A 72089-nucleotide genomic window follows, 5' to 3' on the forward strand; every position below is an offset into this window, starting at 1 on the left:
CTCAATCTGATTTAGATAATTTGCATAACTGTGAATGCATTTCACATTATCTGATCTCATTTCAGAAGTATTACTTCCTTTTTAAAATTTCTTTATATAGTTTAGAACATCTTCTAACCTTGAAAAGTAGAAAGCACTTTAGGCATTCTCAGTTCTAGAAAATCCCCCCCCCCACATTGCTCTTTTTATGTTTCTGATCAAGCAGCATCATTTTTCTTCATTCTTCTACTATCCTTAGCACTAGATACAAGCTACCCTCCTTGATAAAGTAATGCGCGTCCCTATGGTTCAGCAATAACTCCAGTTCATTATTAGTCTTTGTATTCATTATCCATTTAACCCCCATGTTAACTGTAATCACACCTGCACTAATTATGTACTGTTTAATACCCACAGATTTTTCATTATCCCACAGGCAAGAATATTTGTATATTTCTCCACTGGTCCTTGTGACAAACAAGAGATGATTGATGCATTTTATTAGGCCGGCAAAAAAAAAAAGGTGCTGAGGTTTGCTTTTGGACAACACAGAACCCTTTTTCAGAATGTAATGGCATTCATCTGTGACAAAGAAATTATTATCTTGCAGCATTTTGAATTATTTCATCCTGTGGTTGCTTGTCCTCAATATATGTTTCTCACTGTAACACTGTATTTGTGTTTAGGTGCTTAGTGTGATTTAATACCCTGCGTGTACTATGTTGCTGCTGGCTTCATAACATTCTATACTAGATTACTTTCTATTATGGTTTCTAGGAATTTTGTTTGCAGCTGGTCCATCTGCCTTTGTTTATACCATCATAATGTTCACCATAACAACAGGCAACCATGGTTCAGGTGTCAATTCTAAGGTTACTTGGAGACACACAGATGCCTTCTTAAAAGTTACCCAGACTCTAATTTAAGTAAAAATATTTTCTGGTCACTACAAGAAGAAAGTGAAAAAGAAGCCTTTTTATTAAATGTAATACATTGATTTTGATCGTGGTTATTGTGTTATACCAGTAATTCATGACCAATAACTAACCTAGCCCAGTCAGGTACTGAAATTCCTACAGCTGCATATGTCAGGGGATAATAACCAATGCCCATTTTTACACACACACACACACACACACACACACACACACACACACACACACACACACACACACACACACACACACACACAAACACGGTTGTAGTCATGCATGTATGCTCACACATACATGAATGCACACAAACACAGGCACAGACACACACACACACACACACACACACACACACACACACACACACACACACACACACACACACACACACACACACACACTCCCAAACATATGCTCTAACTGTCTGGCAGAGACATAACATGGCAGGTCTGAGGAATATATGTTTGGTTGGATATGTCATATGTAACATGTACATCAGCCAGCTCACTAATGTATTGCAGCCTTAGGCAGCTAATCCAGAGACTGAGACTTTAGGAAGTACAAATAGCTGCACTTATTTGTTTATTTATTATATTTTGCTAACTGTATAAGACCTACTTAGCAAAGATGCTTTTTTGAGGTAGGGGAAGCTGTGAAAAAGTTCCTGGTGTTGAAGAATTATATGCACATATACACATATATATGAAATTAAGCAGTACACTGTTTGTTTGTGTCTTTCGGCTTTTCCCGGTTAGGGGTCGCCACAACGGAACTCCGGTTCGCTAATGATTGGTAGTGGATTTTTACGTACCGGGTTACCAGCCCTGATGCACAACCTTCAATGAAGGCACGCCCCATTCACATATGCCGCCACACAGAAGACACTCTAGCTGAGAATCGAACGGGACAACATCTTGCTATGAGGTGACAACGCTACCGCAGCACCACCACCACAGTGTGAAATTAAGCAGCACACTACAAATGACAAAAAAAAGGTACCAAAAAAGTTATGGGAACAGTAAAACAGACTTTTACCTAAGTAATTCCAAAGACATGCATCTGGAGCATTTCTCCCTGGGCCTCCGCTGAAAACAGGCTCTGTGGAACCTAGTCGGACTTTCCCGGTCAACAAATGTTAAATAAATAAAGAAAAATAAATAAAGACACTCGCTAAAACTTGACATAATTGTATATAAAGCACTTTTAGTACACTTTATTTACTGTCCAAATCTACTTTAACAAAGTAACAACATCTAAAGTCAGTTGAAATGTGGAATGTTTCACTGTAGTTCTCTGTCTTTTGCTAAACATGTTTTATCAAAATTTCATAATGTAAAATTAAGGTCAGTACATATAGTGAAATCCTACAAACATTGAAGATTATGATCGGGTTCTGTTCATAACAAAGTTGCTTTGTGTTTAAGACATGGAGGTCATAATCTTCACCTCAAGGGCAGAGAGAAGTGAAGCTTGAGAAGTGAGTCTCGACATACATGTCATATTAAGGAACATTAAGAAAAGCTGTGTACAAAGTGTTTATTGTAGTCCGTTGGTCCTGGGTTTGATTCCGTCAGCCTCCATTGCCTAACTGTGTGATTCTGAACAAACCACCTAATCAGACAGTGCTTCCAGGCAGACTCTGACAAAAGGGTCCAGTGCTGTACTCTGGTAAATGAATACAAATAAAATAAACACATATTAACTGAGTTATGATAAGAGAAACTGGATTATAATTCTCAGTGCAGGGTTTTATAGAAACAAAGGAACACAGGAAAAATACTAGGCAAGTGATCATAAGAAACATAAGATGCCTAGCCCTATATACCTTTTAACACACACACTTAAAAGTTCTTGCCACCCTTTTTGAGCACTTAATAGCACTTACCTCCTGGTTTGAACATGACTGTATATGATAACCTGGTGTAAATTTTTATCTGCTCTTCAAATCATGAACACTAGCCTTAAAAGTACCTAAAGTAACATTTTTTTTACCTGTAGTAGTAACTCATTCCACAGGCTGGGAATACAGTGAGTTAGGAACCTATCTCTCTTTCTTGTTTGCCGGTGTGTACATAGGTCCCTAGTCTCGGTGTTTGCAGAGCCACTGGTTTAGTGAAGAAAGAGAATGTCACTTAGGAATGGGTTTTTCTTGGCACAAATGAGGCACATGTCACCTTCAAGGAGCCATAAGGCTGCTGAGTATAAAGAGATTTATGTTAATCTATTAGTATAGTTGAAGGATTGAAGGCCTTTAATTTATCTGGTTAGAAATCATTGGGGCCTTTCTATTTGAGAGATATGCTTGCCTTTGTACTTAAAAAAGGGGGCATTATATTCAGTAATGGAACTGAGAACATTGGTAGGATCATTTGATCATAGGAAATGCAAGGTAACTGAGTCCATTTACACCCAACAGTACCCATTCCTATGCTATATACCATTTCACATGAAGGACGAAGCAGGTTAGTCCTGGAATAAGTTTACAGGCACCCATTCAATCATGCAGGTTTCATTTGAAGGTTGCTAAGGTGCCACTTTGTTTAACTTGCAGATGACATTTGCTCTGGGAGGAATGGGGGTAGGCACTGGGTAATAGATTTCCCTGTGTGATGCATTTTATTTTATGTGGTGGTGGAGATTTAAGTCCCTACCTCTGGTGATAGTGTTGCTCTTGCTTGATGACTTCTTTCCATCTTGAAGATATTCCCTTGTATATGAAGTGGTTCAGACAGAGAGATTTCTCAATTATGTTGGAAAGATGATGATCATATGTGAGAGAGTTGTCCACATTAGTACCTGGGTCTCTTATGGTCCTGGTTGTCTGAAGAAGAGTACCATTTATATCATAAGTGGAAGCAGCTCTTTTGGTGAATTCTACTGTGTTGCATTTTTTTGCATTTAGCTTGAGATCATTTTAAGTACATCAGCTAGATGCATATTCTTGCCCATACTGGAGCTGTATAGTATCAGCTGATGAATGGATAACGGTGCCCACTTAGGCTTAAGATAAGAGGAATAGCAACTAAATAAAGGCTAATTATGTGATATGTCCTGTATGTTGGTATTTCAATTTATACTGGATTGTAAATGTTGTGTGAATTATGGCCTAAACTTGGAGAATTTGTATTGTTAGTGAGATCCCAAGGGAGATACTGCCACAGTTTGGGGGTTTGGAGTTTACACAGAGAAGCTATGGTCTGTACTATACAGTCTTGTAGAAGGGGGTTGGAGTGTATGGCCAACTCCAGACTGGCTTCTAAAGTTAGAGGTTGTGGTGGTTGTCTTTGCAAGTGGAAAATAGGTATCTTGTTGAAGTAGTTTAAAAAGTAGGCACCCCAAAAGAAGGTTGAATCTGGCTTGTGTTGGTAGCCAGTTTGCCTTGGATAGTGTGAAGCAGCGATGTTCATGTTGAGGTGAATTGGTGATAAATCAGCATGTTTTATTGATAAGGTGTGTAATAAGCCACAAATAAAAGTGTAACTAAGGTCCAAAATAGGGACAATTTTTAAATATTGATCTTGCAAACTTAGAAAGCTGATAGAATAATAGGTTTTGCATTACCATGAATTTTCTGAAGGGTATGAAGTCTGAAACTTGACTATATGTCATTATTTCTCACTTCACTCTTAAATGATTTGCCACTATTTGGCCAGGAAAACCACAATTTTATGGAAAATGGAACAAAAATATGAGACAAAAATCTGGACATGCTGCAAAAATCTGTACAGTTGAGAGGTTGTAAATTTGTGTGTAAAGTGTTTGCGTTTGAGTGGTGAACAAAGGTAAGCAATGTTTAAAGTTGTGCTAGCAAGGTGCCTTTGCCTTTAGCCAGCTGCCCTAGCAAGTGAGGAGAGGAACAAAGTGATTTTATGGACCCAGAATATGAGGTGGTTAATTTTGGTTGATAGTTTTTGAATTTGTTCTTGAAAGGTGAATAACTGATTGAGACAAATACCCAGATATCTGAATGACATTTTGTTTCAATCAGGTTGTTGTACTGGTCTGTTTGTGAGTCTTTTCTGTGTGCTGAACCATATAGATTTGTTTGGGGGGGATGAGAAGAAGCACTTTGAACATGACATTTGTTTTAATTGCAGAACGTCAGTTTGTAGCTGGCTTTGGATAACACAATGAGCTGAGTTAGACCTATTGATGACCATATCATCTGTGTTTAAGAGTTGAAGCTGATATAGAACAAGGGATAGTTAAGTAAAGGGACACATAATGATCTACATAGAACATCTGAGTGGGGGTTGGCAATGTCACAGAGTGAGAGAGAAGAAATTATCTTTTCTATCAAATATCTGTTAGATAGAAAGTCTTTAAACCACAGAGTGGTTTCTGGGCTGATGGCAATGAAGAGATGTATTAGAAGATTGGCGTGGTCCACCATATCAAACATATGAGTTAGATCAATTAGCATAGCACCAGCTAATTTGCCTTAATCCACTTTAGTGAAGATGTTATCAGTTAATATCCAAAAAGCTGTCAAGGTACTCTTACCTGCCCCAAACCATTACTGCTTGTTGGAGAGGGGGTAGTGTTTTTACAGGTAAGAGACAAATTGGAGATAAGTTTTTCAATGATTTTTCCAAGAGTGGGAAGTATGAAGATCAGCCGAAAGTGACTGACAGATGCTACTTCAAAATTCTTGGGTACAGGTCTGACAAAGACTGATGTCCAGATTGTGGGCATACTGTTGTTTGTGAGGTGGAGGTTATGTATGTGTTTTAGAGGCATGACTATGTATTCCCTATAGTGGTAAAGAAACAAAGGACATATGTTATTAGATGTAGCAGGTCAGTCAGGTATAATTTGTTCAAGTAAAGGATTAATCGGTTTGTCTGTGATAGTAGTAAAGCAGAAGGAAGGTTTTCTAGGGGGTTGGGGTCTATTTGAGTGGAAGCATTGGGACTGTTGAGAGTGGAAAGCAGGTAAGTGAATTATTTTAGGAAGTCTGAAAGTAAAAGCATAGGAATATGCCCTTGTATGGAGGCCTCCTTTTGGGCAGCCACGGTGGTGCAGCAGTTGGCATTGCCGCCTCACAGCAAGAGGTTCTCTTGTTTAATTCTTGGCTGGGATGCCTTCTGTGTGGAGTCTGCATGTCCTCCCTATGATCATGTGGGTTTCCTTCAGGTGCTCCGCTTTCCTCCCACATCCCAAAGACATGCTGTAGGTGCATTGGACACTCCAAATTGGCCCTAGGTGTGAGTGTGTGCATGTATGTGCCTTCTGTGGAAGGTGGGGTGCTGGGCTGGCAACTCAACACTGTAAAACTCCACTGCCAATAGTTCTGCGGACCATTGTTCTGCTGTGGTGACCCCTAACTGGGAAAAGCTGAAAGGGGAAGATGGAAACTTCCTTTAAAGTGCCCTCCCAGTGATGTTATATACCTCTTGCCAGACCTTTTTTTTTTTTGAAAGTGTAGGATTGATTTGTTTTGATTTAGGGAATTTGGCTTTGTGCCTATGGCTTATTTGGTGATATTACTCAAGTTGATGTAATGATGTCTTTTAGGTGTTGATGGATCTTTTTTCCAAATTTCCCAAGCTTCAACTCAAAGTTGCCTTACTGTTTTCAGCTCCTTGGCTAGCCATTTGAATTTACTGTGTTTGAAGAGTCTAGAAATAATAGGGAAGTGGGCATTTTGAAGGGAGAGGAAAAGTTGTGAAAACATACTTTAACTCCCCCACTTTAGTTTGCTTTCAAAAGAAGGACCAATGTTTGGTCTGAAATTTCGTACTACATTTTGAAATAGGGAGGAATGAATAGATGTCTAACTGGCTGAATTGTTTCCCCTTTTTGAATCTGTAAAGATTATTTTAGATAGAAAGAAGAGACCATATTTGTCTAGGGGCATTTAGGATCTGGCCTCTTACATCTTCATGCAGGGGCTGCATTCTTAGTACCTGCATCAGTGTCATCACTTCTACTTTTAATGGCATGCTTGCCTTTTTTCTATGAGGTATGGATAGTTTTTAAGCCTCACTATTAGAGCATATTTCTGTACAGATTCTGCCTTTTTCTCCATTTGTTTCAGGATTTCTCATGCTACTTGAGCACATGGGATGGCAAACAATTGCTCCAAATCACAAAGCTGCAGAAGTATATAGTTTCTTATCATAATGTCTCAGTAATCTATTTTCTTTATAGTTCAGTAAATTATTGTTCTTGAGCACAGTCCTAGAGACCTTGATATATGCCAAGTACTGATAAGCCAAAACAATTACCAAAAACTTGGAGAAGAGCGAATGTCAAAAATCACTCTTTGCCTTTAATGTTATTTTTGCATGGAGGGCCTAGCCCCCAACTGCCCATGTATTGTGGCAAGATGCCCTTCCAAACTTATATATATACCAACTCTCAGATCGCCATAACTAGGAGGAAAGGTAATATTCTGAGAAATGGCATCTCATAGTATATATAAGTTCATTCTTTCAACCATTCAGTATCCATAATTTGGGGCATGTTCTAGTGGGTCCTGACATTTTAAATGGTTACCTTTTGAATGCTTCACTTCAGTCTGATTGTCTCTTTAGTACAGCAACAAACTGGATCCTTAAACACTGGGATGACAGAGGTAAACGCATACAAGGGCTGGTGAAAATGCTTCATAATACCAAATTTACCTTCTTTAAGCAGGTCTTTGCCTTTCCAAATAGAAGTCCCAGTCAAGTAAAAAATCAAGGCAATAAAAGCAGGCAGTTGCAGGATGAGAACCCCAAAAAACCTAACAGGTGTCCCTTTCCCAAAAATGATAGCCTTCTTCCAACTTTTGACTATGACAAGGTGCAGCATCTGCCTTTCATAAGTCTCCCTTCAGGTACTGCGTCTCCAAAGTTAACTCTCAACAAGGCGGCTTGACCAACAGTGGTTTCTGACAAGTGGTTGCTCAACATTGTTGGCAGGAGCTATAGATGGAAATGGAAAGATCACCTGACCCTATTCAAATAAGTTCCCCATTATCTGCCAGATCAGGCTTTGTTATTCCCTCATTTGTTCAGGCAAATACTGTGCTCAGGGGTCAGAGAACTGGTCCCTTCTTTGAAAAGAAAGACGTTTTTACTCCAGAATTTTCCTGTTTCCCAAAAAATGCTGTTAGGGAGCCGGTGATGAACCTTTCCTTTCTGAATATGTTTATTAGGCTTCCCAAGTTCAAGATGCTTACCCTGCAAGCAACACTTTTCCTGTTGTCAGACCACTGCTTCATGGGGACCCTCGACTTGAAGAATGCAGATCATAACATACCTATTGCTTATTACTTCATGAAATTTTTGAGATTTGTTGTATCTTGTTTGCAACATCAGTTTTCTGTATTGCCCTTTGGGCTACCTACTGTATCTCAAGTGTTTACCAAATGTCTTGCCCTGGTAGAGGCCCACCGTCGGTGTCTGGGCATTCACATGATCAGGGCAGTTGTGTTCCAGGATCTAGTCTAGATGTGGAGAATGCATCAAATAGATCTGTTCACCTCCTTTCAAAACAGACGGTTGAAGAAATTCTGTTCCAGACATCCTTACAGCCATGTTTGGAGGAACACATGCAGTCTCATTCCTTTAGAAGGAAATGTTCTTGTATGTGTTTTCACTTTTTCTGCTGATTCACAGGGTACTTTTTTTTCAAAAGGAAATGTCAAACATCAGTGTGGTGACCCCACTGGCTCAGCCAACTTTGGTTCTCCCTTTTAATGGTATTGGCCATAGGCAATTACCACAGACTTTCTTGCACACTTTATTTTCTCATACAGTCTCAGGGGCAACTGCTGCACTCCAATTTGGAGAAACTATGAGGTTTCATGAAAACCATTGAAACATAAGCCACAAAGCATCACATAAAATGATGAAGTTTACAGCACATGGGATCACCCATTACCAACAGTTCAAATAATATATGCAAGAAAACTAGATATAATGGTCCATGTAAAGAAGACAAAAGTAGCATTGATCATTGAATTGCAACACTCAGTGACTACAGTGCCCTGCATACAAAGAGACACAAAGTCATGATGTATCAGGATTTGCAGGCAGATATGAGAGCAATGTGGAAGAAAGATACCCAGACAGTTCCAATAGCAAAAGGAGCAATGAGTCTTATAAAAAAGAATCTACAATTGTATTTAGATATGTTACCGATACATGTAACTGCATATAAATTGCAGAAGGAGTCATTACTGGGCACATTACGGGTGCTGCAAAGAGCACTTCTGGCTGACATCAAAGATTGAAACAATCTTGATAGCATGAATTTTAATCTTGCTTTGACTTAGGAATGGGGTCCATTCCCATCATGGTATCAAAAACCCAAAAGATTTGGAGAAATTAGAAAATGGAGAAACGTCACCTGACAGCCTGGATAATTCAGTACTGACTCAGCTTCAGTACTAGAAAATTGTATGATTAAAATGGACGGATTTTTCTAAGTGGTTCCTAAATGGAAACAGAGGGTCCATTGAGCAGTGTCAGTGGTGCAGCAGGTAGCACACTTGCCTTTGGTGCAGAAGGCTGTGGGTTCTATTTCCACTCCAGATAGATCAATTACTTACACTGAAGTACTGCCCTCCTGAGTATGTGAACCTTCTGATGAGATGTTTAACTGAGTTCCCATCAGCCTGAGCTGGTGTTAACTCAAGTACATGTAAAAGATCCCACTGCACCTACTGAAAGGAGAAGTTCATTGATGCCCTGGCCAAATTTCCCCTTGAAGTATATATACCACCTCAACTCTCCCCTAAAAAGAGGCTACTATTCTAGTGGGATTAACCAAGTCAATAAAGAATATAATATTATCCCTCTGGTATTGAAATATTTGTGTGAGTTACTTCAGGATGGCTTATGCATTTAGTGGTCATCTCTGCTTGTTTGACTGTGGATCCCCCTGTTTCTTCTTCTGTTTTGACAAAACAGTTAACAAAAGGAGTTTTGCATATGAGACCCCCCCCCCACAAACATATTCCTCCTTTGTGATCTCACCTATGTTCTTGAAAATTTGACCTTACCACCTTTTGAACTGGCAGCTCAAGCTGACCTAACTTCTTAACATAGAAATCTGGTTTCCTTATTGCTCTGACATCTGCAAGGGAAGTTTCTGATCTGTAAACTCTCATGGTGGGACAACCTTACCTGATTTTCCGCAGAGATACGGTTGTGTTCCACACTAATCCATCTTTCATGCCAAAAGTGGTCTCAGAATTTGCTCTCTATCAATCTGTTAATCTTCCTGTGTTCTTTCCAGAACAAGAATAAGGAAGAAAGTATACTTCATACCTTCAATGTGTATAGGTAGCTCAGGTACTACCTTATTAGAATGAAACTATTTGAGAAGGCTGAAAGATTTTTGTATTTTCTTCACAGGGGCTGTGATGCCCATCACTGCTACCACTATATGATGGCCACCAATATGTGTTGTCCCCACACTGGGCCAGTAATCAATCAGCAGTCACCACTGACACTGGAGAGGGATGTTCAGTTGGAATACAATTGGATACACTCAGCATTTCCAGATGCAGACCTCTCCACATCAAGTACAATTTCCCTTAAGATCACATACGGAACACACTCAGTCTGGGGTCTGGATGTCTCTATATCTGTCTCCCTCCAGGTCCCCAACAAGACTCCCCTCTGGGACAGCTGTAGGCTTAGGTCCTCAGCTGAGTGTCCAAGCCAAGTACTCCAGCACCCTCTCTGTAAACTCAGTGCTTCGTGTCCCTGCCCCAAGTAGCTGACACACATACTCTTTAAGATTTAATTTTCACACACACACACACACACACACACACACACACACACACACACACACACACACACACACACACACACACCTGGAAAAGGCTGGCACAGATTATCCTCTCTACCAGCTTTGCCCAGACTACAAGGTAGTTATCACTGCCCCCAGTCATTTACTATAAGGCTGTTAAAAGGGTATCCAATTATACTGTGCAATATTAATACTAATATAAATGGTAGTAGTTCACCAATCGGCTAGGGCTATTGGAGTGGCCCACACAGTGTCACCAAATAAATATAAGTGCTCTCAAAAGTTCCTTATTAGTTGAGTGAATGTTTGAAATGTTGAACACCACTTTATTGACAGCTGATTGTCGAAAAGGCCAAATCCAAAGAAATGGAGCAGTGATTTTTTTTCCTAGGGAAAAAAAATCACTGGGCCATTTTTGGGACTTTGCCATTTCCTCCACTGTGGTGAGATCTTGGAGTTGGTATATTTAAGTAGGGGGTTGTGGGGGGCATGGCCCCCTACATCGGTGTGTGTTTGGGGGGTCAAAGCCCCCAACTTTATTTTGTGTTTTTTTTTTTTTTTTTTTTTTTGTGGACCAGCGATTTTTTTTTCCCTAGGAAAAAAATTGCTGTTCCATTTGTTCAGGATTTGGGTGTTTCGACATTTAGGTGTCGATGAAGGGGCGTTTGAAATTTTGAACGTTTGTTTATTTAATAGGGAAGCCTCTCAAAGGTTAGATACAGTTTACAATGAGCAGCCCAGTTAAAGGTTTAAATATATTTAATAATAAATAATAAAAGAGCATGAAAATGCTGAATATATATTCACAGTAAAACACAGAGCTCAGATCACAGGAAATATTGAGAAGAACATTGATGGACAGACTCCGACAAATTCACTATATTCCTGACTGAATCTAAGAGAATTTTACTGTACCTCAGTTAAATTACTTACTACCACAAGGCAAGATGCTGTGGATGAGGGTCTTTCTAGTCAGGCTTCCCAACCAGAATACTCAATACTCTGAGATCTATGTTTGTAATATCTAAACTATAATTTCCAAGAGGGCTGGCAGAATGACCTCATCTGGTCATCTGACTCTAGGTTCTCACAGTATTCCCCTTTGAAGCTGAGACAGGAATTTGCACAGACGGCCAGAATACACATCCAAATGTTTATGGCAGTGTCTGGGCCTACACCGCTTTTCACTGAGCTAATGGACAAAGGCTCTTCCCCAGACCTAGCATCTCCGATCCTATTCAGCACTGCTGGATGCCTTTTAGTGGTTTAACAGCTCATTTACGTTTTGCCTTATTTTTGTTAAAATTAACCTTTGCTGTGCCAATATCCTCAATTAAAACATATACATTTAATTCAGCTATAATAATACATGTACATTTCTCTTCATTTCAGCACGGTGCACTGTTGATACATTTCAACACAGAAAAGCTCACAAATACATTTTCGACACAAGCATCTATACAAAATCAGTTTGATATACAAATGACATGCAGTTCTAATACACTTGTAACACAAGCATCTTGTATAAATCAGTTTGATATCTAAAGGACATATCACTCTTTACAAAACTCCAGCTGGCTATGCTCACACTTGTTCATATCATCAGACAGGCAAAGAAGGGGCAACCTGTCTTCAAGCAAACCACTGCACATTGATTGTCCTCTGGTATTGTGTTTTGTTACATCTACCATGGCAAGGTGAATCCAGGCAAGGTGAAGGCACATTCCACCAGGACCTTTTCCTCTTTAGTGGCATTTTGGAAAAGAGTAAACTCCAGAAGTATTCTAGGAGCAGCAGCTTGGTCCTCTGTCCATACCTTTATGGAGCACTACAGACTAGATACTCTTTGTAAATCCAGAGCAGGCTTCACTAGGACTATTCTTCATGGGATCCTGTACCCTTACCCTTCCTCCTTCCAGTTTGGGTAAACTTTGGGAATCTATCCATATGCTAGTGATCTAGTGTATTTCAACTGTGCTTAGTTACATAAGTCCTACTTACTTGTTACAGCAGATGTTCATAGAACACACTGCCTTACTGGCAGTACCTGCCAACCAGCAAAACCTGCATTTCCATCTGCTGTTCCTGTTGTTCCCTAGAAAACTAAAAGCATCCTGACTGTGGGTTAGAAGGACAGTCCTGGTCTTGCTAAGTGATTGGTCCTTCACACCCACAGGCAAGCCGTGGGAAGAGCTCTGAGCTTTGATAGGCTGCCAGTGAGAGGGTAACAGGGCTCTACTACCCATATGCAAGTAAGGCAATGTGTTCTATGAACATCTACTCTTACAGAAAAGTAGGACTTATGCATCTAAGTGTAATTAAGTATTGCCAGTTGGACAGTATAAGCCAATACAATTGGGTATTTTTTTTTATTTACATATAGTGCTACAAATTCTAAAATAATAAGTATTATGGTTACTGAGATTGTAAATCTGCATTACATTATTGGACGTAGCAGACATGTTAAATGTCTCATAAATGGAGATTGTTGCTTCCAGTCAAGTTTGTCATGATTACTGAGAAACTGTAACAGCTTGTTTTGTTATATGTCAGTGAAATTGGCCTGTACTACATTGCACTTGTAGATCAGTGAAGTAATGCAATACCCTATAGGTTATACAAGTCCAACATCATATCTGATATTGGGGTTGGAGTACAATAAGGTACACAATTGTTTTTTTGAAAAATTGGATGCCAGCAGGATGTGCAAAATATATTATCAGAAAAGTACATTCTTATAGTATATAAGTGTCCCCAGAATATACTGTTCTTACTGCCTCTATTGGAAGTATTGATGGGCTGGCTACACAAAATCTGCCAAAAAACATATATATGCTAAAGGGAGTGGCTTGAAGGCAATTTGTGGTTCAGGAAGTAGAGTGAAAGTTAAATTCTGTCTGGAAATTCCAAAGATTTCATATCAAACCCTTTCAAATCTTCAAAATAAGTTGCCTTGAGTCATTATTTTAAAGAAGCTTTATTTGGAGTAGTGCTTTTGTTTTATAGACTTTATCAGATTGGGAAAAACATACATGTTGCACTAGAATGATGTCTATTTGAACTGATACCAAGGCATACAGTAATCATTTTAAATATTCTAAAATTGTATATTTATTTGCAATCAAGATGATTATAAAAAACAGATGAAGACCAGTGAATTAACAATACATAAACTGCATTTCTCAACCATTTTTTCCAGTATTAAATGGATACTGTTAGAAAACAATATTTGTGCAGCATTTTAAACTATGAAATTCAGTACTCACTACTTTGAAAAATGGAAACTAATGTTACTTTGTATTGTAATCTGAATAAATTATTACATGCTGTTGCATACTGACTACTTAGCCTAGGAAAACTCTGCTGGTGGTGGCATTTACATCTGTTGTTTGTTTTGCATTCTTTAAAAATTGTGTCAGGAAAGGAGTCTGCAGAGTTCCTGAGCAATGCAGAACAGGTGGGCAAACCAGAGTGACCTGCTCCAGTAGCAACTATATAGGGATCAGGTACCACATGCAGAATGTCACATCCTGTACCTATGGAAAAATATGCATTTTTGACCTCTTAGAGATATAGGGTTCTGAAGATGAGTCTGCAAGCAGCTACAGGAGATTGGTGAAGGCAGTTTGAAAGGTTTCCCAGAAACCAATACAAGAGAGCTATTATTCTGCAAAGCTAATTATCATACAAAGTTAATGAAATTACCCCGCTTGCTTACAGAGTGTGTTGAAATGTACCTAAAAGTACTGTTTGCGGTTTTATGGTCAACTTAGGAAAGAAGTCAGGTAGTCAAGATGTTTGTTTTCTGTTCAGCTTTAGAAAGAATCCTAGCTTTACGTTGATTAAATTCAACTGAAAGCAGAAAGGAATATTTGCAACTAGGTTCCTTTAGTGTAGTTTTGCAAGAAAACATTTACTTTTCCCCACAGTCTTGTAAACAACCGTCAACTTAAAATGGCCAGAGACTGATTTTTATTATTTGAAGCACAGTGTAATGTTACACTGATGGCTGCAGCTGGCAGAAAAATTAGTTGTGATTATAAACTGTGATGTAACAAAAAGCTACAGCTCTGCCTGAGTTGTTTTCTCCACCCCCAGAAAAGAAAGCAGCCTTCTTAAATGCAATGCTGTTTAATTACTGAATAGTTGATACATTGACCTGGAAAACTGGGATCTGTCAAATTGCATTTTGCATTCGGTCCCTTTTGTACCTAGATGCAAATTTGTTTTTGCAAAGGGTAATGCTTGTGATGCTGAGAATGGCTGCTTGAAAATACTTTTTTATGTAGCTAAAATCTTGCATATATTGAAGTGGTTTCTGATGTATCTTGCCCAAGATAGAAGAGTGCTTTTGTAAATGTTAATCAGACTATAGTGTAGTCTGCTGCAGCACTATAGACACATTTTCAAGAAAGATGGGCAGTCATTGCCCTGTGCCTACTCAGTCTTCAAGAAAGAATCGACTAGTACCTATTCAGCCTCCAACAACAGGTATCCACAATGGTGAATCAACTACTCCCCTTACTGGGAATCTCAAAATCCAGTACACCACTGAAAAATATGGCACAGACGAAAATGCGAAGGCTTACTTGATGGAATTTAAAAGATATGCTGCTAGAGAAAATAAGCCCCAAGCAGGGACTATTATCACATCTGACTGTTGACTCACTAAATACATACATGTACCTAGAGGCTACTGATGAATATGGCAGTCAGAAAGTAAAAAGAGAAATTTTGCCTAGGGCTGAAGGTTTACCAAAGCATAATTCCTTAAATTTTGCAATTGAACGTTGAGTATGGACAGACTTGTAAAGTCACAAATGGCTGATTTAATGCTTATTTGAACTTTGGCTAGAATCATATGTAAATAATGGAAGTACAATTCTAGAAATGTAGGCTGTAGATAAATGTAAAGGGGTCCTGCCTAGCAATTTAACAACACGGGTATCCTAGAGTTGCCCTAAGTCCTCCGAACAGCTTTTTGTTGTAGTAGAATGTCTGTTGTCAACTAAAATTGATAACCTCGTCAGTTAGCATGCACCAAGGGCTAGCCTTCACCTAAGTATGCTTCCTTGCCTTGTCACGAAAAAAATATTGCCATCCAAGTTGGTTTAATTTAAATGTGATTGGAAAATGACATCTAGCAAAGCAGTGCATGCTCTAAAACAGAGTAACTCAGAAACAGAAGCAGGAATTTGAGTGTAAAGAAACCAAAGAAACTAAGATAACTACTGAAGGGAAAGGGAAAATGCCATGATTCTTGGTTGAAGAAAATTATGTCCATGCTCTACCTTTTATAGAAGATGAGGTGCTTGAAAGAAGAAACTCTATAACTAATTTTTTGGAGAAGAGACCATAGCCTCCACATCTTATCAATATACTGATAAAAAATAATTCTGACTTGTCTGACCTTCAGATAAGCCATGTCAGTTTCAAGAAGGTCCAGTGAGAAGAGAATATACTAAGTAGAGAAAGAGAGGGCATCACAGTGGCACAGCGGGTAGCATTGTTGCCTCACAGCAAGCAGTTCTCTCTTTCAATTTTCAGTAGGGATGTACTCATAGCTGAGTCTGCATGTCCTTTACTCCTCCCTGTGTTCATGTGGGTTTTCTGCATGTGCTTTGGTTTCCCCACATATTCTACAAACATGCAAAAGGTGGATTAAATATTCTAAATTGGCCATAGGTATGAATATGTGTGTGTGTGTGTGTGTGTGTGTGTGTGTGTGTGTGTGTGTGTGTGTGTGTGTGTGTGTGTGTGTGTGTGTGTGTGTGTGGTTTGGGCACATGGCTAATATTCTTAACATATAACAAGAATAGAATGTGTTACAGAAACAGCAACAATGGCCATTGCCCTCGTTGTTTCCACTATGTGTTGGTTGATGACATAAGGGGCAAATGGAAGAGGGAGGAAGAATGTAGTAAAAGTAGAAGGAAGAATGAGGGGACAGAGTAGCCCCACTCCATACTCATACTTCAAGCTAAGATATGACCTGGTTTACAGGGTAACCAAAGACACAGAACAGATACTGAGAGAGTTATTAATCTCAAAAGTCTTTTAGAACACTTATAATAAAGTTAGCACATAGCCACATATGTGGGTGGTCATTTAAGAAAGCATAGAACAAAAGATCGGATTTTAAGCAGGTTTTATTGACCTGCTGCTATAAAGGTCTTATACAAATTCTGTGCAGCTTGCCTAGAATCTCAAAGAACCACACACGGCTCCCCTTTGATACTCTTACCTACTGTGGAATCCCATTTGAATGAATAGCAGTAGATATTGTAGGTCCAGTTCATAAAACCATTATTACAGCCTGGTAATCACAGATTATACAATAACATTGTTTGAGAAAGTGTCCCATAACAAGTGTGAATGCATAGTCTATAGCAGAACAACTAGCAATGTTTTTTTTTTCAAGAATATTAATTCTGTGAGAAATTCTTACTGTGTCTTTCATGTCCAGAGTAATGTGTGAGCTTTGTCAATGTTTTAAAACAAAATAGCTAAGGATATCTGTAGATCTCCAGGAGTTAATAATAGCTCCCAACTTGCAATTGTCTGCATATTTTGTCAAGCAGAGTCCCTTTCTGTTGGCCTGGACTTCAGAGAAGTAGATACCAAACAGGACAGGACCCAGGACCAAACCCTGTGGGACTCCACTCATGACTGGTCGGCAATCTGACTTGGAGTCAGCTACTTTCACACTGTGGGTTCTGTGAGCCAGTTTGCAACCCACATGGTGAAATAGGGGTTGATGCCTAGCTTAGTGAGTTTTTCTATGATTCCTGAGTGTGGAATGGTATCAAAGGCCTTGGCCAGATCAAGGTAGGCTGTATGAACCACCTTGCCTTCATCCACAGCTCTGGTGACTGACTCAAAGAAGTCAACCAGGTTGAGCAGGCATGATCTACCCTTCACAGAACCAAACTGTGTGGGATCCAGAGTTTGGAGATTCCCTATATCCTTGTTTATTAGGTCCATTATGCTGCATTCCATAGCTTTGCATATCAGACTCATCAGGCTAATGGGGCAATAGTTCCCAGGGTCTGTAGTCGCTCCTCCTTTGTGGAGAGGGATGACTGTAGCAGTGTGCCATTCAGTAGGAACAAAGCCTGAGGTGAGACTGTGATTGAACAGGGCACACAGGTGAGGTGCCAGTTCACTCTGTAGTTCATGTAGAACACAGCCAGGGATATTGTCAGGTCCCATAGAAGCTGTATTCTTGGCCTTGGACAGTGCTGTTTTAACCTGTGCAGCAGTAATACTGGGTGCCTGACAATCTACTGGTATTGTGATTGGTCCTTTGGGGGGGGGTAAAGTTGGCACTGAATCTGTCGGCCAGTATATTGGCAATATCTGTTTGCTCAGTATAGGAGGTACCATTGTGCAGTACCTTAGAGCAAATCTGGGTATTGCCGTGGAAATTCTTTACATAACTATAGAAGCCCTTGTGGTTGTCTTTACTATCTGCTGCAATTCTGTTTTCATAGCTAGCTTTAGAGGATTTAATGAGGGATCTCAACTTTTTGTTGAGGCAGATAAGGGTGTTTTTCCAGTCTTGGGACATCATCTTATTCCACATCAGTTTCCTCCTTCTGTTGTAAAGTTTGTTTATGGCAGGGGGCCACCAGACTGGCTTGCTTTTTTGGAGGAGAGCATCTTGGTTCTATTGGGTATGGTAAGATCCATGCATTTGTGTACATGTTTGTAAAGTGCATTGGTGTATGATTCGGTGGTCATGTAAATATTCTCCATTTGCATGGGTGCCGTGAAGTTGGCCACCTCTGTTTTTAGGATCCCAAAGTTAGCTTTGGAGAAGTTTTTCATGGTGGTTACCTTTGCTGGGGGTGGGGGTGAGCTGTGGATTTCCAAGGTGATTAGTTTGTGGAAACCAAAGAAACCGTGTTGGGTAAAACCTTGGTGCAGAAATAAATCCAAATGAAAGGTAAAAAGTAAAAAATGCACCAAGATAACACACAGCAAACGTTTAATCACAGCAAAGTACAAAGTGGTAAGCACTTTCACAACCGAAGTTGCTTCATCAGACACCACAGTAAAAAATGCACAGGTTTAAATAGAGATTCTAAAATGCTAATTAATCAATAAAAATCACGCAATGATTAAGTAGCAGTGAAAAACAATTAAGCCTCATGCTCAAACTAAAAAAAGCATTGCTTAAAAACATTGTACAAGAAGGAATCAAATACTATACATGAGAAAGCACTTAAAAAACTTATAAAATCATTATAAAATATGGAAAAATACTAGGCAGGAAAAAGTTAAATAGAATACTTGGAAACTGATAGTTAAATACATTAGACTAATTTTGAAAGAACTTAGCTAATCTTAATGCTTGAGATGTCTAGCCTTTAAAAATGGGACCAAGGAAGTAATAGCATTCAAACCAGGATACTTTTCAGCATTAAGTTTCAAAATCCACTTCTGTTCATGTCCCTCTGTGATATTCTCAATGTCACCACCTCTGGGGTTTCTATGAATATGTTGTAGAACAAAGAACTTAAAGGAATGAGAACGGCCATTGGACATAACATGATTGGCTAGAGCATTTGATGGTTTAATATTACTAATATCTCTTAGGTGGTCTAGAATACGATCTTTAAGCATTCTATTTGTTTTTCCTACATAAAAAGCAGGACATTGTACACAAAAACAATAATAGACCACATCTGTAGATCTGCAATCAGTGTATTGATTAGTGTACAAAGAAAATTTCCTAGTAGGATGTACATATTTATTTTTGCTATATATAAATTGACAAGCACTGCAATTCCTGCATGGAAAAGTACCATGCCGATTGGATCTAATAATAGTTCTAGATAATTCACCATGACATAGATGTTGTTTAAGGGATTTATTATTTCTAAAACTAAAAATAGGAGAATGTCCGACCTTGTCTACCAGTCCAGGCACTTCTTGTAGCAAATACCAATGCTTTTTGACTACATCTAAGTATTGATTGATGTTACTGGAAAACTGAAACACCACTCTAAAATCATTACTAGTTCTGTTAGTATATCTTGTATTGTCAACAGCATCACCAGCATTAAAATAAAGTTTACATCTAGTGCTTCTCAGCTTCCAGGCATTAGAGATAGTCTGTTCAATGTCTGCAAGCGAGTATCCCCTATGTAAAAATTCTGTTTTTAAATTAGATAGGGCAACTACTGCATCTTCATCTCTGCTATGCAGTCGCAGTGTTCTAAAAACCTGACCCTTGAGCACGTTCCGAGGAACGTGTCTGGGGTGCATACTAGATTTGTACAAAAGAGTATTTTTTCTAGTGGGTTTAAAATAAATATTACTGCAAAGACTATTTAAAACAGATTTACTAATCTGCACATCAAGGAAACTGATGTCAGTGTTGGAACTATGGTAAGTGAACCTTAAAAAATCAGTAGTTGAATGCAAATATTCCACAAACTGTGCCAAATCAATACCAGAGCCTCTCCACAGCATAAACACATCATCCACAAAGCAGACATACCAAAGTATTTGTCCAAAGAATGGATAATTGTTTGACAACACATTTTGCTCTTCCCAGCTGACCAAAGTCAAGTTGGCGTAGCTATTTGCACATGCAGTGCCCATGGCCACGCCAACTTTCTGCAAAAAGAATTGCTCCTGGAACATAACAATGTTGTTCTCTAGGATAATCTCTAAGAGACTACAAATCAACTGTATCTTAGTGTTGGTGAAACACTTATTCACATAAAGAAAATCCCTAACGCTGTCAATACCCCAGGTGTCAGGTATACTAGTGAATAAGGATTCAATGTCTAATGTAACAAGGACAAAATTCTCATTAACATCAACACTTTCCATTCTATCATAAAGCCTTTGTAAAAACATCTTTGTATCCTTCAATATTGTATGGCAGTTTGCCAACAAACCATGTAAACATCCCTCTACATAAATAGAGAGAGGTTCAGTACACCACCCAGTGCCTGAAACAATAGGATGCATGGGTGGAGATAACAAATTTTTGTGTATTTTTGGTAGGCCATATACCCTGGGAACAAGTGGTTTATACACATTAAAATACTTAAAAAGTGAATCATCTATTAAATTCGTGATTAGTAAATCAAAAATTAAAAAAGAAACTTTATCTATAATAGCGTTAACAGTAGGCTTGGAAATGCATTGATATGTATGCGTATCAAGTAAACGTTTCTCCATTTGTGTGACATATAAATCCTTGTCCATTAACACTATACCGTCTCCTTTATCTGCCTGCTTAATAACTATTGAATGTATATTTTGTAATTCTTGCAGGGCTCTGTGTTCATCTACTGTCAAGTTATAAAATGACATGCTAGTATCAGTTAAGTTGTTTAATTCTCTAAAAGCAATTTCACATACATCTATGAATCGTTGAATACCTGTTGGTAAAGCTGGAACAAAGGTACTAGGTTTTCTGTATATATTATGTCCTTTATTACCTGCAGTAGTATCTGTAGGAAACAAACACTTCAGGGAAAGACTTCTGCCAAGTAGTCTTAAGTCCTTCAACATTTCTGCTGGGTCGGCCCTCCTTGCAGGAATAAAGGATAACCCTTTATTAAGAACACTAAGCTGTTCACTATTTAACACAAAAGAAGAAATATTTATAACTAAGTCTGAGACTACATGCGTCTGTTTTTGGATTGATGAGCTATCACATCCATGTGCTGGCTCTTGAATGTCTTGCCGTTGTGTGTAAAGCTCTTCGACCGAGCTCTGTACGGCAGGGCTGTTCTCAAAGAGTAGTCCCCCTTCTTTGTCTTGTCTAAAAAAACACTCGTTTCCTTGTTTAGTTCTTGCCCTTGAGTATTATTAACTACAGATACATTTGAAGTTGAAGGCATTACTGCTGATGCGTAAGTGGGACGCACATCATTAATAAACTTGTCAGTGGTAAAGGAAGTCTCCAAACTGCTAAAAGTAGTAAAAGAAGGTTGCATACCTGGTTCTGCATGCATAGCGTTTGTAGATATGGGCGCCACAACTCCCCGATCTTCTGTAGTAGTAGGAACTGCCGAAGTAGCAGTAACAGGAATTTGCAAACCTGGTTCCACTTCTGTAGCATTTGTAGATACGGCCGCCATAACTCCCCGATCATTCATAGAACCGGAAACAGGACCAGAGAAGCCAGTTGTGTTTCCCTGCGATGCAGTATTTGCATTAAAGGGACCATTACTTTGAATAGATGTAGTTTTAACTTCTTTCGGCCAAGAAAAGACATTGTTTCTTGCAAAGTCGGTTTTGTCTCTATTAAGTTTAGATAACTTAATAGACTGTAGTTTCTTCTCATAAGCAACTATATTATCCTGTAGTTGACTCATTTTGTTGAATGTAATATCACAAGAAAAATTGTCAGTGATTTTTGTTTCAAGATCAGTAATCTGTGCTTTTAAGTCAGCTTCAATAGGTGAAAAAAAGTCTATTAAAAGTTCCATATATTGAGAACTAAATTGTAAATTTAATTCTTGCCATTTACGTAGCAGGACTGGATATGTATCACCATAGGTGGGCATATTCAGAATTCTTAAGCCTCGTGGAATAATTTTGGCTTCCAACGAAGCTTGAAGATGTAACCTCTGCCATTGCAGTCCCTTGTATTTATACATCATATTTTCTAGATTCTTATATTGCTGAAAAAATTCTGGTAAACGTTGTTGATTAGAAAAAGTTTCATCCATACCAGCTTGTATAACAGTATTCAACAACGGATTCACAGGAATGTCTAGAATCCTTAGGAAATGATGATGTTGTCCACTCACAGACTGCTCAGTTGTAGTATCTTCCATGGAGCTGTGTGTCCCTTCACCGAACAAAACCAAAAACAGAAATTAATTGGCATTTTAGAATCTCTATTTAAACCTGTGCATTTTTTACTGTGGTGTCTGATGAAGCAACTTCGGTTGTGAAAGCGCTTACCACTTTGTACTTTGCTGTGATTAAACGTTTGCTGTGTGTTATCTTGGTGCATTTTTTACTTTTTACCTTTCATTTGGATTTATTTCTGCACCAAGGTTTTACCCAACACGGTTTCTTTGGTTTTCTGTTTTGGGTTTTGTTCGGTGAAGGGACACACAGCTCCATGGAAGATACTACAACTGAGCAGTCTGTGAGTGGACAACATCACCATTTCCTAAGGATTCTAGACATTCCTGTGAATCCGTTGTTGAATACTGTTATACAAGCTGGTATGGATGAAACTTTTTCTAATCAACAACGTTTACCAGAATTTTTTCAGCAATATAAGAATCTAGAAAATATGATGTATAAATACAAGGGACTGCAATGGCAGAGGTTACATCTTCAAGCTTCGTTGGAAGCCAAAATTATTCCATGAGGCTTAAGAATTCTGAATATGCCCACCTATGGTGATACATATCCAGTCCTGCTACGTAAATGGCAAGAATTAAATGTACAATTTAGTTCTCAATATATGGAACTTTTAATAGACTTTTTTTCACCTATTGAAGCTGACTTAAAAGCACAGATTACTGATCTTGAAACAAAAATCACTGACAATTTTTCTTGTGATATTACATTCAACAAAATGAGTCAACTACAGGATAATATGGTTGCTTATGAGAAGAAACTACAGTCTATTAAGTTATCTAAACTTAATAGAGACAAAACCGACTTTGCAAGAAACAATGTCTTTTCTTGGCCGAAAGAAGTTAAAACTACATCTATTCAAAGTAATGGTCCCTTTAATGCAAATACTGCATCGCAGGGAAACACAACTGGCTTCTCTGGTCCTGTTTCCGGTTCTATGAATGATCGGGGAGTTATGGCGGCCGTATCTACAAATGCTACAGAAGTGGAACCAGGTTTGCAAATTCCTGTTACTGCTACTTCGGCAGTTCCTACTACTACAGAAGATCGGGGAGTTGTGGCGCCCGTATCTACAAACGCTATGCATGCAGAACCAGGTATGCAACCTTCTTTTACTACTTTTAGCAGTTTGGAGACTTCCTTTACCACTGACAAGTTTATTAATGATGTGCGTCCCACTTACGCATCAGCAGTAATGCGTTCAACTTCAAATGTATCTGTAATTAATAATATCAAGGGCAAGAACTAAACAAGGAGACGAGTGTTTTTTTAGACAAGACAAAGAAGGGGGACTACTCTTTGAGAACAGCCCTGCCGTACAGAGCTCGGTCGAAGAGCTTTACACACAACGGCAAGACATTCAAGAGCCAGCACATGGATGTGATAGCTCATCAATCCAAAAACAGACGCATGTAGTCTCAGACTTAGTTATAAATATTTCTTCTTTTGTGTTAAATAGTGAACAGCTTAATGTTCTTCATAAAGGGTTATCCTTTATTCCTGCAAGGAGGGCCGACCCAGCAGAAATGTTGAAGGACTTAAGACTACTTGGCAGAAGTCTTTCCCTGAAGTGTTTGTTTCCTACAGATACTACTGCAGGTAATAAAGGACATAATATATACAGAAAACCTAGTACCTTTGTTCCAGCTTTACCAACAGGTATTCAACGATTCATAGATGTATGTGAAATTGCTTTTAGAGAATTAAACAACTTAACTGATACTAGTATGTCATTTTATAACTTGACAGTAGATGAACACAGAGCCCTGCAAGAATTACAAAATATACATTCAATAGTTATTAAGCAGGCAGATAAAGGAGGCGTATAGTGTTAATGGACAAGGATTTATATGTCACACAAATGGAAAACTTTTACTTGATACATACATATCAATGCATTTCCAAGCCTACTGTTAACGCGATTATAGATAAAGTTTCTTTTTAATTTTTGATTTACTAATCACTAATTTAATAGATGATTCACTTTTTAAGTATTTTAATGTGTATAAACCACTTGTTCCCAGGGTATATGGCCTACCAAAAATACACAAAATTTGTTATCTCCACCCATGCCCTATTGTTTCAGGAACTGGGTGGTGTACTGAACCTCTCTATTTATGTAGAGGGATGTTTACATGGTTTGTTGGCAAACTGCCATACAATATTGAAGGATACAAAGATGTTTTTACAAAGGCTTTATGATAGAATGGAAAGTGTTGATGTTAATGAGAATTTTGTCCTTGTTACATTAGACATTGAATCCTTATTCACTAGTATACCTGACACCTGGGGTATTGACAGCGTTAGGGATTTTCTTTATGTGAATAAGTGTTTCACCAACACTAAGATACAGTTGATTTGTAGTCTCTTAGAGATTATCCTAGAGAACAACATTGTTATGTTCCAGGAGCAATTATTTTTGCAGAAAGTTGGCATGGCCATGGGCACTGCATGTGCAAATAGCTACGCCAACTTGGGTTTGGTCAGCTGGGAAGAGCAAAATGTGTTGTCAAACAATAATCCATTCTTTGGACAAATACTTTGGTATGTCCACTTTGTGGATGACGTGTTTATGCTGTGGAGAGGCTCTGGTATTGATTTGGCACAGTTTGTGGAATATTTGCATTCAACTACTGATTTTTTAAGGTTCACTTACCATAGTTCCAACACTGACATCAGTTTCCTTGATGTGCAGATTAGTAAATCTGTTTTAAATAGTCTTTGCAGTAATATTTATTTTAAATCCACTAGAAAAAATACTCTTTTGTACAAATCTAGTATGCACCCTAGACACGTTCCTAGGAACGTGCTCAAGGGTCAGGTTTTTAGAACACTGCGACTGCATAGCAGAGATGAAGATGCAGTAGTTGCCCTATCTGATTTAAAAACAGAATTTTTACATAGGGGATACTCGCTTGCAGACATTGAACAGACTATCTCTAATGCCTGGAAGCTGAGAAGCACTAGATGTAAACCTTATTTTAATGCTGGTGATGCTGTTGACAATACAAGATATACTAACAGAACTAGTAATGATTTTAGAGTGGTGTTTCAGTTTTCCAGTAACATCAATCAATACTTAGATGTAGTCAAAAAGCATTGGTATTTGCTACAAGAATTGCCTGGACTGGTAGACAAGGTCGGACATTCTCCTATTTTTAGTTTTAGAAATAATAAATCCCTTAAACAACATCTATGTCATGGTGAATTATCTAGAACTATTATTAGATCCAATCGGCATGGTACTTTTTCATGCAGGAACTGCAGTGCTTGTCAATTTATATATAGCAAAAATAAATATGTACATCCTACTAGGAAATTTTCTTTGTACACTAATCAATACACTGATTGCAGATCTACAGATGTGGTCTATTATTGTTTTTGTGTACAATGTCCTGCTTTTTATGTAGGAAAAACAAATAGAATGCTTAAAGATCGTATTCTAGACCACCTAAGAGATATTAGTAATAATAAACCATCAAATGCTCTAGCCAATCATGTTATGTCCAATCGCCATTCTCATTCCTTTAAGTTCTTTGTTCTACAACATATTCATAGAAACCCCAGAGGTGGTGACATTGAGAATATCACAGAGGGACATGAACAGAAGTGGATTTTGAAACTTAATGCTGAAAAGTATCCTGGTTTGAATGCTACTACTTCCTTGGTCCCATTTTTAAAGGCTAGACATCTCAAGCATTAAGATTAGCTAAGTTCTTTCAAAATTAGTCTAATGTATTTAACTATCAGTTTCCAAGTATTCTATTTAACTTTTTCCTGCCTAGTATTTTTCCATGTTTTATAATGATTTTATAAGTTTTTTAAGTGCTTTCTCATGTATAGTATTTGATTCCTTCTTGTACAATGTTTTTAAGCAATATTTTTAAGCAATGCTTTTTTTAGTTTGAGCATGAGGCTTAATTGTTTTTCACTGCTACTTAATCATTGTGTGATTTTTATTGATTAATTGGCATTTTAGAATCTCTATTTAAACCTGTGCATGTTTTACTGTGGTGTCTGATGAAGCAACTTCGGTTGTGAAAGTGCTTACCACTTTGTACTTTGCTGTGATTAAACGTTTGCTGTGTGTTATCTCGGTGCATTTTTTACTTTTTACCTTTCATTTGTGATTAGTTTGTGGTTGGATCTAACCAGGGATGTGTTGACTGTTGGTGTAGAGCAATGTTCGCCCATGTTAGTAATGACCAGGTCAAGGATGTTTCTACCTCTAGTGGGAGTAAGAACGAGCTGGTCCAAGGACATTGGAATTAATGAATTCCATGAAGCTTTGGGCAAGTGTATTGGTACATGAGTAGTTTTCACAGTTAATGGAGGGGTAGTTGAAGTCACCCAGTATGAGAGTGTTAGGTTGGACCCTAATATTCTCCAGGGTGCTTAGGATCGTGGAGTGTGAGTCTTGGGACATGGTTGGGGACCTATAACAGGCTGCAACCTGAATTGCTGTCTTACCCAATGTTAGCTGCACCTGAAGTACCTCTAATGCATTATGTTGGGCTACCAGTCTGGAGGTATGTGCATCCTTTATAAATATGGAAAGACTACCACTTTTGGAGCTTTGGTCCAAGTTCTGGGGCTGAAAGGTGTGGAATGAGTTATAGCCTGGTAGTGCAGAGGTGCTTTCTGCTGCCTCGAACCAGGTCTCTGTTACAGCACAAATGTAATGTCCATGTTCTCAATTTTAAGGAGTGCCTGAAGCAAGTGCCTTTTGAGATTTAGACTTCTAGCATTGAGCAGCATGACTCTCAGATTACATTTGTTTGTAGCTATTACAGTAGTAATTTGGTCTTTGGAACACCACCTAAAAAAGGCACTATAGTGGTGGCAAGAGCCTTGGCCAGTCTGGAAGTCCAGGGGTGACAGATGCAGGCCATCTCTGGCAAAGCATCGAGGTCTGTCAATCATGTCATCTTAGGCAGACAGATACTGGATCCCATTAGAATGACACCAGAAACTTAGCCAATTGTTAAAATTAATCATTTTCTGCCTGTACTGTGGTATCATACTGGGTGATGGTAGGATGCTGCTCAGGGCTAGGGTTATACCTGCCTGGGCTACATAATCCGAGAGCTCCTCCATGTCTCTTTTCATGTAGTCCAGGGAGGTATGTCTCAGGTCATTCACACCCACATGTACAATGACAGAGTCATATTTGCACTTGTTGTTGAGGGACCTGAGTGCATGCATTATGTGGCGGATCATGGCACCTGACAGGCAGCTGACTGTTACTTTCTCCTTATTCAACCTAGTGAGTGGGACATCAGTATGCCTCACTATCAAGTCACCTATGACTAGTGTGTTGGGTATGCTGTTTTGCCTTAGGGGCTTTGGTTAAGTAGCATAGTGTTTAGGAGAGTTATGTGTCTTGTGGTTAGTGTTGTGTTGTGGTGGTTGAGTGCATTTCTGCCTTGGATGTCTCTGCTGTTTGGTTAGATTTTTATTGAGAGCCTCCGTGAAGGTGGGTGTGCTGTTTGTGTTTTATGTGAAGGCAGTGCTGGTGTATGTTCTGGAGGGCTATGTGTTCCATGTGGTGTGGTGCAAGTGTTGACCTCCTCCTCTTGACCAGCTATTCCAGTCTTGGCTGGAGAGTGCGTGGCTTCCAATTTGATATATAAGTGCATCTCTCGCAAGTCTAAGTGTTGGGAGGTAAGAGGAGAGGGATGTCAGTGTACATGGGGCAAATGCTACATTGCCTCAGGATTCCCAAATTCACCATGTTAATAGGAGAAAGTACAGAGAACTGACCTTTAGACATCTCTGGAGGGGTGGGCATTAATAATAAGTACTGGAGCTGTTTCCTTGTAGAATGTTTAGTGCTGGTAGCACTTTTGTGTGCTACAATAATTGCTACAAGAAGTCTGATAAAGTGCTAGGCTAATAAGCTAATAAAAGTGCAGGAGAAGAGTGAACTAGCAGATCTAAGGGAAAAATTGAAGAGCAGACATTGGCACCACTCAGAAGCTTACAAGCAGTCCTGGATACAGCAAATCTGTATCTGGACTAGACTAGTTACAGGAAAGGTGGGAAACAAGTGAAACGTGGGCTTTTAAACCAGAAACTTGAAAGAGATGGAAAAAACTGCCCAAATGGCCAATAAATTACAATTTATGGGCCAGAAACCACTCCTCTTGTGGTAGATAGGCTACCTAGTGCCACTCCCACTGATAAGCTAGAAGGCTTCCCTCCAACACAGAAAGGCTTGTGGGGCTCAGAAATTTACAAACAGTCCTGGATACAGCAAATCTGTATCAGGACTAGACTAGTTACAGGAAAGGCAGGAAACAAGCTTAGAATTTTTATTTTTATAGAAAAGCAGCTAAAACAACACTAAAAATAATTCAAGTGCAGTGCAAGCTTGCACACTTGAGTGTGTAGCAATATTAAAGCAAATACAGTTTAAATAAATGCAATTTATTCTAACTATATTCTGAACTGAATTCAATTATTGTTTTATTCAACTCTGAACAGTTAAAAAGTGGCAAAAATATACTTATCAGCTGAGAAGCATACTCAGTCAGAACACAAAGAGATTCTAGCAAAGTTTTTTTAGTAAAGTGGAAAGGGTGAAAGGAAGGACAAAAGATAGTTCAATGTTAAGAACCTAAGTGGGTTGGCCTTCTCAAATGTTCTCTCTGCATTAGTTTGAATGAGCTAATGACACTAGACTAGGAGGAGTGTCCCAGATCAAAATGTTCAGTAGGGGTGGGCAACTGCAAAGCCACCAAGTATATGAACAAGACACCAACAGGGAGGGAGGTTGGGAAACTATTACAGCTACTAGCTACACTATTTTAGGCAGAAAACACTACAGAAATGTTTATCACAGCAGAAGAACAGCAGTGAGCCACTAAATGAAAGTTTTAAACAGATAAAAGAGCAAGGAGACTCTAGAGAATGTTTTTAACTGCAGACAAATCAGTTATATGGTACACTCCTTGGCAGGAAATTAGAACAAACAAGCAGATATTTAACAAATGGAGAAAATTTCCAGTTAATACCTTACACACAGTGAACCTAGCTAGAAAAGATTTACAAACAGTGTGACAGTAAAAATCTTATTTATCTGGCCCTCTAAGGCAGACAATTTTAGTACAACCATGCAGATTCGTTTTTAGCAATAAAATAGAGTAAGAAGTGTTCAGCAGAGAATAAAAAGCGCTATAAATATCTAGAATAAGCAATAAATAGTAAAAATAAGCAAAAACAAACAAAAAAAACAGTCTACTTATTGTTATATCACAGATCAGAGTTGTAGTCAGTGCCCCTCCTCTAATTAGCTCTGTGTTCTCTATCAGTAGAAGATGGCTGCCAGAAACACAGGAAACTCAACAAACAAAACATCCAGGCCTGGATAACAGCAGGCCTTTATCCAGACTATGCTACCCGACTAGACCAGAGAAACCTCACAAAAATGCACAGAAAACACAGCTAGAGCACTCACAAACAGAAAATACAACTCTCAGTATGAAAAAGCAGTTTAAGGTTATGCAATTCAGTAAAAATGCAATTACAGTAATGAAAAGCTATATAGCAATGAAAAATACATTTAAAACAGTACACAAATGCAGTGAAACAGTAAAAAAAAGATTTGTAACAGTGCAAAATGTAGTAGATTAGCTGTATAGCACAATTATAAGCATTAAGAAGTGCAATTCAATGAAATAAATGTAAGAAATAACTTATTCTGCTCTTGGAGTCTTAGGGAATTTCTGCTTTGTCTCAGTGATGATTCACCACTGCACAGCCTGGTAAATACAATATTTGAAACCTAGCCAAGTTATAATTTCTAAGCTACACAGATCTATAGAATTATAATATTTGTTTTTTTTTTTCACTACAGAAAAAAAGGCCTGTCCATTTCACAACGTTTATATATTGGGGACTTCGTAACTCCAGACCCAGAAGATACCAGGACCTAACATCTTTATTAACAAAGCATGGATTACTCACATGTCTGTAATGCTTCCATGGTAACAAAGTTATTGCTGTGTGGCATTGCTGACTATGCAAATACTATCAACTTTTGTGTAAAGTTGTAAGATACACATACAGTTTTATATGTAACAATAAATAATTCCCTTTAGACTATGCATCTGCACAGAGAAAGTTAATTTAAATGCCCTTCAAGCACACCCAGGTTAAAGTCATCTATTAACTCTGCAGTGCACCTGCAATGCCTAGAAATAAGGCATCAGAAAGATTATAGAATGAATAAGTCTCCAAACTGTGCATATTTTTTTATATTTCAACTGTTCTGCAATCACTTGAAATGTCACAACTATGCTGTTTTCTTTTAGAGTATTTGGAAAAGAATAATATAACTTTATATAGCAGGGATTAGAACCATTTATTCTGGATGAAGCTAACACAATATAACATAATGGGCCAGATTCACGATGGCTTGCACGGAGTCTAAGAGTAGAGTAAGACTCCATGCAGCCATCATGTCCGATGAGAGATCCAGGAACAGCCTGAAGGGGCGTGCAAGAGAGCTCCTAAAACGGCACTTACACGGACAGGGCCGGGACATGCAAATTACCTCAATTGCAGCTGAAAGGCATGCAAATGAGGTAGATTTGCGATTCAGGAAACCCGAACCTGTCCAAGTAAGAGTAGTGTTATCTGCAGAAATGTACTCAGTTGACAACTGAGTACTGTTCTGCAAATAGCAAAACGGAGCTGTGACAGCTCCAAATAAAGGTTGCATCCAGTAGAAGATGATGCAAAATGAAACAAAATACATTTTTTTTGTCCGATTTTCCATGTTTAAGCATAGCGCAACACCACACAAACGGGCTGCGCACTAAAAACCAGAAAAATAAAAATTAAAACCCACAAATGTGGATTTTATGGGTATTTGTAATGTACAATGTAAGGCAATGGCAGGCTGAAGACAACATGGCTACCGAGTAGGGGTTGCTAAGGGGGGAACCCAGTCTAAGAGATGTAACCATGCATTAGTAGGCAATCCTATGCAAATGAGGGTAAGGATAGTGAATCCCAAGTCTACATAGCAAATGAGCACAGTCAGTGGAGTGCAAGACTAGGATAAGAGGAGTAACAGAGTAGGATATAGGTGACATCATGAGGGGGGGTATATATGACAGTAGCTAATCTCATTGGAGCAGAGTGGCATGTGTTAGCTGTCAGTTGCTCATCACTGGAAGAGGTGTGTCAGTAGATATCCTGGCTAAAGTCAAGAAATAGAAGGTGCACACTGTGGGTATCACCAAAGTTTCTTATAAAAATGCTTGCAACGTGCATGCGCACGTGTGCGTGCCTATAAACCCGAGTAAGATAGTGTGCGCGCGTGTAAGCAGAAGTTAGCATGTGTAATGTTGTCTAAATCTGTGTTAGCAAATTTGTGCTTGTGTGCGCACGTTTAAGCATGTGTAGGGCAGTTTAAAGTCTTGTAAGCACCTTTGCGCTCGTGTGTGCGCGTTTAGGCAGGATTAGCTTGTGTAAGTCCATCTAAGCCTGTGTGCGCGCGTGTTAGTGTGTGTGCACACGTCTGCGCTAGTGTGCACGGCGCTGCCCCCCTGAGGAAATGGAAAGGGAAAAGGAAGCACAACAAACAGTAGGAAGTTAACCAGGGAGAGTCAGCAGAGTTAGCAGGTGGAAATAATCAGAATCAGGCAATTACACAGGCAGTAAACCAGCCCAGCCCAGCCCAGCACTTAAAACTCTGCAAAATACATTTCACCATGTATTCATCAGAGACACTGCAGCACTGCAGTAAGCTAAGAGAAGTGAATACTGAAAAGGCTTAACTTAGACAAAGAAATGTTAGGGGCTGCCATTGCTGTCATAAACCGACATATGCAACATGCTGAGGGTGGTGACAATGGGAATGCTGCCAACCAACCCCCAGTGAGGAGACGGAGAAGAGTGTACAGGCCCAGGGTAACCTACCAGGGGCTACATGAGCTGTAGATAGTGGAGCACTATAGAGTGGACAGAGACCTCATGCAGCAAATTGTTGAGCTGTGCAGGCCATGCCTCACACAAAGAACCAACAGTGGGGAACCCATTCCAGTGGAAACCAAGGTATGTGTTGGCCTATGAATACTAGCAACTGGTACCTTCCAGAGAGCAACTGGTGATATGATGGGGATATCGCAGGCATCAGCATCCAGGGTACTGCACCAGTTCCTGGATGCCATGTCAGCACATGTCGGTGATCATGTATATTTCCCCAATTCCCATGAGGTATTGGCCAGCAATATGTGTCTCTTCCAGCAAATAGCGGAATACCCTGAGGTAGTGGGTACAATAGACTGCACGCACATATGCATCAAAGCACCAGCTGGCGAGCAGGGTAGGGTCTACTACAACCGTAAGGGCTTCCCCTCCATCAATTGCCAGGTCGTGTGTAATGCCCAGGGCATAATACTGAATGTGTGTGCTGGCTGCCCTGGAAGCTACCATGATTCCCATATCTGGCATCTGACGCAGCTGTACCAGACATTTGCCAATGGGGACATCCCACATGGTCACCTAGTGGGGGATGCTGGCTATGCACTAGAGCCGTGGCTGATGACACCCATCCGAAACGCACACACACCTGAACAGGAATGCCATAATGAGGCACACGCACAAACACAAAATGTAATCGAGCGTATGTTTGGGCTGCTCAAGTCATGGTTCCGGTGCCAGGACACATCTGGTGGAGCCTTGCAGTACTCACCAACTACATGTACCCAAATTGTCATGGTATGTGCTATGCTACATAATATGATCCTGCGAAAACAGCTGCAGCAGGACCAGCATAGGCTTGGCCCAAACAGCCCTCCACGATTGCCAATGTCATCACAGGCAGAGCGTGACTCAGAGGAGGAACAACCTGAGCCTGCCCCAGTAGGCAGAAGGAGGCGTGCCCAGTATGCTTTGGCCTTGGCAAAGAGGCAACACATAGCACATACACTGGCTCAGTAGGAACCCTGGAAATGATACCTCTCTCTGACCCGCACATATAGTAAAAGGGATGCCTAAGTTGACACTACCTGCTTCAAACATGTACAGGGAGTGTAGTATGTGCATCCGACATAGGCAGCCCTGCAGTACCACCTGAGGCATGATTGCCATGTGTCAAGCAATTTAAGGTAGTGCTAAACAGCATTTACCACCATGTAGTATATGCAAACAGAATCACACACACCAACTAGTGCAACTGTGGTCAATGTCGAGTAATATTGGGCAATGTCCAGCAAAGGTGGTGACTATACAGCAATGTCGGACAAGCCTGGTCTAAGTAGGGCATAGCAGAACAAAAGCCAACATGCTTATATTTGTTTAACTGGCCCTTAAGCAGTCTGGTCTGCTCAGTATGGAAATATAAAGCAGTGATGGGCCTTGAACCCAGGATACTGTGCACAGTAGTTAAAGTACTGAACCACTAAACCATGACAGCATTGCACTGTTCAGCCAGTATGAAGGAATGTTGATAAGTCCATGCAAACTATCTCATGGAAACCCTGCAGGCACAGCATAATCCCTGTTGAGTTATGACACAAAGGTGAGTCCTGCAGTAAGAAAAGAACTTGACTTCTGACACACACAGTATAAATGTTAATATTGGTCATGTTCACACACATCCACAAATGTAGTGGACTTCAGATCGCAACATACTGAAAGGTCACACTGGGCATGCTCACACACTTGAATAAATGAGATATATGTCAGGCAACAAAACATGCAAAGCCTGAACTGGGCATGCTCACACACCTAGGCCATGTCTGACTACAGCAGTGGGCCACACATATCTGGCAGTTGCATGTGTTAACCCAGGAACATCTCACTATCCAGAAATCTGCCCTGTGCACACAGTTACATGACAACAAACACTTATATTATATAGTGGAACTCTGTCATGATCAAACATGTTCCGCAGATACCTAAGTTGTTCATAGAAACTGGGAAAGCAAAGATGATAAAGACCTGCAAACAGTATCAGCAATAAATATTGTGCATCCCAAGCAGAAGCATAGGTTCAGAGGTCGATACTAGGCTATCTGCCCTAGGGTATGTACAAGCCTAGCCAGAGTGTGTTTGGCTTTTGCAGCCCTGTCAGATTACTACACTGTGCCAGTGAATAGTAGGTCACACAAGATAACCCATTTACGTTTAGGCTAGTGTGCCTCTGTCTAGCAGGGACACAGGAGATATCCCATGGGTAAACATACGATCATCCATACAGCAATCAAGATGTCCCCTGTAGGTGGTTAGTGGGTGGCTCTGCCTATGTGAAACTGTGATCACAATCTGGAGTGAGTGGAGGCCCTGGGATAAGAATCTGTCCCTCCAGCATGTCCTATTAACATCTGTGCTGAGGTATATGTCCCTAGAGTGTGTAGCTACAAGGGAGTTGGATATCCTGAGGTGGAGCATGTCCATTAATTCTGGGTTGGGTATTACTGCAAACAACAGGCACACATCATATCCGAGTAGGTGGTAAGTGACCGAGTAGAGCTGGAGTTACTGCATCTGAACTGTGCAGGTCATCCATGTGAGTCCCTACATCTGCTTTGTGCGGAACTTATAGGTCCATAGGTAGATACTAGGCTATCTGCCCTAGGGCATTTATAAGCCCAGCCAGAGTATATTTGGCTTCCGTCTCCCTATTAGATTAGTCTACTGTTCCTCTGTAAATTAGGTCACAGAAGGTACCCTTTAAGATTAGTTTGCTGTGCCTCTGTCTAGCAGGGACACAGAAGAGATCCCAGGGGTGGATTTGCGATTCCCCATCCACATGTCCAGATTTGGCTTGAAGAGGGTCAGCGAGGGGCTATGTCTAATATGAATTGGGATTCTATTCCAGAGTGAGGGGAACCTCTGGGAAATTAATCTGTCCCTCCAGCATGTCCTTTCTATTCTTGTGCTGAGGTTTAAGTCCCTGGATCATGTATCTGTAAGGGACTTGGATTTTTGAGGTGGAGCATGTCCATTAATTCTGAGTTTGACATGGCTTTGTATGTCAGGCATAGATTGCCTCTGAGTAGGCGATAAGCAACTGAGTAGAGCTGGAGTTTCTTTAGTTGAGCTGCATACGACATCTGTTTGTAGCCCATGATCCTCTTGGAGAGGTACTTTTGGGTCTCTCCAGTTGCTGCAGGTGTCAGGTAAGGTACATCCCAAAAGGGCCATTGTATTCAAGTATGGGGCTGATGAGTGACGAGTAGAGGGGCACAATGAACTCTCTTGATCTAGATGCAAACTCTTTCATAATAAGGTGGCATATATAGAAGGTCTTTGTAACCACATTGGCAATGTGATTATCAAAGGAGAGATTACTATCTACATTGGTCCCCAAATCTCAAATTACTACTTCTGTACTTAATGGATTACCACCTATGTGGTAATTTGTGTGCACCTTGTTTTTCCCAAAGGGGATGATTATGCACTTTTTAGCATGTAGCTCGAGCCTGTGGCTCTGGCACCAAACATCCATCTCTGTGAGACCCTTCTGGAGGATGCTTGTGTCAGCTGGAGAGTCAATTATGGCCCCCAGTTTGCAGTCATCTGCGAACTTTGTCAGCCATAATTCGCCCGTGTTAGCCTGAACCTCAGAGAAGTATATACCGAACAAGAGAGGTCCCAGAACTGAGCCCTGTGGGACGCCACTTGTAACTGGTTTGGATTTGGACATGGCACCTGCGATTCTGACCATGTGGGTTCTATCCCTGAGCCAGTTTGCAACCCATCTTGTGATATAGGGGTTGATATTTAAGCTGGTAAGCTTATTTATGATGCCTGATTGGGGTATTGTGTCGAAGGCTTTTGCGACATCCAGGTAGGCTGTGTGGACTACCTTGCCCTCATCTATAGCTTTGGTAACTGTTTCAAAGAAATCAACTAGGTTTAAGAGGCAAGATCTGCCCTTAACAAAGCCGAATTGGGTAGGGTCCAGTGTCTGGAGGCTCCCAATGTCTTTGTTTATGAGTTCCATGATAATACGCTCCATAGCTGTACAGACCAGACTAGTCAGGCTTATGGGGCGATAGTTCCCAGGGTCCGTTGTGGCACCACCTTTGTGGAGTGGAACCACTGTAGCTGTACACCATTATTTGGGTACATATCCTGTAGTAAGGCTAAGTTTGAACAGTGACTTAATGTGAGGGTTCAGTTCTTCTTGGAGCTTGTGTAAGACACAGCCTGGGACACCGTGCGTCCCATAGCTGCTGTGTTTTTTGCTTTGGAGAGGGCAGCTTTCACCTGTGCATCTGTGATGTCAGGGAGGTTACATTCAGTTGGGATAGGCATTTGTTCCTTTGGGGGTGAAGGGGGGGGGGAGGTTTGTGCTGAATCTGTCTGCCAGGATGTTGGCTATGTCTGTAGGTTCGGTATATTTTGTACCGTTATGCAACAATTCAGAGCATATCTGGGAGTTTCCACCCATATTATGGACATAACTAAAGAAGGGCTTGTGATTATCTTTAGTGACTAGGGCAATTTCCCTTTCGAAACTGGCCTTTGATGATTTTATGAGGTATCGAAGTATGAAAAAACGCATACAAAAGGAGATACACCACGGCCAAAGTATCTTAATGTCCAAAATAAAACTCCAGTCTTCACTTCAAGAGTTTTAATAACACTTAAAACAGGATCCAAAAAACCAGTGAGCACTTTCACGTACAAAAACGTTTCATCAGACTTCAATGTTTAACATAATCTCATAGTTATTTTATAACTGTGACCCAATCACTGAACATCCAATCAAATACAAAACATACAATTCAAAAACAAAAACCAAAACAAAAGCACAAAAACACTTTTTGTGCGTCACTGCCTCTTAAAAATGATTTAAAATACATCTTATATGGGAAATGTTATGGTAAAGGTTTGTCAATTAAAATATAAACCTATATCAAATAAAATGATATATTTAAAATATAATTCAGAATTATTTCAATGTTTTAGTGTTTATATGGTCGTGCTGCTGAAAACAGTGATATTCTGTCATTAAGGCCATGGGCTGTGTGTGCCTGTAGCCTCATGATCCATCTGTTTTCTTGGCCTCCTGTATAATTTTTTATATCACCTAACCTATTGGTTGTCTTAATTAACTCTATCACTCTGAATTTAAACTTATGTGTCGTGCCATTATTAATAACATGTTTCTCTAATGCATTATTTATATTCTCTTTATTGATGGCATATAAATGTTCCCTGATTCATTGTCTTAAACTCCTATTAGTTTTACCTACGTAAAATGACAAACATATCTGGCATTGAGCCAAATAAACTAAATTTCTGGACTTACAGTCAGCATAAAAGCTAAAGTTATATTCTCTTCCATTATCTGGGTGAATAAACTTACTATCATTTGCTATATGTATACATTGATTGCAAGTTCTACAAGCGTAGGTTCCTATTCTCTGTGATGGTACATTTTCATTGCCTTTTACCTCATAACATAGTAATCTTTTTAATGATTTCATATTTCTGTATGTAATATTGGGAGTATGATCAACTAGCTCCCATATTTTATCATCCATCATTAATAAATTCCAATGATTATTTATGTTCTTTCTAATTTTAGAATTCCTATTAGTATATGGAATAATTAATCTACTATTGCTTCTTTTCTTTTTCTCTTCACATATAACCATTCCATTTCTCTTTAAATTACCATATCTATGTAGGAAAGGATGACCCTTTCCAGTTCTATATTTAGTACTATCAACAAATGTTGATATCAAAGTATCTTGCTAATACTGATCAGAGATGCCTTCCATTTTTGGGATTCTGCTCTGTCATGTAGTAGCTTCGTCCTTCTGTTGTATAGCTTATTTATGGCCGGGGTCCACCAAACAGGTCCCCTGATTTTGGAGGAGTGAGTCTTCGTTTTATTTGGGATAGCACGATCCATGCATTCTTGCAGGTGCTCATAGAATGCATTTGTAAAGGATTCTGCAGATTGGCCTGTATTATCCTCTGGCCCATGGGCTTTGAAGGATTCCACCTCAGTCTTGAGAAGTGCAAAGTTGGCTTTTGAGAAATTCTTTACAGTGATTTCCTTGGCTGGGGGTGGGGACGGGATATGGATGTCCATGAAAATTTGTTAATGGTTTGATCTTACCAATGAGGGGTTTACCTCTGGTGTGGAACATAGAGTCCCCATGTTGGTGATGACCAGGTCCAATATGTTGTTCCCTCTTGTGGGAGTGGTGACCAGTTGTTCCATCGCATTACAGTTTATAACTTCAAGGAACCATTGGGTGAGTGTGTTTGGGCATGAGTAGTTGTCACAGTCAATGTTTGGGTAGTTGAAGTCACCCAATAACATAGTTTTAGGAGAGACCTTGATATTCTCCAGTGTTCTCAGGAATGCCAAGTGGGGTTCCTGTAATAGGGAGGGTGTTCTGGAGCAGGCTACAAGCTGAAAGGCAGTTTGGCCTGCTGTTAGTTGCACGTGGATGGTTTCTGATGCTTCATGCAGTGCCACTAACCTGGAGGTGTAGTTATCTTTGATGAATATAGATACTACCCCTCCTTTTGTGCTTCGGTATGAGTTTTGTGTCTGAAACGCATGGTATGAGCTATAACCTGGTAGTGCTGGGATGCTCTCAGGAGCTTTGAACCAGGTCTCTGTTACTGCACAGACATCGATATTCTCCATACTGAGGAGAGCCTTGAGTGCGTGCATCTTGAGGTTTAGACTTCTGGCATTGAGTAGCATTACCTTTAGATTTCGTATCCTTGGGTTGTCTATGGAGGTGGGTTTGTCCTTTGAGCCTCGCCTAAAAAATGCACTATGGGGGTGGCAAGAGGCATGGCCAATATACGAAAGCCTAAGGGTGACAGGTGCAAGCCGTCTCTAGTGAAGCAACGTGGCTTGTCGGACATGTCATCCCAGGCTGACAGACACTGGATCCCCATTGAATGACACCAATACTTTAGACAATTGTTGAAACTGATCATTTTGTCTTTATACTCTGGCATCATTCTTGGTAAGGGCAAGATGCTACTCAAGGTCAGGGTCATACCAGCCTGGGCTATATGATCAGAGAGCTCCTCTATATCCCTTTTCTTGTAGTCCAGGGAGGTACGTCTCATGTCATTCACACCTGCATGGACAATGATGGAGTCATACTTGCACTTGCTTTGGAGTGACCTGAGTGCTTGCATTATGTGGTGGATCCTGACACCTGACAGGCAGCTTACAGTGACCTTAACCCTTGTTCAGTCAGTTAAGCAGGACGTCAGTGTGCCAGACAATAGAGTCCCCTATAACAAGTGTATTTGGTGTGTTGTTTGGCCTTAAGGGCTGTGACTGTGAGGCACACTGATTTTGTAAGTTATGTGATTTGTGGGTATTGTTGAGGGGTGGCTGTTGCTTGGGTATCTGTGGCCAGTACAGTTGCTGCAGGTGTTGGGTAAGGTACACCCCAAAGGTGGCATTGTAACCAAGTATGGTTGTTATTAGTATAGGGGCAGAATGACATCACTCGATCTAGATGTGAAACCATATGGGATAAGGTTGCTTATATAGAAGGTCTGTCCAACCACTGTGGCGATGGGAATGTCAAAGGTGACAGTACAAACAAGTCATGTCCCCAATCACCTAACAACACCTGCTGTATGTAATGGAGTACTACCTATGTGTTAATGTGTGGGCATGTTGTTATTCCCAAAGGGGATGACTATGCAACTAATGGCATTTAGCTGTAGGCCATGGCTCAGGCACCAGTCATCCATCTCTGTGAGACCCTGTTGGAGTATGCATGTGGCAGCTGGAGAGGTGATTATGGCACCCAGTTTGCAGTCAAGTGAGAACAAGGTCAGCCATATTCTCCCTGTGGTAGCCTGTACGTCAGACAAATATATACTGAACAAGAGAGGTCCCAGGACCAAGCCGTGTGGGATGCCACGTGTAACTGGTGTATAGTCAGACATGGCACCTGCAATTCTGACTATGTGGGTGCTATCCCTGATCCAGGTAGCAATCCATCATGTGAGATATGTGTCCATATCGATGCTGGTGAGCCTATGCATAATGGCCCAGTGGGTTATTGTGTGGAAAGGTTTAGCAAGTTTCAGGTAGGCTGCGTGTACAACTGTCCCTATGTCGATGGACCTATTAACCGTCTAAAGAATACAAACATGTTCAAGAGGCAAGATCTGCCCACAACAACACTGAAATGTGTAGGACACAGTGTCTGTAGGTTCCTGATGTCTATGTTTAAGAGTCCCATGACAATACACTCCATAGCTTTGCATAACAGGATAGTCAGGCTTATAGGGCAATATTGTCTGTGGTCCATTCTGGCACCAACTATGTGGAGTGGGACCACTGTCGCTGTACGCCATTCTGTGGGTACATATCCTGTATTAACTCCGACATTGCACAGTGATGTAATGTGAGGGTTACGTCTGTCATGAAGCTCGTGTAAGATGCAGGCCAGGACACCAACTGGTCCCATTGATGCTGTAATGTATGCTTTGGGGAGGGCAGCACTCACCTGTTACTGTGTGGTGTCAGGGAGGTTACACTCTGTTGAGATGGATAGTTGCTCCCTAGGGGGGGATGGGGGGAGACATCTGCACTAAACCTGTTTGCCAGGATGTTGGCTATGCCAGTGGGTTCAGGGTAATTGTAGTCAGTATGCAGTAACTCACAGTATATCAGTGAGTGTCCACCCAGGTTTCTGACATAACTGATAAAGGCCTTGTGATAGTCCTACGTGTCTGGTGCAATTGTCCGTGAGAAGAAGACCTTAGATAAGTACATGAGTGATCATAGCTGTCTGCTAGTACAGATCACAGATGCTTTCCCCATCTGGGATTGTGCTCTATCATGTAGTAGCTTCCTCCTGACATTGTACAGCGTATTAATGGCTGGTGTCTACCAGACAGGTCCCCTGCCATTGGATGAGTGAGTCTTGTTGTTATTTGGGGGTAGCACAATCCATGCAGTCCATTAGAAGTCCATAGAATGTGTATGTAAAGGATTCAGCAGTCAGAGCTGTATTTGACACTGTCTCAGGGTCTCTGAAGGATACCACCTTGCTTTGGTGAAGTGAGACGTTGGCTCATCAGAAGTTCACCAAGATTACCCAGGATGGGTGTGTGGAGTGTATATGTATGTGCAGTGAGATAGATGTATGTTCCGACCTTACCAATGAGGGGTATATTGCTGGTGTGGAACATAGAGTCCCCATGTTGGTGATGATCAGGTCCAATATGTATTCCCCCTTGTGGCTGTGGTGACTGGTTGTGCCATAGCATATGAATTTACAAATTGTAGTGACTGTAGGGTGAGGTTGTTGCAGCTTGAGTAGTATCCCCAGTCAATATTCGTGTATCTTATGTCACCCAATATAATGGTGTTTGTGGAGACCATCATATCCTCCACTGTTCCCAGGAAAGCCGAGTGTGGTTCCTGAGTATGGGAGGGTGGTCTGTTGTAGGCAACAAACTGAAAGGCAGTTTCGCACAATGGTAGTTGTATATGTATGGTCTGTGATGCTTAGTGCAGTGCCACTAACCCGGAGGTGTGTGTATCTGTGATGTATATGGATACATCCCCTAGTTGTGTTGTCCGTTCCAAGTCCTGTGGCCAGAAAGCATGGTATGAAACATAACCTGGTAGTGCTGGTGTGCATATGTGACCCTGAACTAGGTGTCTGTTAGTGCACATATATTGCTATCCCCCATACTGAGGGGAGTCCTGAGTGGCCGCAATATGAGGGTAACACATCTGGTGTTGAGCAGCATTACCCTTAGTGTTATTTAACCTGTAATGTCTATGTAGGTGGGTTTGTCTTCTGAGCCCTGCTCAACAAATGCACTATGGTGGTAGCAAGAGCCTTAGCCAGCATTCAAAGGTCCAAGGGTGACAGGTGCAAGCTGTCTATAGTGAAGCTACGTGGCATGTTGAGCATGTCACCACAGGTTGACAGACACTGTATCCCCTATGAATGACACCAATCTGTTAGCCAAGTGTTAAACGTGATATGTTTGTCTGTATACTGTGACATCATACTTGGTGGGTGTAAGATGCTAGACAAGGTCAGGGTCATACTGGCCTGGGCTACATGATGACACTGTTCCTCCATGTACCATTTCATGTGGTCCAGGGAGTAACATCTGAGGTTTTACGCACCAGCATGGACAATGATGGTGCCAGTCCTGTACTTGCTTTGTAGTGACCTGACTGCATGTGTTATGTGGCAGATCCTGGCACACGACAGACAGCACAAAGGGACTATTCCCTTGTATAGGCTGATGAGTGGTAAGTCAGTGTGTCTGACAATAATTGTCACCTATCACAAGTGTAGTATGTGTGTTGTTTACCCCGAAGGCAAGTGACTGTGTGGCACACTGACATTGTGAACTATGTGAGATGTGGGTATTGTAGTGGGGTAGCAGTTGTGCGTGTGTCTGCTGTGGAGGTCTCTGCTGCTTAGGCAGAGTTCATTTACAGCATCTGAGTATGTGTATGTGTGATAATGTGGTTTGAGTACTGTCGCCAGAGGATATGTGAGACTGAAATGTGGTGTGTGTGGTTATCTTCACCACCTGATAGACTATGCCATTCATGGGTCGAGAGAGTTCAGCACCCTGTATGTCTCTATAGGTGCATCTCACACATATATCTGGGTTTGTTGTGAGGAGGAGAGTGTTGTCTGTGTACATGAGGCAGATGTGACATTGTGTCTACATCACAGTATTCACCAGCTGGACTGGAGAGTGCACACAAAGCCGACCCCTGGACATGCCGAGATATCATCATGACATACTCTGTAGCCAGATGACAAAGGATCAGTAGGGTGTTAAGTGTGTAAAGGAGTATAACAGGGATTAGTGCTCAGGTTTGTTGGTGTTCTGTAAAGAGTAGCTGAGAAGGAGTCCAGACTGAATCATGACACCTCTGACAGCTATGTCATATATAGCAATGTACACACATATATGTCATGAGTCAGGGCCAACTGTACCTGACTGACAATGCCGACATCCTGACAGACAGGCCCATATATACATACCCACCTCCCACCGACGATAGTCCATATCATCATACCAGGAGATATCACATGTAGAATGGATGAACAGCTACCCCCAATGCTAAAAGCATGGCATCAAGTGGACTACATTGATTCCCAATATGTGTCATGCATAAACTACAGAACAAACAGATCCTGCACCTGAACAGTCAGCTGAACCTCACCCCTACACAGGATGTGGAACCGTTGAATGTGTTACAGCAACATATGCACTCCACACAAATGTTGGTGCACAACACACCATGGGAAGTACAGTCCAGTATGCCTATGAAGTATGATCTGCAAGGCCATGGAGTCCATCATGGTTGAAGTCATAAACCGAACTATTGGAAGCTGACATACACACAACCCTACTAACCGTGGCATGTTCATGTGCAGATCATGGTTCCCAAACATGCTAGACTGTTTGCAAGGCAGCCACACAGGACATACATCACTGAACACAGCTACACATGTCTCACATACACTTTGAATAGCCCTTTATCAACATCCCAGACACATGTAGTACCAACAAAACCAACAAGCTGTGCATAAATATGTGTTGACATATGAAGTAATGTCGATGTGTCCACAGATAGATCACACAAGGTAAGGATTATGAGTTCCTGTTCCAGCTATTGACACCTGACGACCCACATGGACCATTCCTGAAATGGCATAAAACAAAGTGTACACACATTACAATGTCCAGTCTGATGATGTCACCACCCTAGAAATACAGATAGAGAAGGGAAACCACCCAGTAAAGCAAATAGCACACTGCGCTAATGCGTCTCTCTTTAGTATCATAACGTAGTTAGGCAGGGGTTTGAATCCTGCAAACACTGACTGTGTCTGTGTGTGGGGGATGTGTGTGCAATTCTCCTTGAAAGGAGTGGCCTTTTTGAAGACTGGGAAAACACACTAAAGATGTACATTCCTCTTTGGAAAGACTGATGATGTCATCACCCTAGAAATACAGACAGAGAAGGGAAACCATCCAGTAAAGCAAATAGCGTGCTGTGCTAATGTGTCACTCTCTAGTATCATAACCTAGTTAGGTAGGGGTTTGAATCCTACAAACACTGACTGTGTCTGTGTGTGTGTGTGTGGGGGATGTGTGTGCAATTCTCCTTGAAAGGAGTGGCCTTTTTGAAGACTGGGAAAACACACCAAAGATGTACATTCCTCTTTGGAAAGACTGATGATGTCACCACCCTAGAAATACCGACAGAGAAGAAAAACCACCCAGTAAAGCAAACAGTGCGCTATGCTAATGTGTCTCTTTCTAGTATCATAACCTAGTTAGGTAGGGGTTTAAATCCTGCAAATGCTGACTGTGTATGTGTGTGCAATTCTCCTTGAAAGGAGTGGCCTTTTTGAAGACTGGGAAAACACGCTAAAGATGTACATTCCTCTTTGGAAAGACTGATGATGTCACCACCCTAGAAATACAGACAGAGAAGGGGAACCACCCAGTAAAGCAAATAGCGTGCTGTGCTAATGCATCTCTCTCTAGTATCATAACCTAATTAGGTAGGGGTTTGAATCCTGCAAGTGCTGACTGTGTGTTTGTGTCACTCTTGGTCAATGCGGTGTGGGTCTTCCTTTTACTATGTTATGGCATATTATGATTACAACAGTAAGTGCATTGCACACATCAGGTATATGCATTGCAAATATATATGTGTACATGTTCCCTTAATCAGTACATAGGTGTGATGCCTGCATACTACATGAATACATTTGTTGCCATTGACAGGTTGTGCTGCAGCTTCTCATATCATAGGTCACATACATATGTATGTGACAGGCCCATCCACTGTTGTGATCTGTGGCCAAGGTCATCTGTGCCACATACACCGATGACAGTTACTTTACAGTAGTGTGAGTGAGGGTATATGCCTGGGGTATATGTCAGGCATGTTCATACACAACAACGACTGCCAATAATGGACAGTCATTATAGGTGTACAACCGCCTTGTGGATATGCATCCAGGCCTCCAATGTCTCATGTGACACACCTTGGGACTCCACAATACCTATGGATATGTGGATACCAAGGGACACATGACATAACATGAGGCTGTATGTACGCATTGGTACCCAACATACATGTTGAGGGCTACCACCTATGCGGTACTGACGGGATGTGGATGACTATGCCATAGTCGGCTTACTGCTATACAGCATGTATCACATGACAGGAATCTGTCTGTATGATACCCTTGTGTAGGATATGTGTCCCATCCAGGGAATGGATTGTAGGCCACTGCATGTATTACCAGATGTGGATGGACACATCCCTACTGTGTTTGCATGTGCCTAAGGGGGCTATATGCCAAACAGGTGTGGACACAGGAATGGGTGGCTGTAATTATCACTGGTTAGTGTTATAGTGTAGCACCGAAAGGATACAACTGTTACTGAGTTCCCTACGACTGTGTGTCATTTGTCAGGACATCATCCAATGATTACTTATAATCATGCTGTTGAGGTTATGTATACTACCAGACCACAAATCATTGACAGATACTAACAGTATCACCCACAGCATGGTGTCTACCCATGTCATACACACATGTCTACCCATGTTAGTTCATAACTGTAGTAGAATGCATACTGGCCATTGAAAGATACTATGACATGTTAACAATGTGTACAACAGGGTATGCCACATGTCCCATGTGTCCACTATGCACGTACATACAGACAATGCGCACCCACCATGTTCACAGATGCACACTTGCTAATCTGTACTGCACACATCACACACATACTGTCCACTTACTAACACATGCTGGCAACACATTACACATCAGCCAAGTGGCACATGAGTGGATAATACATAGTCAGACCTAACAGTGGTGTAAACAATGCTACATTGACAATCAGAGCTTTGATGAATAATGTCTGCTGAGATATACCTACAAGGATGTCATTACACTTTTCTGTTGACAACTTGCTAATATTGCTACACTGCTATAGTGTCACCCTGTGCATCAGCAGCATGCTAGCCTGTTCCTCCATCAATGTTACAGATGACAGGAGGTGACACAGGTATCATCATATGCACAGGGTGTTTTGTTGTTTGCCAGAGCCTGACATTGACTCATCCAATCGACATGTCTGTGTGTATGCGTGTGTGTGTGTGTGTGATTGTGTGTGTGTGTGTGTGTGTGTGTGTGTGTGTGTGTGTGTGTGTGTGTGTGTGTGTGTGTGTGTGGGACAACAGTACAGCATGGGCCAATGTTGATGTAATGTGTGTGTGTATGTGTGAGCCCTAGTTGTTTGGTTAATGTGTGTGTGTCTGCATGCACACAGCTCCACCATGTGGCTGCCATATACAGTAGTTTGTGGGACAGCCACAGACTGTACCTGCTAGGCTGTACAGATCACTGTCTCCGGCCATGGACACAGTACATGTGCCTGGCAGGGGTGCTACGGACAGTATCGGGTACAAACCCTGACTGGGTACTGTCCTCAGAGGCAGAGGTGGGATGACTGGACCCATGTCCCTGCTAGGAATGGCCAGAGCCACTTGCACGTGATCTACTGGGATGGTCAATGGACAGGCCAGCCCCAGCATTCCTGGGGCTGGTACTGCCACTACGGGAGCAGCTGTGAACCGGGGGCCATCCGCAACCACTGCCAGCTGTTGCTGTTGCTGGCATGCATCCGCATCGACGTCGCAACCATCCCGCATGGTCCTGGCTCATGGATGACATATTGTGGAGGGCATCTAATGTCTCCCCCCAATGTCTATCAATGACCTTGGTGTAAGTCCAGATGTCACTGGCAAGGTCACGGATGCTGTCACTGATAGCGGTGTAATGTGCCCTCTGCGCCCTAAATACCTGCCTGGTGTACAGTTCCATATGTGCCTGAGTCTGCATTACAGCCCGGAACATACTGGAAGTCGTAAGACCAGTGAGGGCACACCTGCCAGGGGCAATATGACCAGCAGTGCTCCCCCGAGAACCCCTGGACCTCCGCCTATGTGGTACTGTTCCAGGTATATGGCTATGGCTGCTGTGAGGGGATGCAAGTGCCATGGGTACCACACTCTCCTGGTCAGTGCCAACTGTATGCTGTCCCTCACCTATGGCCATTGGTGGTGAGGGATGTATTGGCAGTATGAGTGTGCGCATAGATGGGGTTGAACGCTGTGTACTGTCGATTGGTGAACCAACGACAGACCCTGTCAAACCTTCCTGTGTCAAAATACATGTCTCATCATCAGCACTATTCGTGGCAGTGGCTTCAGGTTCCCTGCTGCATTCTGCCAGCCCTAACTCAGCACCTGTGAGAAGAAGACAGGAAACACACTTTACGGTCTGCACATGCACGCATGCACACATGCACACATGCACACATGAACACATGCACACATGCACACATGAACACATGCACGCATGCACAGTAATACACTCCTCACTACAGCACATACACACGCACACCAGCAATCCAACGCATACTCTATAGTGGGTGAAGGTGGGTGTCCGTATCACAAGGTAAACAGTCACCACACATGTGCCAGCATGCAGAATATGTGTTGCACAAGACCATACAGTGCAAGTGCAGATGCCCCAATGTAATGGCAGTATACATGGCTTTGTTGCAACTGTGTCATTGTTCAGTGATTGGCTACGCCCTGGAACACAATTTGTACATGGACACAACATTGCTGTACAGGTATTATCAGCTCTGCAATGCCCTGTGCACCATCACTCACAAGTATACATGCCATGGCTGCATGTGTTATCTGTGTGACACATAGATAGCAATGTCTGAGTACAGTGTCTGTGTCCAAAGCAGATAATAGTGGGCACGGGTGTAGCACATGCATGCTATGTACACACACGGGATGATTGGTGCATGTTGACGTGAAGGTATCCCAATGCTCTACATGGCCAGTGTACAGTGGTTATGGTGAGTGTAGGACATATTGCAGATATGTCGGTGCCACACATGGCATGGCATGCTACACGACTGCAACATTAAACACCACACGTACCCAATGTGTGTCAAGTGACCTATACACCCACTAGCATTCCAGGACATATATGTGACACTTTGGATGGCGACTGCTGTGCATATTGTGTATACTGGCATATGTAAGCACACACACAACATGCTATGCATATTGTGTATAGGTGCATACGTTTGCACACGCACAACATTGAGGTTCAAGGCAATGACTGCTATGAGTAGTACTGTGGTCACTGTAACTGGATGGGATGTAGTACCCTGTGCCATCATCAACATGCATCCTGTGGTCACTCACAGCTACTAATGTGTGCAAGACCACCGCCTAGCATGCTGTACCTGAACTGCAGTGCCGTGGCTACATTCACAATTACACAGACACCTTGTACATGGGTGTGTGAGGTGACCAGTAGGGAGCATTGCCTAACATGACTGTGTTATGTGTTGAGGAGTGTTGCACACACCCATGACAGGACTCTACCCCTGAGGTACAGCATGTGTGTGTGAAAGACATGTGGGATACTGACGTGTGACCTTACAGTGGGTGTGATGGGAAATGTAGCAAGTTTTTGTGTACTGCGTATGATAAACGTGTTCTGTTGTGTACAGCTGTAGCAACTATGCATATCTAAGGTGCAGTACAGTGTTGCCACACTTGTGTCTGCTGCACTGTGCAGTGTATGTGATTGAGGCAGCTACTTACTTTAATGAGATGATTAATGTCTCACAGCAAACATGGACAGCATGCATTATATGTAGGTGTGTTATGTGTACATGGCCTACACCTCACCTATGACATGCACATTTCATTACCAATATTAAAGTGTTAACACACTCACCAGCATGTACCGTCTGCCCTGCTTTCACACCAAAGGGACCTACAAGAATATGACACAGTTTATCAGTAGCCACAATCGTGGCATTGCTACTGTGAGTGAGTGCGCTAATCTACAGTGGAACAACAGTCAACAGTCACAGGTGTTGAGATACTATTCCGAATAGCAGTATTGCACACCAGAGGCAGCACAACTGCTAAACACACAGTACACATCTCACATAAGCATATTCTAACAATACAGGTAACGGTAGTCTACAGCTAGGGCATATTACCTGCATGCTCCATGTCGTCCTGCTGGGTAGCTCCAGCCTCCATGATGACACATGCATGATGTTGTTGCTGCTGTAGGCCAGGAACCACCATGCTTAGGAGCACCTCCTCCACTCTTGTGAGGGGGGGATGTATGGGCGCCCCACCACCTGTGGCAAGCTGTTGCCTATGGATATCAGACGCACGCTGCCGGACATGTCTAATTATATCACTGCAGTGATGGTGTACCTGCCCATATGTCCGGTTATGCATGCCTATGTCATTTACCTGGCGAACAAGATCTTGCCACAGTGCAGTACGCTCATGCTGGTGCTGGCTGGCCCTGGAAAAAAGCAGGGTATAGTGCTGAACCAGGATGTGGTGGATTTCCTGTTCCTCTGCAGCTGTGTAGCAGGGGTTCCTGTGATGCGCCATGAGCCTGGAAGACAAGTAAATGATATGTGTGAGCAAGTCATGTGGCACACTTAACATTATGAAGTACAGATATCACTTAACTGCCAGATATAGCATCTGTCTGTCTATCAGAGGATACACACGTTCAATACCACATATCAGTGCTCAGCCCACAACTGCCTGACAGTGGCTGCCGCACTCCATACAGCAAACCAGTATACACCAGTACTCGGCACACTGTATGGGACACAATGCACAACTTCACACTGGGGGTATATATCAAGCTAATGCATGACGAATATTGTCATCCAATGCAATGAATGTAATGTACAGTTACAGTATTAACAGTAAACCACCCTAGTCTTTGATGCCATACCCCTACCTAACATATGTGCATGGTTGTTAATATAGCTGGCATACTGCTGTAACAGAGTATACATGTTGCTAGGTACACACACATACCCTGTAACACACGTGATTGCGGCCATGGTACAGGCATCATTACACACACATTAGACATACATACAACACACAAATGTATGCCAACACAGATGAGCATTACCTGTGTACCTTATAGTACTGTGTGCCCCTACTTACAGATACCTATGCCTGAGGAATGTAATCTGTGCAGACTACAGGAAACACACAAGACAGTGATACCAGGGAATGTGAACATATACCATACTGTGGTGTTTAGGCCTACAGCTTCAGGTAGTACAACAGTTCATATGTGACCTGGATTCACCAGCAGTACCACTTACTGAGCATACATGTATTGCTTCAGCCTACAACGGGACACCACAGTCATACACAAGGTACTACGTCACAACATATGCCATCCTACTATGTCTGCTTCCCAATAACTGACACATCTTTCTCTGCCCTCACACCTTGGACACAAACTACCATGACAGACACAACCTCACGCTAGGCTATCACACCTTTACAGACCTTGCACACAGTCAGTATCACACTCATTCCACCTCACATAGCTGCTATTGCACTGTGTACATGTGTGTGCGCATTGTGTCATAGGTAGGTACTACACTATTGGCCCGGGGCCTACAGCAGCCTAGCCATATGCTACCCTGCCATTTGACACACATGTAATGTGAATACACTTGCTCCTGTCAAACAGATACACAGAGGTGACTCCCAGGGCATATTACCTATCTCCATAACATTCATCAGGGGTATGTATGACTTCTACTAATGAGGAGCCTTGTTTATTAATGCTGGGTAGTTTAGTCCAGAGTATGGCATATTTGTGTATAAGAACCTGTACCTCCACCATGTGCTGTTTAGTGCGTTGACAAGAATTAGGGCCCTAGGTCATGTAGCCTGGAGGGATTGTGATGTGTTGTCATGGTGGTTGGCCGACTGCTATGGGTGGGACATACCTTTGTATGTCCACCAGTGGTAACCTCTGTGTAGGATGTATTTAATGCACTCTAGCTGTGGTTTTGTGAGTCAGTCTGCATAGGGTATGTGTTTGGGGCAGTGTCACTCTTTGTTAGGTATGTCTGTGGCCTTTCCACTTGCTGTGGTTGTCATGTGAGGTACATACCACATGGGGCATTGTGAGGAGTAGGGGGTACACTGACCTATATTTCCCTAGATGACACACCTTTTGTGATGACATGTACCACGTAGAGGGATTACAAGACTAGTGTGGAACTGTGAATATCAGAGGGGAGGCTACTGTACACCTGTGTCCCATGTTCCCTTCTGACACCTTCAGTGTTAGGCAAACAACCACCTATCTGGTAGTTAGTGGGTAAAGTGTTTTGGAATGGGGTATGGTACTGCAGTATCAACACTGGTGTTCAGTCAATGTGTTGGTCACCAGGCACCTGTTGCAGTACGTCTGACCCCGTGTCTCCCTCTCTCACTCTCTCTCTCTCTCTATATATATATATATATATATATATATATATAGAGCTGTATATATGAATATATATATATATATATATATATATATATATATATATACATACATATCTATATATGTATCTCTCTCTCTCTCTCTCTCTCTCTATATATATATATATATATATATAGACATACCTATATATATATCCGGATATATCCATATATATCTGTATATATCTATATATCTACATATATCTATATATCTACATATATCTATATATCTATATAGCTACATATGTACATATCTATATATCTGTATATATGTATATATATATATATATATATATATATATATATATATATATATATCTTGTCTCTCTCTCTCGCTGTATATATATATATATATATATATATATATATATATATATATATATATATATATGTATATATATATATATATATATATATATATATATATATATATATATATATATATATATACATATATACAGGTATATATACACATACTTGTAAACATCCATTGCTGTACATATACATGCACATATAGGCACATATACTGGCCACCTTTCATGTTGGGAATATCAATCAGTAAACAGTTGTGAGACATACAATTATGTAATAATATTGCACAGTGTTGTGCGGAATGCATTTTGCTGTCCTCAGGCCGTATTGCTGTAGCAGGCCTCACTGGCTCAGTCCCATAGCATTTAACCACCACATGACATATACCTGCACTGCTTGCTGTTTTCAATGCCACACACTACAACCTACATAGATATGTGCACATAGCAACCTTCAACGTCATATATATGTCTAGCCTTCACTAACAGTTGCAGTATGTCCCTTGTCCTATGCACATCTGCATTTACATATAGATACTGACTGCGCCCACATATGGAGGGTTCACAGTATGTACAGTACCCTTCAGACACATCATTCGGATGCCAGCAAATACATATCTGTTACATGCCTTACCTTTGTATTTCTCACCTCTGTCTGTTGTACCTGTTGACTTTTATTTGTCTTTTTAAATATTTTTTTTTGGTATCTCCAAACACCTCTGTTTGTTCATCTGTCTGTCTGTCTGTCTGTCTGTCTCTCTCTATCTCGGTTGCTCTCTCTCTCTCTCTCCATATGCTGATATTATTGCATGTGTGGACAGCAAGTACAGGCTGCTTTTGTAGGTATCTGCACATGTGCATGTGATGGCCTCTGCACCAATTGGTGCCCACCATTTAGTAATTGCATGCAGCCTGCTGTGTGCTAATTGCAGTTCGCACTGTGATTCCAGGACACTGCTATGAAATGATAGGTTAGGTAGGCATAGGCCTTTCAGTTTTGCAAGGTGGGGACCATGCCTGTTTGCTGTGGACAGAAGGTTGGTATATGTCTCATATCTGAAGCTGGGTTGTAGCCAGTGAAATGCATGTTGTACTGAAACCTGACTGTTGCTTCTTCCAGTATACTCTTCTCAGTGTGTCAGTTTACTCACACCTCCTAATGCTAACACTGGATACATGGGGATATGTACTTTCTTTTGGAATTAGGGAATTAATTAGCATACAACAGTGGTTATTGCAATGTATTGCTCTGGCATTCCTATTTCCCCTTTACATTCACTCCTTGTAATGCATGTTATATTTCTGTCTTGAAATGTATTGCTCTGGTTTTCCTATTTTCCCTTTATATTCACTCCTTGTAATGCATGTTATATTTCTTGCAGCACCAAGTTATTGTATATCTGCTGTGGCTTAGTGGTATGTCATGCAGACTGGTGAGTCCAAGGTGTGGGGTTTGAGACTGACAATGATATTTTATTTTGCTGCTGAGCAGTGCAAGGGCCTTGTCATACAGAGTGTCTAAGGCACTTTTAAATAGTTGTAAGTGGGTTTGCGTGAGTTTGCGTGAGCTTGCTCGACGCTTAGCGATGCTTAGCTAAGCACACACAAGCTCACACTCACGCACTCACGTAAAGCGCTGCGAAACTCTGGGCAACTTTATTTAGCTGGGTAAAGCACTGCTAAACTCTGGGCAACTTTATTTAGCTGGGTAAAGTGCTGCTAAACTCTGGGCAACTGTATTTAGCTAGGTAAAGCACTGCTTAAATACTTATATCAAATCAAAATGGTCATATCATACCATTCCACATAACCTGCTGGTAAAGACTCACAGAACAAGATTTGTGTTATGGCATTCCTATTTTCCCTTTACATTCCCTCATAGTAATGCAAGATATATTTATTACAGCACCAAGTTATTGTATAGCAGTTGTGGCTCAGTGGTAATTCATGCAGTCTAGTGTGTCCAAGGTCCAGGGTTCGAGACTGACAGGGGTATTTTATTTTGCTGATGAGCAGACTACAGGCCTTGTCATACAGAGTGACTAAGGCACTTTTAAGCAGTTGTAAGTGGGTTTGCGCAAGTTTGCGTGACGCTTAGCTACCCTTAGCTAAGCACACACAAGCGCACACCTGCTGACTACTGCTTAAAAGTGCTTACTCCCACTAACACCTGCGCTAGTTTCTTTTAAAGAAAAGAAAATGGGGAAATAGGAAAGTGGTGAAAAAGGGGGCACAAAGAGGGTAGGACAGTAGGAAAACAAGCTCGGGATGTGCAGGAAGGATATAGGGAAGGCCCATAGCTGCCCAATTCTTTACCAGCAACAGCTGTGCATATGTTAGAAATTTAGAGTGAGATTTGAAACCTTCCACCCCTGAGAGAGGAGTGAGGACAACAAAGTATATTGTACAGCCAATTGTAATTATCAGTTTACATGTCCATCAGACATGTGTGCGAAATGGGCAGCTATGTATAGGTCATAATTTTTTGTGGGTACAGATTTTTTCAGGTAAGAGTGTAATGTGAGGTAAAGGAAGTAGGAATATTGAAAGAGGTGGTTGGGGAGGTTAACAGACAAGACAATCAAGATGCATACAGGGGCAGAGTATGACACATGTGGTGGGTACACACAATTGATGGGGACGGATGTCTGGATATCGCAAGCCCATGAGCCCATAGATGGCAAAAGTGGAACTGAGATCCTCACCCATGGGCAGTTACCACTCAGCCTTCACAGCCCAGGCCAAGGCTGTGCTGTGGGCTGGATAGGAGGGGCAGGCACACCCATGAGTTGCGCCACTCTCGCCTCAAGCTGGCGTAGGGAATCAATCACAGAACGCCTGATCTCACTACGCACCACAGACCGGACCCTTTGGAGGGTGAGTGGAGGCTTTCCTCTGGCCACACTTGCAGAGGGGGGGCGAGCCCCATCCCCTGCAGCACTTCCACCTGAAGGTGGCACAGGGCCACTGGAGGAGGAGGTCCCGGGCTGGGCACTGGTGCCAGGTGCAATCGCCAGCTGAGGTGGGAGAGGTGGGTCCGCTGGGACACGCCTTCCCAGTTGTCCTATGTTTAGCAATATTTAATGGCATTTTGGGTTAGTAACAAACACCATTCCAAATTAGTTAACAGCATGCATTAGTATTCCCATTAACCAAACACACATGAATTCCAAATGTTGAACAGCAAGCATAGGACGTGCATATTTAGAACAACAGTGGACATTCCAACAGCATACAGGGTTGATTGGTGGCAACAGGCCATCAGGTTTGGATATGTGAACAGGGCACATGCATCAATGTACATGCAGATATGTATAAACCAACAGGACAAATGTCCATAGGAATTAATTGTGAATACACATACCCAGTTTGGTGTGGAATGGCATCATTTGTGAACATAACGTAGGGTGGTAAAATATTACATTAACAACTTAAAATACCTATACATATACTGTACATTCCTACTAGATGCAGATATATATCCCCTACATGTATTAGTACAGTTCCCTGTATGTAACCTTAGAAATGTTGGTGATGGAGATGTTACTGCTACATTAATATACATTCCATTTGTATTTATATATGTTCATATCTGGCGGTGTTCAGGTAAAGTATCCTGCTACATTTGAACAGTTACATACAGTTTTAGCAACACAGTGACATTTGATGGATCACAAGCACAAGCTGCTCATGTACCGGATTAACATGTACATACTATACATGAAACAGTTGAGGACTATAAATATTTTTCTGAGATACTGGCATTCCCATCAGCCAGTTTATATGGGCCTAGACAACTGTGGATGTTCAGCATTTCATACAACCATACTATCTCCATAATGCAAAGGTACAACAACATATCCAAAATGTGGGATGGACACAGTCCATGTATTGTACTTTATTAAAAACATTTCACTCTTTGGTTGTGGCTGTCTCATTCATTTCATTATGTAGTGCATGCAGTATACCTTTATTCCAGACTTCTTACACCTTTATTGGTAGCTTTAAACTCTTTCTCACACTCTCTCACTTATTTTATTTACATTTCAGGATGGTACTTAATTCCAGGCTTTATTAATGTTTATTACTGGGTTACAACAATCCTTTCCAGCTGACTCACTTATTTCATATGACAGTATATACAAGGATGTATTTAAGACTTGTCTGTCCTTTATTAATGGATTAGAACACTCATTTTCAGACTGAAGCAGTTATCTGATATTACAATACAGGTAGAAATTCTATTTGAGACTTGTTTACTCTTTATTAATGGATTACAATACTCTTTTTCAGGCTGCATCACTTATCTGATCTTAGAATACTAACAGAAGCTTTATAACAGGCTTATTTGACCTTTATTACTGGGTTACAACACTGAACTCTTTTACAGGCTGTCTCACTTATATTCTATAATAATACCATCTGAATAATTACTAACCTGCCTAGTGGCAGGGCCTTACCAGACTATCAGCATAGGCTTGCCGATTCGTGGAACGAACACCTGCAGCTGTAATATAAATGAAGGGATATTGGAACATACCTATCCATACTATAGGCTAGGATAGCATTTCTTACATACTTAATTACATGGATACTTACTCAGTAGTGGGGCATTGGGCATATGACGGGCCTCCTGGATCCATCGGTTCACTTTGTCCTCCTTTCGAATCTTCAAGTCCGCATGGTGGTGATGCACCTGCTCACCAGTCTTGGGAATGCCTGTGGCACTGGTAAGATCATGTGCCAACTGGTTCCATGCCTCTGCCTTGTATGCTCCCCATTGAACCTGGCCCTGCATGTTGGTGGACTAGGAGCCAAACCATATATTTAGACTCCTCAATGCCCCACCTTTGCACTCTAAAGCGATTACCCTCTCCGACGCCTGCCATCCTGACTGCAAGTGGGTACCACAATCCGTTATGGTGAGTATTCTCACCTATGGGGCTTAAATATGCCGCATTTCCCGCACTTTTTTGTGATTGGCCATTTTTGAGAATTCTAAGCTGACTGCAGACCTGCTTAGTAATGGTTAATCTACCATTTCTATGTATATGTATACTAATAGTGGCTGTTTCTTCTAAGTTGTCATTGCTTAGTGGTTCTGTGCTTTGATTATGATGCACAGGGTCCTGGGTTCGAACCTTGTCACTCTTTTATTTTAATACTGTCTAGACAGGCTAGGGGGTGTGGCTGCGTTTAAGCAACCTAGCTCTACGTTGCTCCCCGGTGCCCTACGGTGCCCTGGTTGGCATGGCGCGCACGTCCACGCAAACACATTACACTGGGTAAAGCACTTTTAAACTTTGGGCAACTCTACTGCACTGGGTAAAGCGCTATTAAACTATGGGCACCTCTGTTTAGCTGGGTAAAGCGCTATTAAACTATGGGCACCTCTGTTTAGCTGGGTAAAGCACTGCTTAACAGCAAGCTATTATATATTGGATCCTTTAAAAATATATATTTTGTTCACTGATACATTGGCCATTTCACTGCTTTTAATAAAATTTTAATCATATATGTCTGGTATTATTTCAAATACAGATTTAAAATATAAATAAGAAGGGGAGTGGTGGGACTCGAACCGTGAATGCCTCCTCTTTGTGCATACACTCTACCATTACGCTATTGCAACTTGGCTCAATTTGCATAAGTAGTTCTTATATGCTCTTCAATGTCACAATTGCTAACTGTGGTTAAGCAATGGGCACACCCGCGCAAACAAGTGCAAATATGGGCAGCTATATCGTGAATTTAAAAATATATATATTTATTTGTTACATTTTATAACTGTGATGGGGGTTTACAGTGTCAAAGAGTGTGGTGTTGGGTGCAAGTACATTTGAGCAAACTCGCTCTTGTCTGTTGACACTATGCTTTTTAAAACCTTGCAGGGGCGTGGACTTTTAGACTGCTTGGCAGTCGGACACGCCCCCTGCTTTCCTACTCAGTCCGTGTAAGAGTTACGGATGAGTCAGCGTGCCCTCATGAATATTCATGGCACGCTGCCGTCAATCCGTTCAACTGCAGCCTCCGAGTAAGACTTATTAAGTCTTACACGGAGGATTAGTAAATCTGGGGGAATGTTTATCTTGTTTGTAATAAGTAAATGCAGCTCTGCTTAGTAAATTAAGGTAATCTTATGCAGTTGTTCAGCTGTGCTCTGCTGGGTGATTATGGGTAATCCAGAAAACTGAAGAATTCTGTCCAAACTGAAAGCATTCTACAAATGCAGCTTTGAACTTGTGGAGAGGTGTGCAGAAGACAGACACCAAGCAAGCATAAAGTGACCTGCATTCATCAGCATTTTAAGGCAGTACATAAGTGACACAGAGAGTGTGAGAGAGAGGAAGGAGGAAAGAAGGGTGAAGAGAAGAGGGAGAAGGAAGTGAATACGCTAGTCCACGTCTCTTGTTAATGCAATATTATCCATGGAATATATGCTGTAAAGGCAACAAGTACTTTTCTTTTCTGGCTTAGAAATAAAAGCAGTTGCAGGAAATGTCCTGTGAAATGAAAAACTAAATGATTTAGACAGCACTTGAAGCAAATGCTTTCATGCTGTTATTTGAACTGCACTTATATCAGTTCTTGAAATATAGTAGCTTTTAGCTTTTGGAGTTTTGTTAGTCCTTTTTCTGCTCTCAATAGGGTCAGCTTCATTCCATAAAGGATAAAGTGATGACTGCAACCCAGATGATCTAGGACTGAGTAGTGTCGCAGCACTCCCAGGCAATGGAAAACCTGGCCATTTAGGTGAGTGTAAGCAGGCAATGAATTGCTTGTAAACTCAGAATGTAAATGTGGTACATTCTTTTGATATGGTGACATGCAATGACAACTTGGAGTAAATTCATTGATACAGGACCAATGTGGGACCTTTGTCTGCTAAGCAATTTAATGGGATCTCACCATCTGTGAAAAGTACTCACCAACCACTGGATCAGCACTGTTGGCCTCTCTTTGGCAGCACAAACATAAGGATACCAGAGGGAGGAAAGAAAAAATGAAAAGAAAATACCTTTCTGATTCACATCATGACAGCCTGTGGTCTCCCACTCTCACTTCTTGTATCAGTGTCAGAGAGTACTATGTAATTGTGGAATAAATGGCTCATCTGCGAACAAAGAACCTGATGATCATGGGCAGATCCCAGAAACAAAAAAGCAATAAATAAGACAAAAATGCTAGCATTGTTCTGAATCTTAAGTAAAGCCAAGTGGCAATAAGGCAGCAGACATAATGCAAAGATGATGTTCTGGGCATACTGTAAAAAAAGTTGCAAATATAAGCCTCAACTAGTTACATTCTTGCATAACTCAGTAAAGCCAAGCTGTACCAGGGTACAATATGTTTGCAATGTAGGCACAGCAGATATGTTTAAAGAAAAATATACCATACCACCACTGTGGTAAGGGTTGTTACACAGATGCTAGACTTGAGCTTTTAACATTTTCTGTTGTCACCACAAGTTGAGTCTCGACAATACTGTGTTTTATTTATCTGTTTCTTTATTGGAAGCCTAATTTTCCAGAGACTGCTTCCTAATGAAACCTGCAGGAAAAACAGGGTTTTCCAATTGCAAAATTGGTCAATGGATTAATTCATTGTGTTCCATCATGCTCTTATTTCAAAGACTAACACAACTATAGAGTTACAGTATAGAATAGAGAATACAGTTCCATAAAGCTACGCAGGAAATGCAGGGAGCTTTCTTCATTTGAATAAAATATCTGATTTTTTTTGTTTTTCTTCATTTGGATTTTGAAGGTATATGTATTTTTAATTGAGACGCTCTGCAGATTGCTGTATGAATATTGAGCTTTGAAGAGCTGTCATACACCCCTGTCTCACAGCTATCAGTTTGACACATTTCCTACAGGTCATCTCCTTTGCATGAAGTCTGATTTCTGTACTGTGGCACAAAACCTACAATAAGCACCACTGGTCTACCATTCTGTCATCCCTGTGTTATTCTCATCTTTCTTATGTGTAAAAATTTATACCAACTAATATGATCTTATAGAAATGTGCAAACAATACTATAACAGGAATGTTTTTTTTTTATTTTGTCATTTCAATGTCACAAAGAGAAGAAATATTTTTCCTGTTATACTGCAAGCAATCCTCTCTCTTTCTCAGATTTGAAATGTTATCTAAAACCTATTCACTGTACCTAGCACTCAACTTTTTATCTCTGAATTCAAGTGAAATCCTCTAATTCTTCAAAAAGTGTTAGAATAAATCTGGACATCTCTGTTCAGTGCATATATATTACCAACTTTCCACAAAACTCCTTGTATGTGGTCAGCCCAAATCATCTATCTTCCCCTGCCACTATGCTTTAGCTGTTAATAACAACTGTTAGGCCTTTCTTGATAATATCACTACCCCATTTACCCACCCACCCCAATTGTGGTCTACAACTGTCTGGTTATTTTCCTTCGGTCCAAGCAACTTAGATTATTTTTTTTTTTTACAATTATTTGTGTTTCTTAGGAAAACAGAAACATTGTGGCAAAATTCCCTCTTAAGCATTTGCAAAATCTTCTTAATCAGATAGGAACAGCTACCTGAATTCTGTATAAGAAAAAAATAAAATTGTTTAAGTAAACATACTATAGCAGTAGATTTTAGAATTGTTCACTACTGCAGTAGCCTTACTTATATGGGTTATATCCTGCCAAGGATATAACAACTAGCCCTGCTTCCAAAGCATAAGGGCACCTTCTATGTGCCCTTACTGCTATATAGCACATGGAGAGTGTAACATTTCATTAGTTAGGGCACCAAACATTCAGATCTTTCTTGCCTAAGTGTAAGGGAGGCAAGAGACCTGGCAGTTATATATATGCTAGGGGAAATGGAAAATGAAAAAAAAAATATCCACATCCTGGCATAAAAGACAACAAAGGAAGAGGGTTGGAGGAAGAGTGTTCCTACTGGAACAGTGATCTATTACAAAATCTACTCTCATGATAAGTTTACTCACACAACTGTACTAACTTCATTATTAGTTACTGTTGCAGGAGCATTTTTTTTCTTCATAAGATTACTGTTGTAGTAGTGTTATCTATCTTGGTTGATTACGAGAGCTTTGAAAGAAAGGGGAAGTGGAAGAAGGGTTAGAGTCTAGGAGCTTCTGGAGTATATTCCTAACAAAACCTATTCTGGACCTAGAAAGGGAATCTAATTTGTAATGCTTAAAAAAACACTTTTACTGAATTATCCCATGTGACATAGGCAAACTTGCATTTAAATAAAATTAATTAAATCATATTAACAAGTTCATCACATAATTTGTTATATATTCTATAATCTAGACATTATTCAGTTCTTGCTTTATCTTAAAATGCATTCTTTTTCCAAAACATTTTTCTGCAAGCATTGTTCCTACAATTTCTAGTTTCTATGTAATTTACTCCTACCCTTTTCTAAAGATCCCACCTCTTGTTCTTTTGTCTTTATTACAACATTCAATACTTCAAGTGTAGTTGATTTAGATTTTTGATTTCAGTTTTCTAGTAATTGCTTTTTTGACAGATGCCAGAATTTAACTCAACAAGGCCTTACTATGTCCAGACAATTCAGAATCTCTGTCCTAGCTCCAAAAATCATTTCCTTAGTTACACTCATTTGCTCACCCAGTATCCCCAACTGAGTACTCCGTAGGGAATTTTTAAAGTCTGCCAGCTCATTATACTCTGAAAACACATGTTCCCAGTTACCTTTTTTTTCCTCGTCACACCTTCAACATTTGCCATCTACCTGAGGAAAAATTCTTTGGCTTCTAGTTAGGGTATAAAAGTATCTATGCAAACACTTCCAGGCAAATCCTAAATCTTCTAGACTTTGTTGCATGTTTAGGAGCCGCACACATGTCCTCCCATTATTTCCTTGTGAAATGAATACCTAACCTCTCTTCCTAATCTTTTCTGGCCTCTTCTGATTGATTCCTATAGTTATTGTGCAATATTTTATATGCCCTGCTAATTATTCCTTTTTTAGAAGCAGCTTCTATTCTAGATTTAATTAAAAAGTCAACCAATGCATTTTATTTAGGATTCTCCTATCTGTTTCTCTTTGTCTGTACTCTGATATCGATCCCTGATAGGGAAGGCAATCACTGGCCTGCAATCGAAATGTCTTTTTGGCATCTTTCCTTTCCATTGCTTCTCTAATTATTTTCTCATAATACCTTGGCTCCTTTGCCAGATTCCTCCAGTAAATTTCATCCCCTCTTATATATCCTCTGTACTCATAATTGTAGAATCTCCTTTGTATAGGCCCTTGTTGGCTTAGTTCTTAGAATACTTTCTGCTACTTTATGGATATAATATTCTGTATGATGCTTGCTATTCTCCTTAAGGATCTGTGTCCAAAATCTCATTCTTTCCTTATTTCTTGAATTACCCCTGTTTCATCATCATCATCATCATCATCATCATACCTTTCACTTTAAATTGTTACTTTCTGCTTGTATTATGTATAAGAGCCTTAATTGTGTAGGTCTAAAATATATCTTCAAATCAGGTAATCCTAAACATCCTTGTTCTGTTGGGAGGATCAACTTATCTCATTTGAATCTTGCCCTCTACCCCTCCCAAATAAAATCCTTCAACTGTTTATTAATTACTGGCCACAACTTATCCTGCCATTGCTAAAACATTGCCTGTTTGTGTATAAAGCTAAAGGTAGTAAAAGCATTTTTGCTGATTACCTCACTATTCGTATTTCTCAGTTTTTGTATTATCTTTTGTTTAGTCTCTTCCCACATATCGTTAGCTGCCATAACTGAATTATTTTTAATAAATACATCATTCTGTCATGTCCCCATAAATATGAGTACTGCTGGATTAATTCATATCTGGGTAGATAGTTTATAACTATAGCCTTTGTTTTATCTTCATTAATTTTATAATTTTATTAATTTATTTATTTATTTATTTGAAGTTTATTTGCCAGGATGGTCCACTGGGCCGAATGAGCCCATTTTCAATGGAGTCCAGGGGAGAAAAGCTCCATAGATACAATATAAAGTATAAAATAAAATAACAGTCTTTTAAATTACAAGAAGAATATATATATATAAGCCAAAGTAAATGTTAATACAACTAGAATACAAAGAACAATATGTAACAATTCATATGAGTTTACAATTTTTTAGTCTCTGTAATCACTAAAATAGATGTTAAATCAAAGACAAGAGTGAGTAAGTATGTACAGAAGAATTAAACATAAGCAGTTATTTACAATGTATATGTTCTTATAGGGGGGATGTGATTGTAGGCTAAGGGGGTAAGGTAGTGGCTGGGGATGTTAAGCAGGATGGGAACATGAGCATTCCCAGAGAGATGATAAGTGTGAGTGGAGGAGAGTTTTAAAGGTGGGGAGGTTGCCGGTGCTATGAATATGAGGTGGGAGGGAGTTCCAGAGATGGGCTAGGGAAAAAAGAGAGTAGGAGTTTGCCTGCTGGACGGGCAGGTTTGTGAAGTTCAATCAGGTTCTGAGTGCTGGTTCTTAGGGGTCTGCTAGGTAGGTGCATAGTGAAGGTTGACGCAAGGGAGGGGCAGAGGGAGGGCTTGAAAATGAGCTTATGAGCATGAGTTAGCTGAGTGTAGATAAGGTAGTTGGGAAGCTCTAGCCAATTTAGTTTGTGAAGGGCAATACCATAATGGGAGGAGGATCTGTACCCAATGGTGAATTTGGCGATTTTGTTATAGCAGGAGGAGAGTTTTGTTTTGATAGAGGATTGTAGGTTGGTTAGGAGTGGGGCACCATAAAGGAGAGAAGGGATGAGGTATGTAGTAGAGAGGAGGAATCTAGTGGATGGGGAGAGGAAGCAAATATGGTGATAGAAGATACCAAGTTTCTGGTGTGTTTTTTAATGTTTGTTTATATATTGGGTATCAAATTTAAGCTGATTATCGATGAGAGCTCCTAACAGTTTAGCACTGGAAACAATTTCAGGGGAAGTGTTGTGACTGGTTATGGAGAATGAATTTATGTTGATAGTTATGTTTTTGGATGGAGTGAATATCATGAGTTTGGTTTTTGATGGATTAAGAGCTTGATGGTTATCTAGTATCCATTGTTCAGTGGTTGAGAAGGCATCTTGAGTTAGTTTTATAAGGGAGGGAATGGAGTTAGCAGCACAGATAATTGCTGAATTGTCTGCATATTGGACAATTTTAGCATTAGGGATATTGTGGTGGAAGTAATTAATGAAAATGTTGAACAGTAAGGGGCCTAATATGGAGCCCTGGGGTATACCAGTGACAGTGTTGAGGAATGAGGAAGTAGATTTCTTCCATTTGACAGATTGTTGCCTGTTGGAAAGGTAACTGATAAACTAGTTGATAGAAGAGGGTGAAAGATGCAGGTTAGAGAGTTTGGTCAGAAGGAGGGAGTGGGAGATGGTATTGAAAGTCTTAGAAAGGTCTAGAAGGAGGGTGGAGACAATACAGTTGGAGTCTCGGGCTTTATTCATAGTTTCAAGGAAGGAGAGTAGTGCGTATCCCTATGGGTAGTAGTAAGTATCTCTCATTTTATATTCCAAAAAAAGCTGGGACTGTCTCAGAATATTTCACAACACTGAGATGTCTTTTTCTGATTCCATTAGGTACAAAATAATGTCATCTGGATTTAAAGACAATTCTTCTTGAACACCATACCAATTATCCTTGAATTTCTCTGTTTTGTTTGCCAGTGGTTCTAAATATAACATAGATAACAAAGGGGAAAGAGGACACCTCTGGCTGGTTCCTTACCCCTTTGATTTTTGCTTCTGATCCATCGTATATATACTTCTACTCAGCCTTATTATTGTATCAGGAATTGCAAATGCTTCCATTACCCTACTCATAAAATCCAAGTTTTACTCTGTTGAATCCATTCTCTGCATCGAGACCTACCAATAATAGCTGTATTTTCTTACATTATGTTTCGCTCTGGATCATCATTATTCTATTAATGCTGTCAAATGTTTGCCTTCCCCTCCACAAAACCACACTGACCCATCTCTATCATTTTTGGCATCGCCCTTTGCCATTTTCTTAGCCATTATAGACATAAACACTCTATAACCACAGTTTATAATTGAAATTGATCTATACAAATCTAGATCAGATGGGTCTTTGCTGTCTTTAGGGATTACAGCCAACACAGCTTTTTTCCAGGATTTTGGTGCTTCCACTCCTTTAAAATACTGTTAAACAAAACCTTCCAGATCTATATCACTTTCTTCACTCCAAACTTCCAAGCTTCCATTGGAATACCATCTATTTCTAGAGACTTTCTTGTAGCTTGGATATATATCACCATTTTTATCTCATCTCCTCCTATCTTAACTGCTAGTTGTTGAGTCTCTTCTACCTCTAACCTTGGCATATTTAATCCAGAAATGTTTCCATTTGTGCTTTTTCTTTATTTCCCCACTTCTCTACTTTTTACAAATTTTCATAAAATTTCTGAAATATCTCTAATAACTCTACAGGATCTGTGGTTATTTTTATTGTTACAGGCTCCTTAAGTCTGGCAGTAATCCCTACTACTTTCTATTGCCTAAGTCATTGTGACAAATGTTTTTCTGCTCAGGAGTTATAATCAAAAATAGTTGCTTAACAGCAATCTTTCTAAATTCATTCATATTATCCAGCTACTCCCTTATTTTCTCTGTAGCACTCTGCAATTGTGCCTCATTTTGTTTTGTGAGCTTGCCCTTATTTTGCAGTACTTTAACCTGTGTCAGTCCCTCTAAATAATTCTTAATACTTCTTAACCAGATCTGTTTTTTTTATTTCTACCTTATTTTTAAACTCCACTTTCATTTTATTCCACTCACTAGCTCTAACTTTTGGAGTACTTTCTATCTTCCATAATAACCCCTGAATAATTTCCACTACCCATTTCTTAAATTCCTCTCTTTTTAATAGGTACATGGAGAAGTGCCAGTGACTCATATTTACTTCATTATGATGCATTTTTATCTTAGTAGATATTGGTGCATGATGTGATATAGTTATTGGATGTGTTATCAAAGTTCTCAATTAAATGCACATGCTCCTGTGAAACATAATTTCTATCAAATTTAGCCCAGTTATTCTCCCTTGGGAATAATATGTTAATTCTCTCTGAGTTCCTGCTACTGAATCCACATCTTTCATACCATGTATTTTCATACATTTCTTCAGATATCTAATGTCTTTTATTATATTTTCCCTTCTAGGCTCCCAGACGCATCCTCATTATTGCAGATAAATTCCAGTCCCCAACTATAAGTAATATTCCCTGCTGAAAACTGATTATTTCTCCCAAAACTTTTTAAAACTCCAAAATATCAGTTTTAGGTGGAACTTAAATGTATGCTGGTATAATCCTCATACCTTGCTATTAGCCCATTACTATTACAAATCTGCCATTTAAGTATTATCTTATTTTCCTCTTCTGTCACTACTGGAGCTCTTTTAGCAATCAATACAAGTACCCCTATTTTCCTTTGTCCCTGATATTCTGCAGAATATCTATCCTGAAATTCACTATCTCATTTCTTTCCAAATGTGTCTCGTGTAGCATTGCGATTTGTGCTCTGCATTTCTTAATATGGTCTGCATTTCTTAATATAATTAAATATTCTTTCCTTTTTGTCCATAACTGCGAGACCATTCACATTCCAAGATAATATTCAAATTGTCGCCATTATGGTAAGAAGTCATTATTCCCACCTATTATGTATAGCAGCTTTTTTTAAATGTCTGACTCCAGCTTTTGTCATACGTGCACTCATTGTTTGGCATGTTAATCCTTTATACAGTTTTTTTATCATTAACATTAAAACCTATGTCACATTTTACAAGGCACTTTGTTTTAATAAAAACCTTCAGACCCACAGAACACCCTTATAACCTATTAACTTAATACAAACACACATAACTATGTACATATTCAAATAATGAAATTTAAACTTCCTAATAAAGACATTTGTGACAAATAGACAGCTGTTTACACAGGCCTTAGGTAACCTAAAAGTGAGTTTATCCATGCTAAGGCGCATGTTATTGGTTGTGCTTCTGCTTATACTATTTGGTGTCTAATCATTATTCCCCACACAGCTGTGAAAACTACTTGCATACTTTCAGAAATCATTAACTTTTAGGCTTGCAGGAACCAGTGTTCTGGTTTTTATTGCCCCATTATCAGTTTGCCTCCATGGAAAAGCAAGAGGAAAAAGAAAAATGTATTCATCTGTTGCAGCCTGAAAAGACAAGCTGCAACATTTATTGATAAAGGAAAACATGTCATTATTTTCAATGTTCTCATATTTCCTTGTTTCCACATAAAGTTTATTATTCGATTAAGCCATGGGTCTTAAACTAGACATTCACCTGTGCAAAAGTCAGAAAAACATATCAGATTTGTATATATTATGATTGGTGTACTTTTACCCCCCCCATCCATTTTTAATTTATAATGCTTTGCAAAAGTATGCATAGAGGACCAAGTTGCTGCCTTCGGTATACCTCTGGAGACCAACCCTTTCCTAAAAGACATAGAAGAAGTCAATGCCCTGGTACAGTGGACCCTGACTTTGATTAGAAGTGACTTGTTATGGTGAGAATGACAAAATAGCACAAGACAACCATTTAGACATTATCTGTTTTGATACTGATTTCTTCTAACCTTCATAGGAAATAAACTGTTGATCAGAGTGTTTACAGTTCTTTCCCCCTTATTTATTTTTTTGTTCTGAAAAGAAAGCATGGTGAGGAATAGCCTACCTTATAGTAAACTCTGAAATCACTTTAGGCATAACTAAAGGATTTGTTCTTAATGTTGTCTTGTCCTTATGAAAAATGAGAGAAGGTTGACTCACTATATGCTTTTGTAACTCAGAAACTGTTACAGGAGCCAGAACAAGGAGTAAAACCATGTTCTAAGTTAAGAACTTCAAATCATTTGAATGTATAAGACATTATATGGGAGTATATAGAGCTTGTTTGTTGTACATTTATTTGTGTTTATGGTCTGAAGAAGCCACATTATCTGGCGAAAGTGCTAACCTGGTATTAAAAGGTTTTTATTACAATTTATGTGGTTTGGAGCCATGCTTCGCATTACTGTTATTTTCATTTTTGCAATTTCAAAAATTGTTTGAGCTGAGGCAGGGTAGAAATGGAACTCTATTGGCAGATAAGCTGAAACGATTGAAAGGTGAATTTTTATAGTGAGTAAGAAAGACCAGCAGATGATAACACACAAATATTATAGAACCAGAGGCATCTGGGCCTGAAAAGGATCCTGGTTCTAAGTTTTGCATCAACTAAAAATCCATTCCACTTACTCACATATACTTTTCTAGTAGCAGGTTTTCTCAGCCTCCTTTAATACCTACAGCACATCCTTAGAAAACAGTGCCTAAATAGTATTAAGATTCTTTCTTCCAGGCAGGCAGTCAGCTGAAGAAGTTGAAGGCTAGGATGTGACTAAGTCCATTCTTTTAGCAAGCTTGTGGTAATTGTGCTTCGCCGTTTTCAAAATAAGGAAGAAACATTGTTGACTTGGTCAAAAGGAGGTCACCACAATCATCCTAGGAGGGTCCTTCTAAATTTTTAGAAACCTTATTATTAGAGAAAAGAGTGGAAAGACATACAGAAAGATTATATTCCATGGGAATGAAAAGGCATTTGTCTTTTCAGGTCTTTGTGTGAAGAGTCCTGGTGCAGAATTTATTTAACTGTCTGCTGTGAATGGAGGCAAACAAATGCATTTGAGGAGTTTCCCATAGTTGGATCAATTCCTGAAAGCCCTTCTGGTCTTAAATACATTTGTGAGGGTCTGCCCTAGTTATGTTCAGTTGTCTGCAACAATATCCTGGTCTGACAAAATGTAAGTTGCCTGTAGGTATAGTTTGAGCTGAGTTGCTTGCTCCCAGGCAAGTCTGCAAAGGGGGTAGGATTTAGTTCCTCTGTTTGTGTATGTACCACATCAATGTGCTATTGTCCACAACTACTAGTAGAGGGTCTGGAATCCAAAGATTATTAAGAGATTTGGGAGCAGTTATTAATGCCATAATTTCTTTGACATTTATTTGTTTCAGACTGCTCTGCTTGTTCCACAGAGCCTGAACTTTCACCCCTTTGAAAACAGCTCTCCAAGCAAAGTTTGAGGCATCTATGGTTATAGATTAAGTAGGGGCTGGAAGGTAGAAAGATAGGCCTGGGTTGAAAGATAACTGGTCCTCCAACCAGATTAATTCTGTTTTCATGAACCCCAGTATTGGAATCTAAAATAATAGTATGGTGTTAGGTACAAACAGATTTCAAGAACCATTGAATTTTACAAGTCAACAAACCAGTAACCCAAATGAAGACTTGAAACAAAAACTGATGGCAGCCACGAATCACCAAACTTGCTATGAGCACTCAAAAAAGTGAAATCAAAGTGTGCAAAAACACAACTTTATTTAGCGCTTTCGTCAGAATATAACAAAGACTTCTTCAGAATACTAGAATCAATAACCACATAAATCTTAAATACTCTCATTCAAACAGTCATGTGATAAAATAGTCCAATAAAAACCCAACTTATGATAAAAATGTTTATTTTTTGACTGTTGATGTAGTTAATTTATATGGTTTCATTCCACACAATATTGGTATTGAGTGGTTTGAAGAATTCTTGCATGGTAGCTCTTTGTTCACTAACAACCAGGTACTTATTCTTGTTTCTTTGATGGACATCATGTTAAAAAATAATTTCATTTTTTTTTGAAGGTCAGTATTTTCATCAAAAAATGGGTGTGGCAATGGGAGCAATATGCACCCCCATTTTTGCAAACATTGTCATGTTAATGTGGGAGCGCAAATATTTATTTAAATCTTTATTTGCTGATAAATGGATTCTTTATTTGCGTTACATAGATGATTTGTTTGTTTTTTTTATGGACAGGTGATGAAATAGTAATTCATGACTTTATGGACTACATTAACAACACTACAGAATTTTTGAAATTTACTTACACATATTGTAGGGACGGTATTAATTATTTAGATGTCACTGTCAGAAAGGAGAACAAATGTGTTGTAAGTAATTTTTTTATAAAGCCAGCTTATAGTAATAGCTTATTGTATTACAACAGCAGTCATCCTTTGCATGTAAAAAATAATTTGGTGAAAGGGCAATTTATCAGATTAGCCCGCATGGTTACAAAAGACAAAGATTTTTTGGATCAATGTCATGTACTTTTGGATATGTTCTCATCTCGAGACTATCCCTTAGAACTTTTGGATAATTTCTTTAATGAAATAAGTATTAAAAGGGAACAAGGTTTGATCGTACCAATTTTGAATTATGGTAACACTATTATTTCAGTAAATAGTAACCATGAACAAACAATATCAACAGGTAACAAAGATTACATGTGTTCTTTTGTTACTAGGTTTAGTGTAGACCATCAAGTTTTATCTAACATCTTAAATAAGAATTGGCATATTTTCCAGGGTTTCGATGGAATCATGGAAAAATTAGGATCCAAACCTAGTATTGTTTTTAGAAAAGGGTATACGTTTAAACAACTGTTAGAAAAGAAAGGACAAAGTACCAAGAAAGAAAAGGTCATAGGAATGAAAAAATGTGGATTTTGTTCTCAATGTTTACTTATTAAACTAGTAAATAAGATCAAAATAAATAATAATTACATCAAAATAGGAGGAAAATTCACTTGTGATACTGTGGGTTTTGTTTATGCAGCTTTGTGTGAGTCTTGTTCTGGTTTTTATATTGGCAAGACCAAGAGAAAACTTAAAGAATGGATGTACGAGCATGCTAGAGACATCAAAAATTAAAACAAAAACAGTGCATTATATAGGCATATTGAGAATAATCCTTCACATTGTTTTAAATTTGTTGTTATTGAAAACGTCCCACAGGACCCTAGAGGAGGTCCTTGGAAGACTTGTTAGATTTCAAAGAGTTATGTTGGCAGATTAGGTTGAATGCCTTATGTGTACCTGGGTTAAATGATGGTATCTCTTTAGCCAGTTTTTTAAAACTGCACTCATATAGAGTGTAGTTACTATCATCATTTTAGTGAATTAAGGCACAATGAATGTTGATTTCAGCTTTCTTTGCTGTTATTTAATATGCAGTAGTTTTAAGACACATCATTTCTTGTTTTATGTCTTTAAGAGAATTCACCTTGTGTTTTTAAAATGTATCAGTTGGGTTTTTATTGGACTATTTTATCACATGACTGTTTGACTGAGAGTATTTAAGATTTATGTGGTTATTGATTCTAGTATTCTGAAGAAGTCTTTGTTATATTCTGATGAAACTGCTAAATAAAGTTGTGTTTTGCACACTTTGATTTCACTTTTTTGAGTGCTCATAGCAAGTTTGGTGATTTGTGGCTGCCATCAGTTTTTGTTTCAACCATTGAATTTTCCTTGTGCAGAGTCTGGCCAAAGGAATCATGAGAATTGCAAAGACTGTGAAACCCAGAATTCTGAGATATTCCTTGGCAGACATGGGCGAGTGGTTGGAGGATATCAGAAATTGTTCCTTGTAAAAGTCTACTTTATCCTGAGGAAGGGAAGCCATCATGAGAGATGCATCCAGAAGACAGCCCAAAAATACTACATATTGATTTTAAGCAGGTAAGTGAACTGATTTGAAGTTCATTTTCAGCCATGACCCAGGCCCAGAAGGCAAGAAATTGTACAAATATGTAATTGGTAAAATACAGAAAAGCAATGGAGTACAAGGGACAAACCAGCGTAGTGCAAAAGTAGTTCTTTACAAAGGAAGACACTTCATTAGAAATGCACTTTACAAACATTAAAACTGTACAATAAGATT

This window comes from Protopterus annectens, chromosome 9.part0 (genome assembly GCF_019279795.1).
Source record: "Protopterus annectens isolate FY-2018-M chromosome 9.part0, PAN1.0, whole genome shotgun sequence".
In the NCBI taxonomy this organism is placed as follows: domain Eukaryota; kingdom Metazoa; phylum Chordata; order Ceratodontiformes; family Protopteridae; genus Protopterus; species Protopterus annectens.